Here is a 70,804-nt window from a genome sequence, read left to right as displayed (position 1 = left end):
ACCCAGCCCCAAGGGGCTCCTTGCTCTGCCGTGGCTTCATGGCACTCCTTGACCACCAGGCTTGTCTGGTTTGTCTGCACTGAGACCCTGTCTGGTCCTTCTCGTTAAATCTGCTTTGCCCAACACCAGCTGGTAAACGTGATGGCCAGTCTGATCTGGAGTGGTCTCACCCCATGCATGACATGGTACTACAGCTTTGCTTAAGCTAGGAGATAGTTTGGCTGAGGTTTTGCTACCTGAACCTCTACCAACCCTATCCAGAGCCCAGACGTGGATGCCGGGAGAGGCTCGAAGCTCATAATATCCAGATTATTGTGCACTGAGCTGTAATAGTAACAGTGGTAGTCCTTGGTCAAGCATATCACGGGACAGCCTCTTCTAGGGACAGACGGGTCAAGAGATGGCTGGAGCAGGATGCACACCCTCATACAAGACTGGCCTGGATAGTCCATGTCTCTGCTCACACCGAAGCTAGGTGGGACGCATCATCCCACCCTCCCTGGCCAGGCTGCCTCCCTCCGAGCCATCTCTGTGATGTGCATGACCCAGGACACCCTCCGTCTCTGTGGCCATCCCCAGCCCAGGGCCCAGAGACCCCTGGCTCCTGCTTTTGTTCCTCAGGGCCGGCCTCGCTGTGGATGCCTCCTGTTGCTGAGCGGCGCAGGAGGCTGCGAGGTGACCCCTGACATTAACCTAATTGTTCCCTCTCTTTGATTAGATGCACCACAAAGCTAGTAAATGGATCAAATTAAATTTGAGTGGCGGCAGCACAGCTTTGGAACGCTGATTAGATTTGAAAATACCACATTTAAATATCTTAGCATTTGTGGGGATTAGGAGAGAGAGGGGGAGCGCGAACACTGGGGGAAGTGGAGGAGGGGGTGGTGGGGGAGAGGCAGTGCCAAACCCCCCCCCACGCTCTGTGCTGGGATGCCCAGCCTGGACCTCCCACCTGCCCCAGGGCATTGGCACCGGCTCTCTGGCTTGGCATGTGGAGGGTCACTTCCGAGCTTCCGGATCGGGCACATTGCTCCAGGTTCATCCAAGGTTTAGCATCGCTGGATGTGATGGGTTCGCTCCCCCACCTCCCGCCACACCGCTGTCCCCCCCCATCCCCACCCGCCTGCTCTTAAATGTCATCTGGCGTTGCTGAGATTTATGCTGCACAATGAACTGCAAAAGGCAACACAAGTCCATAAATGGGAAAGAAAACTGGAGCCTGGACGAGGAGACTAGGTCCTGGGTCTGGATGCTGACTGTGGCAGGACTGGCTCCCGGGCACCGAGCCCTCCCTCCTGTGACACCGCGGGTCCAGCCAGGAAACAGCCCCCAGCACCTGTCAGTCACCAACCCCGATGTGCTGGGATCACGAAACCCCATCCTTGCCCCTCTCCAACCAACCCGACTTTGCAGCACTCTGAGGGGAAGCCCAGGGCTGGATGACCCGTCCCAGTGAGTACTGGAAGTGCTGGGACTGGGCTGTTTTGGGGGCTTGATCCTGGGCAGGCTGCAACCCCCCGGGACCCCCCTCCCAGGGCATGCAGGAGGCCATCTCTGAAAGCACAGGGGGGAAATATTGCAATGATATACACCTTGTGTGCATGTGTGTGTGTCTGGAGGGAGGGAGGGCTAGATGCTGCTCAGAGGCAGGTGAATGATGGAGGAAAGTGGCTAATTACTCCATGGAAAACGCCGGGCATTGCAGGGGTTGTCAATGACAGGGGATTTTGGCCCGCTCTGGTTCTGAGGGATCACACTGATGCTGGGAGCATGAGGAGAAAGAGAAGTGAGCTCGGCTCCTGCCGGGCCCCACCAGGGAGAGGGAGACATGGCTCTCCCACGTGGCTCTGGAGTGATGGTGCTTGCCGGCACTTGTCAGGCAAAGCGCTCTGCCAAGAGGAGGTGGTGGCCAGCCCGCTCCCCGCCTGCTCGTGTCACGCCACCATGCCGCAGTGTGACAGGTTGGAGGAAGGCAAGGCTCCATCAGAGCTCAAAAACCTCCGCTTGAAGTGGCAGCTACTGGGCAGCCCATGCAGGATCTGCCCATGCCCAGAACCGTGGCCTGCAGCAACTCAGAGGAGGTCCCTGGAGGTGCAAACCCAGGTGTGTGTGCATGCACACATGTGCGGTTGAATGCTCCCCATGCCGCGTGCATGTGAGAGCATGTGCAAAGATGTGCACAAGTAAAGCCAGGGTGTGCATGCGTGCCCCCGTGCCAGCGCGTGTCCCTGCCTGTTTGTGCTTGCTTGTGTGTGCAGCACCCCTGGCAGCTCTGTGCACGCTCGAGGTGAGCGGTGTGGGTGCGTGGGAGCGCCGAGGTGAGTGGGGCTGTGACGACGTCACCAAAACACACGCACATCCTTCAGGAGCGCGCAGGATGCAGTCCAGCACTCTGCTAAGCAGAAACATCTGGGACACATCTGGCTCCCATCAGAGGGACTCCGAAATATCTTTAGAAGAGCGAGAGAAAAGAGAGAGTAAAACTCCTGCTGGGGCATTCCTGTACATCCCAGCACCTCGCACTGAGTCCAGCCACTATCCAGGGCCAAGTCCCTGCTCGCCTCCTTCCAGCCATCCTCCAGCCAGAAGAGTTCCAGGAAAGGGAGAAGTGGGATTCAAAAGGAAAACCGGCACGGTGGGGTAAGGGGGAGGAAGGGAGGAGCAGCGAGGGTTTGCAAGGAGCTCTCGCGTTTCCAGCCTCCCTGCAGCAGGCAGAGCTGGAGCTGCTGGGAGCAGCTGGGAGTGCTGGGGGCAGGAGATCAGTGAGGGGCTGGGAGCCTGCTTTCCAAACCTGTCCTGGGGAGGAATGGCAGCACAAGCCAGCTCTGCCAGGCAGCGGAGCCTGGCCACCGAGATGGTCAAAAAGGAGTGTGGGGTGCTGCTCTGTCCTTACGCTGACCAGCCTCCAGATGCCCATCTGCCACCAGATCTCGCAGGTGGCCTTGGTAGATCTCCGAGCACCCTCTTTCTCTTGGAGAGCACTTGGATGCCAGAGCTGGGAGAACCCCAGGAGCGAGAAGGGCTTTATGGTAATAGCAACAAGATGTGTGTGATTCAGTTGTCAGCAATAAATCCCAGCCCGGAGAGGACAGTTAAATAGGGAATGTCCCACTGGAAATTTTGACATTTCAACACTACTTCCATTCTGAGAAAATAATAAATGTTAAAAAGTGCAGAGTCCCAACACCTCTGTGAGGTGTGAATGCACGGGTGGGATTGAAGGACATGACTTCATCTAAGCAAAATGCTTTTGTTTTCCTGAGCAGAAACACTGACATCAAAATGGGGTGTTTTGAGTTCATCGCAGTCTGCGGTGGAAGCCACCAGCTCTTCCTCCCATCCCAGATAGCAATGATGTGTCCAGACTGGCTGGGGGATGCTAGGCAGAGTAGTTGGGAACACACTTTTTGATCCTTCACAGATCCTTGCCCCGAGTTGAAGGCTCTGGCTCCCTCACCCTGAGGTGCTGAGTCCCAGGGACACTGTGTTTGCAAGCACTGAAGGCTGGGCAAGACAAATGTAAGATTTATGGGTCCTGTGTAAGGTTTGCAGCCTTGATGCTGGCAGATCTGAGACTATCCAGGCACTGAAAGGCTGAGCTGAGCTGTGAGGTTTCACTGCTGGGCGAGACATACAACCTACAGTGAGCTGTAGGTGCTTCAGCTGCTCCTCACCCATCTCCAACCCTCTGCAGACCTCCCCTGGCTGAGCCAGGACATCTTGCAGGGAGATGCATGGACAGACTCGGCTCCATAGTCTCTGCCAACCTCCTCCAGCACTGCTCCTCCCCTGCCCCAGGCACACAGAGACTCCCAGGCCATCGCTGTCGGGCACCCAGGGAGCCCACACTTGCCTTGGGGCTCTCTCATGTCCTGGAAGGGCTCAGGTAGCAGCGTGGGGACAGTTTGCAGGGGAGGGAGGGATTTGGGGCACATCTGTCGGTGTGTGAGCATGTGCTGGGGTTTGAGCCCGGGGCTGTGCGTGCATCAGGCAGGCAGCCTGCCCGTCGCTGCCTGTGCAGGCAGAGCCATCTTGCTGTGCCGCGATTTGCTCACGTGTGTGTGGGTGCAGAGGGCTGGGTGTGTGCACGGGTGTGCGGCACACACGGTGCCTGCATGCCCTTGTGTGTCTCCTGACCAGGAACATGCGGCCTGTGGGCTGGTGGGTGGGATGTGCCCTGCATGGGGGGTGGGTGCCGTGGGGTGCACACAGGCTGGGGGGCTCGGTCACCCACATCGGGGTGTCAGATACCCCCTGTGCCCCAGAGCACGAGCCCAAACCAGCTGCACAAACCCCTCGGTGTGGGGTGGGATCTGTTTGATAAAAGCCTGACACTGAAACAGGAGGGTCTGACATGTCCCCTGGCCCCCCGTGTCCCCCCCACAGCACTGTCCCCAGCCAGGGCCACCCGCAATGTGCGGGGAAGGGGCAAAGGCATTTCCAGGGTGAGCTGTGCGAGGCACAGATGAAAAGCTTGGAGAGAGGGAGTTGTGGAGGCTGGGAGGGGAGCGGCGGGCAGACAGCAGAGTGGATTTCTGCTTGAGTGGTTATTATACCGTCGATTTGAAGAGACAGATGACGGCAGTGGCAGAGGAGGCAATAATTGAAAGCGCCATGAAACATTAATGAATGCCCAGGGACTGGATCAGGAGTTGTTAACGCTCACTTCGCTCTCTCTGTCTCGCTCTCTTTTTAAAGTCAAAATTGTTCCACTGCCCTCTAGGCGAAGGATTTATTTTTTTTTTTTCTCCCTGATTTAAAGGTGTAGGCGCCCACCAAAGGAGCCCTGGCTCGGTGGCGAATCACATCTGCTCTCCAGTGGCTCTTCCACGAGGGGTAGCACCAAGCAGGTGATTACGGAGAGCGAACTGCAGCAGTCGCATCCGTAATCAACAGGCTCGCTCGGCACGGAGCTAATGGGAGAGGTGCAGGGGGTAGGGGAGCCGAGGTGGGGTCAGGGGTGGCAGGGACTGCCAGCAGTGACAGCACCATCCCCTCTGCATGCACATCCATGGAAAGCATCAACCCACGGGAGCGGAGCCAGCCCTCCTGATCTGAAGGCTTAGCCTGCTTGTGGACAAATCACCACCCCACCAAGCAGGCAAGGTGAGCCATGATGCTGCCCGTGGCCCGTCGCTGCTCAGAGGATCAGGGAAAACAGCCCAGAGAGCATGTCTCCACCAGGATGCCCTCCTCATGGGCTCTGCAGATGCTGTCTGTGCTGTTTGCCACTTAGCGGGGCCTTAGGGGTTGAGGAACAAAGAGCTTTTAGCAGAGCTGTCAGCAGCACCGGGGAGGTCTCTGACCTGCAGGTACTGGGCTGTCGCTCAGAGGCTTAGCCAGAGGCTGGGGGATCCCTTGGCTTTGCACTGAGGGATCTGACATCATTTAATGTTTGCTGCTCTGGCCCTAAAAGGAAATTAAAAGCCCTCGCCTAAAGGAAGGGTAAAGTGGAGGTGAAGTAGTACCTCTTCTCTGCTGCTTTTCTCCCTGGAGACGAGCAGAGGGACAACACAGTGGGGTCCTTGTGTCCCCTGCACAACCAGGGCACAAGGAGTGGTGGGTGTGAGAGGGAACAAGATCTATTCTAGGGCACAAAGACACAAGAACCAGTCCCTGGGGACAGCAGGGCTTGGGGGCTGGCTTCTGGTCCCTTTCCCAGCCCCTCCTGTCCCGGGCATGATCAGGGCTCCACAGCTCCTGGAAGATGGCAACACTCGATGGAGCAGGGAGCAGTAATGCCCACCTCCCAGCTGCAGGTCTGCAGCTGGACAGGACACAGAGGCAGGGACACAGGCAGCCCAGGCTGTGCTTTCAGGGACATGAGGTAGCCCCATGCCAGTGGAACACGGAGGCAGGCTGCACTATTCTCCACGAGACACATGTAACCCCCAGGGTTAATCCAGGCTGTGCACCAGAGGAACTGATGCACTGGGTGCCAGGGTGGAGAGCAGGGCAAGTGCTGGCCTTGATGGGGGCAGCTGGCCCCATTTCACTCTATTGTAGCCTAGAACAGCAAAGAGCTGTTGAGGCTGGTCCCGGCCACCTGAGCTCCCCAGGAAATCCTGAGATGGCTCGAGACCCCGCAGCATGCAGCCTGTCTCCTCCAGCATCTCGTCCCCGCAGGCGCAGCACTGGCTGCTGCAGGGCCAGCGTTTGCCTGCGCAGTGCAGGGCAGGAGTAAATGCAGCGATAATGATGGTAACCATTCCTAATGAGATGAGGAGACCAGGAGCTTAACCATCGCCCAGGTGAGGTCTTCGAGGCTATGTGGTGACAGCGATTGGCAGTGACAGCATTCAGGAGCCCTGCTGCAAATTGGCACTGTCATTTCTTCTCACTGTCACTGCAGACTACGCTGGTGCAGCCCTGATTCATGTGGGGAAGCTGCTCACATCCTGGCTGGGTCCCTGTCCCTAGTGTCACACCGGTGTCCCACGGCTTTCCCACGCTGTGTGTTCCCACGCGCCGGGCTGGAACAATTTTGGTTGGAAAGTACCACTTTCTCATCCCTCAGTCCCACCCAAGGCATCTCCACCATGGGAATCGATGGTGGAGGGATGGCCTCGGGTCTTGGGCTGAGCTCCCTGTGACCACAGGAGCCAGGGAGTAGCGTGCTAGCCCAGAGCAACCCCAGAGCCCTCTGACCACAGCCTACACTGCCTCTTCTCAGCCTCTGCCAGCACTAAAACCTTAAATATGAAATCCAAGAGGCACAACTGAATTTTGCCTGTGAAGCCAGCAGGTTGCACATCCTCTTTGCTACGACTGGGAGGCCAAGTTGCTCAAGGGTCTCAGAGGAGCCATTTGTTTCTGGGGCTCTTCCCAGGCCGTAGTGCTGGGCTGAGGGAGGAGCTGAGGTGGAAAGAGCTGTGCTCAAAGAGGCACAACAGGGGCACAGAGAGATGTGAACAAGTATGCTCCTACCTCAAGCAAAAAATAGGACCAAGAGTTGTAACATGATTGAGAATTTCCTTCCCATTGCAGCTTTGAGCACTGCAGAGGCAGGGCAGCTCCAAAGGTGTTAGTAGATGTATTTACTGCACCATGATGGAGAGCATCAAAACATATATCTGAGGAGCTTGGGGCAGATTGTGCCTGTATCAAGGCAGGTGAGGAGGTCCTAGTGGTGAATGTCACCTCTTCTCCAGGAGCTCTGTCCCCAGGAGGTGGTGGGATACTCTGCAGTTCTGTGGTTGCACAAGCGCTTGTGGCCCGACAGGACTGCAGTGCCCGGGGAGTGTGTGCTGTGCGGTGCGGTTGCTCCCAGACATGTGGCCATGGGGCATGTCTCCTGCCTGCCTGAATGTGACCAGGAGCATCAAGGGAAAATGCACTCTGCCTGAATGTCCTGCAGCCTGGCTACCTGTGAGGGGTCCCTGAGAGCGAGAGCAGCAGGATGTGGTGCGGTAATCGCACTGGCCCTTTGCTAAGGGAGCATGTCTCGCGTCTCCAGCTCCCCCGCCTGTATCATCCGCGGCATCTTGTTACCTCCTTGTTCTTCCTCTGTCCTGTTGGTCCCTGAGTCTCAGCTCTGGTGCAGTTTCTCCCCCACCTCCTCCACAGCCTGACTCCCAGCCTGGCTTTCCAGGCTGCAGCATCAGCCCTCTCCTGCCTTACCCCACCCATCCCATTCACCCTCAGAGCATCTCTAATGCCTCTGGTGGTGGTGTCACTCTGCCCTTCCCTCGTCACAAAGGGATGGGAGAAGAGGGAAGACCCCCCTTGCTGACCCATCCAGGAGTGCAGCAGCCCTGTTCACATCCCACACCCCTTTCCCCACCAGCCACGGCTGTCACTTCCCTCGGAGAGAATTGCCAGGGAGGTGCCGAGTGTATTTTTAGCTTTGGCGTTCATGTCTGATAAGTGTTTTGACCTTTTTGAGCAGAGCTAATCGTGCCGTCTGCTCCTCACTCCGTCTCAGCTCGTGCTCTGCCTGCCGGGGAGGCGAGAGAGGAGCTGCTGGCTCGTGGATTGTGGTGGGAGAGGGCTCCTTGCCTGGGAGTCCTACGTCTGCACCAGGTGTGTGCCCTGACGCCAGCAGCTCGCACCACTTGTCTTACAGCCTCATATATGTGCTCTGGGAGCGGATGCGATTTGAAGTCCTAAAGGGATGGGATCAGACCACCCCACCCATGGGGCAGGATGAAGGGTGCTGGGTGGTTAGTACGGTGGTTAGAAGGGCCCAGGTGTCCCTGGGCTGGAGCTACCTGACCATGTTACCTGACATCCCTGTGCTGGCTTTTCTGCCTTTCTCAAAAATAACATCACTTTCAAGGAATAAAGTATGCCTCCACCACCACGCTTGGGTGGTACCCCAGGGCTGTGCCCCAAGGACAGCCTGCCCAGGGAGAAGCGGGATGGCTGGGGGAAGGAGCTGGCACGTCCTGGTGTAGACACCACAGCTTTCACCCTGGCAGTAACCAGAGCTGAGATGTGGCTGCAAAGCACCCAGAGACAATGTCAATGGCCTGGAAACCACTGTCAAAACTGGCTGTGTCAGAAAATGGGGATTTGGGCCGAACTCCTTGCCTGTGAGAGGTGTCTCTTTGCCAATGGCACAGCTGAATGGAGGGGAGGTTGCAAAAAAAAAATGAGTAGTTTCACCTCAGTTTCACCTGACTGGGCAGGGAGTGCTGGGAGAAGCAGGGAGGTGGCGAGCTGAAATGCCTTGGCACTGCAAAGGGATGCCCAAATTCAGCCACCTGACCATGGGGACGCTGGGAGGAAAGTCAGACCTTGGCCATGTGCAGTTCACTGCGTAGGGACGGGGAAAGGTCGTCTTAGTCCTTCTGATCCTCAGCCACCCCTGCAGCCAGTGCCCCAGTGCAATTTTGTTATGGTAAGAACTTGGCACATCTTCCTGTGCCGTAAACATTGATGAATCCCCCCCAGACCCATCCAGCCCCCTCTGCTAGAAAAAAGACTGGACATGCTGACCACAGCATCCTTCTGCTTGGCGGTGGGTCACAGGGACTACGTGAGCTGCCTGCTCCGGTGCCCAAGATGGCCAGGGGAGGCCAGGCCTGCACCAACAGTGTGCCTGCACCGGGGAGATGCTCTGCGGTGCTGCAGGGAGCGCCGGAGGTAGAGAGGGCAGGGACTGGCCTGGCAGCTCCCTGCAGTGTGGGATGCCTGCCAGGAGTAGGAAAGAGCTGGTGGGATTTGGGGACCCGCAATGATGCCCGGGGTACCGGCTGATCCCTACTCGGGGCTCTGCTTGCCCAGTCCATCCTGTCTCCAGCCTGTTCCCTCCCAATAAAGCCTTGCAGGGAGGAAATGCAGGGAGGGCACTCTGTGGTGGGGGCAGGGTGGCACTTAACTCTCGCCTGGGACCTGCTGATCCAGCTGTGCCCCGTGAAAACCCTACAGTGACGACTGGGAGCTAACCCCTCATCTGCTGCTCCCCTCTCTCTGCTGCTTCTCCAGACAGCCTGAGCATTGCACAGAAAAGCTGCTGTTGCCTCCTGGACTTTCACCAGCCTCTGCCAGGGTGGGTTTGGTGAAGAAGGCTTTCTGAACCTGCAATGCTCAGATCTGCTCTGACACTTGGGCACCTCGTTTGGACAGGCAGACCTTACGGCTCTGTGCACATTGGCAGACCCCCTGCTCAGGCAACCACCCTGCTCAGGCATCCCCCTCCGGTATCTGGGGTCAGGAATTGCCTTCTGGAGATACCGCTTTTGCACGTCTTCTTGCAAGTCTGCACATTGGAGAAGGCAGGGCGAGGTGTGCTCTTGGCTTCCCCGGGGCCAGCCCTGGGAGCCGGCAGGCGGATTGCTCTGCGGATCACGCCAGACAAGCCTCGAGCCCACACTTAATCTTGCTGCCTGGGAAATTAGGCAGAAAATGCTCCGATTGAGTGTGAAGGCCTCCGCTGTAATTTGGAGCGAGCAGATGACATGCACTTATTGTCGGAGGGAGATGAAAGCTTTTAGAGCTGGTGAGCACTAGCAAAATCTGTGAAAATCTCTTTTTTGTCAGGAGTGGTAGATACACAGGCAGATGAAAGACAGAAGATAAAATTAGCCCGTATGCAAGAGAGAGAGAGGGAGAAACAGGGAGAGAGAGGGAGAATATTTCTCAGAAGACTCTTGGCAGAGAAGGTTTCTAACACTGGTGACTCAAAGGCAAAGGGGAGTCATATATATATGTGTGTGCGTGCATGAGAATATACATACGTGTGGCTATATTTGGCTGTACTCCCATGGCAGCCTCAGCACCTGGGGCTGATCCTTTTGAAAGCACGAGACGAGGCTGCACTCGTCTCTGCCGTGGCAAGCAGGGAGCCTTCGCCGTGCTGCCTGCGCCCGCGCTGCGGCCCCTCTGCCCCTGCGCGACGAGCCCCGTCGTCGGCAGGTCTGAGGTGCGGGGCTCCCGTGCAGGGCGGTTCCTGGTGAGGATACAGGACATCCAGCCTTCAACACGAGGAAACCATGGTGGTCTGCGCTGAGCCCAAACTGATGGGTAGTGTGTATATGCTGACCAGCAGCCACACGCTCTCTGAGGTGACTTTGATTCCTTTATTTTTTATGGTTAGGCTGCTCAGATGGAAGTGTTCAGCTCCAGGTCACAGCTATGCTCCGAGGGGCAATAGCAGCAGGAGATCCCCTGACCACTAAAGCTGGCTGCCAGCGTTTTGCTGCAGGCTGCCCCAGGTCTTCAGCCTGGGACAGTACCTCTCCAGCGGTGAGGCAGGAGAGACCAGGACAGCCTCTGTCTGCAAGCGACCTATGCTTCAGCTCTGACAGCAGGTCCTGTCCAGGGATCCAAGGCAGAAACATAACCCCCTTCACTGTTCCTACTTTTGCTGCTGGAAAGGAGAGGGATACTGGTGGCTCTGCTGTCTGTGGCATCATGAGGGAGAGTGGCTGGAGTTTTCTCTGCATCCATGAGGATGCTGGATCCAAAAGTGCCAGCGGGGTCAGGAGAGAAGGGTCCCTGCGGGGTGTCCCACTGAGCTGCGTTGTGCTCACGACCAGCCCTGCTCTCCTGGCAGGGCCACGGTGCTCTGGGCCCAGCACCCTCCAACAGGCTGTGGGGATATGGAAAAGCAGACAGGGAAAGCCCCTCAGAAAGTCCCCTCAGCACTGCTCAGGATCTTCCTCTCTGTGGCGATCAGCAGCTTGATGATGGACTTACGCTGAGAGATGGAAGAAAGGGAAACTGTTCTCAGATCTCCTTGCTCTCTGCGCTGGTGGGTACCAAAAATTAGAAGGGTCTTTTCTTCCCCCAGCCCACGGCTTTTGCTGCACAGGGACAGTGTGTTGCCATGAGCACTGATGCAGATGTTACACCTAAGGGAGGGTTATGGCCCTCTTGGGACGCTGCAGCTACACCATACCCACCTGCCGATTGAGAATGCAGCTGAAGGGCAACCACCATGTTGGAGTTGATTTAAGGACCTCTATGGTCCAAGACCACCCTCCAAAACAGCCAGACCCTGCAGGCACCGGGGATGCGGTGGATGCTCCCCGTTAGCTCAGGGCGCAGGGGCGGGAGGACTTCCTGTTGCCCTCACGATGCAGCCCCAGGAGCTGCAGCATCAGGAGACTCCCTCGAGTTGTACGACACCCACCAGTGTGAGTCAACATGAACATTAACAACAAACAGAAAAACCCTAGTGTTTCTTCCCCCGCCTTTCTCAATGTGCCGTCTAACAGGACGTGGGCTCACCGAGGAGTCGCAGGATGGGGCTCGGGGGCCAGGAGCTCGGGTCCTGCTTTCCTGCCCCATTGCCTCGTTACAAGGGGACGGTGCTGTTGGGAGCATGCTGGGGGATGCAGGTGTTCCCTCAGCAAGGTGGACAATGGGTGGGAGATGTCCTCGGCCCAGGGCTGAGGGATGCCCAAGGGTCTGCGGGAGCGCGCTGCCAGCGTGTGAGTGCCTGGAGAGAAGCACAGAGCGCTGCCTGCTCAGTCGTGCAGGCGGCTGAATAAAAGAAATAAATAACCCAGCCGTGAAAAGTAAGCACTGGCCAAAGCCTCCCAAGAAGCCGTCTGTACTTCCCAGCTGCAGTCCCCGTTCCCTGGCTCGGTTAACCCTCTGGGAATGACAGGAGGGATGGCAGCTCCTGCAGCCCAGCAAAGACGCAAACCTCTCCCTCCTCCAGTCCTCCAAGTGCTCCGAAATGCCTTTCACCAGCAGAATAATTAGAAATCTAATTCCTATTTCTCCTGCTCAGCTAATTGTCTGTGGACGATTTGATTGTAAGAGTGTCCAGTGATGCAGAATAACCATCTTATTTCTGCTAGACATTGCCTTTGCAATTAGCACTATTGATTGCATCGCTCTGTTCTCTCACCTGCCGGATCCTGGGGGACCAGGGGAGCGGCTCTCACCTGGCTCATCCCTCCCAGGATGACGAGGCCGTGCGCTCCCTTTCGCAGCACTGTCCCTCGGCCCATCGTGTCCCATCGGCAGTGAGAGCGCAGGAGGATGAGCTGTGCTCTCCAGCGCGGCTCCTACGCTGCGCTCTGCTCCACAGGGGTGAACCTCTCTCCCCAGGACTCACAGCCACGTATGGGGACACCCGGGAGGGTCCCCCCAAAAACACCAGGGAGCTCCCACTGAGGATAGAGCACATGTCTTTGCCTGCTAGGAACTCACCTCTCTAGCTGGCTAGAGCTGAGAAGGCTTTTTTTTTTTTTTTGTAAAAAAAATAAAAATAAAAATTCAGATTTGACAACACCAGAAGGTTCTGGAAGAGTATGTCAATTCTGCTGAATGGTTTGTTTGGAGGAAAAAAACCCCAAAAGATCAAAACATTTCATTTCAGCATTTTCAGAGTGAAATGTTTTGATTTTTTTTCTCTTCCAAATGACTTTGTTTCAAAGTTTCCCTTAATTTTATTTTTCTAAACATCAAAAAAATTCTGTGAAATGGCTGCGGTTGGAAGAAAATGCATTGACTTGGTCACAACAAAACCTTTTGTTTAACCCCCACCCCCCAAGAATTCCCCCCCCTGTTTTTTTGATTTATTAGCATTTCCAAGGATTTTCGTTTGCAGGCCAGCTCTAAATTATATATGGTTGTGCTTTCCCAGTCACGAACGAGTCACAGATCTGTTGCCCTGCTCTACACAAGGACAAAGGTGTCTTGGGGGGCTGCAGACCCACTCTGCCCGCAGACTCCAGCCCCCCCTGCCAGGGTTCAGTTTGGGACCGACTTTGTCCCCATGATCTGGCCCAAAGGTCTGTGGCAGACGCCTGTCTGCTGATTTCGGAGCCAGCCTGGCTCTGCCTGCCCCGGGCACCACTTGGGGAGAACGAGGGCTTGCTGGTGCTTAGAAAAAGCAGAGCTGGGAAAGGAGCTGGCCCTGGCTGACCTCCCTCCCGAAACGCTGGGAAAGGCAGGAGCCCTCCTGCCTGCACTGGTGACAGGCAGCAGCGATGCGGAGGCAGCTCTGGAAGCGTGGAGGAGAAGATGCTCGTCTTATGCAACCCGTTGAATCACTACCTGAACAGCCACCAGCTCTGGGCCAAGAGGGGTTTGGGCTCCAAGGTCCAGATGGCTGCAGTAGCGAAGAGCTTTCCAGAGCAAGAGGAAATCGGTGTAAATAGCAGACTGTGCAATTAATTTCACCCACACCAGATTTCCGTCCCAGCAGAATGGGAACAGCCAAAGCCCTCCCTCCAGTCCTGCTGCCTCCCAGTACTGGGGAGCTGCAGTATTGCTGGACCATACGTGCAGGTCCTGGACCCATCCCCCCTCCTGCAAGCCCTGCTTGCAGACCCACCTCCACCTTCACAGCCTGATGGGTCTGTTAGCGACAGCCCAAGCACAGAGGCCAGCCCTGAGTAGGGAGCATCTAGACACCCGAATCTCCTACAGCCATGATTTCCCATTGGATGGAGGCATGGGACATCCCTGCACAAGCTGTGATCCACCCCATGGCACGTGGGTCCCATGAGTGTCCCAGCAGCCGGTCGTAGGGACCAGCCCCCCGGGCTGGGAGGCTGCTGGCAGCCGAGCAGGGAGGAGCGGGATCCCAGAGAAGGAGAGGTGCTAGGAAGGAATTAGTGTCCAGATCTATAAAACACTTGGTCCCAATTATTATAATGCACTGATTAGGGGAACTCAATAGTTCTGCTGGTGGTTAATGGCAGTAATTACCCAGATATGACTACAGTGGCAATATTAATAAGTCTGGGCCATTAGTATTTGTGAGCAATGAGCAGAATACACATCCGTGAGCCTCTTGCTCGGTCTCTCTCTCTCCTTCAGCTACTTCAACTGGGCTGGGAGAGGGGCTGAAGCTCAGCTGCAGAGGAAACAGACCCAGGACCTGGCTGACGTTTGTCAGATCCAGAAGAGCATGGTTGAAGCCACCTGTGCACACATGGAGATTGCCTGTTGTCCAGCAGCAGTGTCTATGTTGAGGCTGGAAACCTGACTGCTCAGAGCAGAAATTACTTGCTTTGATGGTGCTACTGCAATGTGGGGCTTCTGGCCACCTGGGGTGCCACAGCCTGTCCCCTTGAACACCTGCAGATCTGCTGTCCTGCAACGTGGGTCACTTATTTGACACAGGCAACTCAGCTGCCCGACCTGTGTGCAATGGGGCTGGAAACACGGGTGAGGGGCTGCGGGCTGGGCTCTTGTCCTGGCGTGAGCCCATGTCTGCCTGATAGAGAGGAAGGAGCTGTGATGGATCCACTGCAGGGAGGTCTTCACAAGCATGATGAATGACCACCCTCAGGCAGGGAGGGTGGGGAAGGGCCCCTGCAAGCAGCTTGGAAGAATTTCAGTGTGAGAGAAGAGAAGGGGAGCGATGGGCACTGTCTCTCTCAAGAAGAGGCAGGTCAGGGCTGATTCAGCCAACACTGATGCTTACACATCCACTGTGAAGCCTCCGTGTCTCTGGTGAAGGTGTGCATGGAGGAGCCCACATGGCGCTGTACATGCATGATGCTCACCAGCAGCCACTGACTGCAAAGCCCACCCAGCACCGCCCTTCCCGAGCCCCGGGCTCAGCCAACATGGACCTTCACTGGGCCCACAGAGGGGAAAGGGCTCCATGGAAAAGACGTTTTTTTGTTGCATGTTTGCAAGGGGCTCAGGCGGTGGGAAGCAGCTTCTCCACAACAAGCCCCAGCCTCCGCCTCGCCGCCATGCTGCCCAAAGCACCATCCCCAGGGTCAGGTTACCAGCGCGCTTGTGGCTGTCTCCTTGGCTTCCCCGTTACCTTCTCCGTCTGCGTCTGACTCGCAGAGACACACGGCTCCTACTGCCTCGCATGTGTATTCCCCCAGGGAAACCCCTCCGACTGCATGGCCCGGCTCTGACTCCAGCCTTGGTCTGTGGTTTCTCAGCTATTTCTAAAGAAAAAGGGGTGATTAATTGCTCCCTCATTTGCCCTCAGCAGAAGATAACTATCTCTTCCACCAGCCTCCAGGAGTTTGGCGATGGTCGAGAGAGCAAGGGCATGCTCCTGGAGAGATGCCCAACTTCCATCCAGCAAGCGATGCTGCCAGCTCTCTGCTTCCAAAGGCCAGGAGGGCTTGGGGATGGGGACAGCGGGGCCCCGGCCACCGTGATCAGGCGCCGGTGCAAGGGGGATGCTCACTGCCCTGTGCACTCTGCAAATCCAGCCTCCATCCTTGCTCCGAATACCGCAGGGAACTTTCCCACTCCGTCTCTGCAGCTCAGTCATAATGATGGGAGTATTTAGCACACGGCGCAGTGTATTCAAACACTCCCGCAGTCAGAGACACCCTGTCACCCAGGTGACATGCCTCTTACATGCTGCCAATTTAGCAACCGCGGCAGCATGACGCCCCTGGAATCTGGGTTAGCGCTGGCAGCCGCCGCTGCCGACAGCCCCGGCTCTGCCGGGAGGAAGGAGTGGGAGTGCATGGCATCCCCGCCGATGCACTGCCCCACGGACAAGCCCCCAGCACGCCGGGTGCAAGGTGTGAGGCCATGGTAGCCCCCTCCAGCAGGGAGGTTCAAAGGAGGCAGATAAAAAAAAGAAAAAAAAAAATCTCTGGTTATTTTCCATTGCAAATTTTGTGAAGAAATCTTCTTTTTCTCCCTTTTCCCTGAATTGCCATCAGATTCCCCACTCCCTGCCAAACTCTTTCCTTTCATAAATGAAAAACCCCAAACAAAAGCTGTCAGGACAGAAGATGGTGAAAATGCCTGGCTTTCCAACAGCCAAAGCCTGATTTTCCTAACCAAGACCAGAAACATATTTTACCCTGAGAATTTCCAGTTTCTTGGTTTCTGTTACAAAAAAAGGAAAGATTTTCCCCAGATCAGCATTCTGCAAAAGTCACTCAGTGAGCGACCGATGTTTTGACATAATTACACAGTAATTAAACTGTTTGCAGTGGTTTCACTCCAGATGCCAAAGGACAACACCCTATCCCCGTTGCATCCCCCTGGTTCTTGTATCCTGCCCCGATGCAGGGGTCAGACCCTGGTGTCTGGGGTGACCCCGCTTGCAGCCAGACCACGTAGGGTTGCAGGCACACCATGTCTTGCATGGGGCCGGGTATAGTGAGGGCTGGCCAACACGACTCACCCTGATTCACCCTGAAGTGACCTGTCCCTGGTTCACATCTGTGTATAGAATGAGATGTGTGTGGGGTGAGAGGTTTGGAATTAGGAAACTTCCCATTTATCTTTTATTCACTGCAATGCCTGATGCACAACCTATGATCAAGAACAGCTTCTGAAACACAAAGCCTCACCTTTCCTTTGTGCTGTATGGCCCAGTAGTTAGAGCACTGAATTAGACTAGGGATTTTTTCATGCCTTTACTTTGTGGTTTTACTATGTTTCAATTTTAAGATTTGAAAAGGGTTCTTTTGGCCATTTCCTAATCCCTGCTGTCTTTTAGCATGTCTCAGCTCCCACATCTTCCTGGCTCAGATCATTGCAAGGTCTGGGGAGTTGCAGCACTTGAGTCCTGCTTGCACTTTGAAACCAGCCCCACCGTCCAGGCAGGCAGGGCTGGTGCAGGGTGCGAAGGTGGGATGTTGTGGAGATGACTCCCAGCTCTCCTCCACATGCACCAGGACAGCTCTGGGATGCTGCAAATGCTGCGTCTTCTTTTCTGCGTGCTCTGTTCCCACACCACGCCACCTCCACTCCAATCCTGTGGCTGGGGCTTGAAAAGGGCTGGATAATTTTATGATCAATAATAACATTGGTAGTTATTCTTGTCAAGAGAAGGTTAATTGTGCCTCCTGCCTAGGGGCACCAGCTGATCACCGCAGGGGCCAGGAAGGCATTTTCCGCCTGTGTTCAGCATTTCACAACCCGCTAGGCTGCAAGATTCAGGTTTAACCATGTGCTGAAGCATCAGGTGCTACCGTGGAAGGCAGCAGGGGAGCATCACCCTGATCCTGCTGTTGAGTGGGTCGTTTGCTGGCATGGGTCCCACGCAGTGATGCTGCCCCGGGTGTGCTCATTACCCATTGCCCGCTCATGGCTACAGGACTGCCCTGGGGTGTGGAGGGAGGGAAGCCCTTGCGTGCACTCCCACCGTGATGGCATGTCCTGGGGGTCACCCTCTCCAGCCTGACACGGGGGCACAAGGGCTGCCCAGCACCCCTGCAACAGAGGGACGTGTCTGAGCTGGTGGTGACTGAGCTGCTTCTCTGCCCCCAGCCCTGGTGCAACTCCGTGTCGCAGTAAAATTTTATGACTTGTGACTGTCATGAGGATAAAGGCTGTTATGCACCCAGCAGTGAGAACAGCTAGAGGCTGGATAGCTGTGAGCATCCTCCCCACATAGATCCCAGCAGGCAAGAGCTCCAATACTGGGCTGTGCTGGACGAGGGGGTCAGGACAAGACTTCTGCACTGGAAGGGTAACAATGGAGTGAAAAGTTAGGGTGCTGGTGCTGCTGATGGCAAGAAATACAGCAGAGAGACCTCTGTGCCTTTGCACAGTTGGTAAGGACATGGTCCTGCATGTCTGTCTGTCTGTCTGTGAGCCCCCTGTGCTCTCTTACTGTCCATTCCCAGGCATCCCCACCCCCCTTTTCACTCTCGTCTCCCTCTTGCATTTATAGTCTGCGCCCGTGGCCTCATCTCCAGCCTCGCGTGTGACCTACTTACGCGCACAGCCCCAGTTCTTGCCTTTTCTCTCCCGAACAATGACGCCGTCCAAGCTGCCGTGCCGCGTGCTCCAAGCACAATGAGAGCAGCTCTCGCAGAGCCTTTCACCGAGCCCACGCCGCATCCGCCGGTGCAGCATCCACCATCACCGGTGGGTGCCGAGCTGCTGGGAGGAGGCTCAGCACCCCAGCTGGTCTGAGTGCTGCCCAGGGCTCTCGTCCTGTGGGTAACCCCTAGCAAGGAGCTTCCTCCACTGCAGCTGGCAGGCAGGGGAGAGCAGTGCAGGCAGGAGCGGGCTGTGCTCCTGCCTCCCAGGCTGCCTGCAGACAGCAAGGGCAGCAAGGCAGCCTGTTCAGCGTGCTCAGAGGCAGGGTGCTCAGACAGAGGTTTCTCCCAGCTGTGCCTGGGGCCAGCCTGCTGCAGCACCAGCTGTGCTCACCCCCACGCCAACGCCAGCCTGACGTTCCCCATGGTGAAGGACTGCAGAGAGCAAGATGACGACATTCCCCCTCAGAGGCCCCTGCTGCAATAAGAAGCAGGTCGGAGCACAGGGAGCTGGGATCCTCCCTGCCATGCTGAGTTTGGGTTCAGGACAGAGCTGTAGGAGAGGCAGGTGCCACGCCTGCATTGGAAGCGATGCTGGCCGGACCCGGTCCCGGGAACAGGTTTGGATCATGGGGACGCGGTGGCCTGGCAGCAGGCAGGATGGGTGCCACAGCAGCTGTATCTCTGCCCTGGATCAGGGCTGCTGCTGCTCACTCTGCTCCACGCTGCGGGGATCCTGGGGGGAACAGCCGCTCTGCAGAGTGAGCATTGCTTCTCTGGGGAAAACCATCTCCCTGAAAAATCCCAAGGGAAACAGGGGGAGAGCTGCTGCACCATGCACACAGGCATGCACACACGCCCACGGGCACAGGTGCGCGCACAGCAGATCATGCTGTGCAGATGTGCACCCATGGGTGCCCGCTCTGGCTGCTAAGGATGGAGCTGGAGTTACAGGGCGGGAGGCTGTGCTGGCTCAGGTGCTGCCACACACGAGTGCTGCTATATGGGTCTATAAAATGATGGTGACAGGCAGCCGGAGCGCTGGGATGCCCACACTCAAGCCTGGACCGAAGCTGCCTGCGGGTCTGTCGAGAGGATGGGGCTCCCCGCCTCGGCTAATGGGAATAATAAGGTAATTAGGGGCTGTATAATCAGCATGAAGGCAGGGTCTTGTTGCTATGCAAGCACTGAGTCAAGAGATGCCCCTGTCTCCCCCTGCACACCTGATAAGTCTCCAGAGAGATGCTCTCCTGAGATTTGTGGCTACTCCAGGCCGTCCCTGCTGCTTGTTACAGAGCAAAGAAAACCATTCATTCCTCCTTCATCCACTGCTGTCTTCATCGGCTCTGTGATGGGGAGGTATTGAAAGGGGTTTCCACCCCAAGGAAGAAGGCAGAGGAAGACTTCCCCTGTCCTGAGGTCATGTTGGCTTATATTTGGCCTCTCAGCAATGCCAGGCAGCTCCTGTGTGCTTGGCTTGAGGTTTCCACTTGCACATAGAGATAACAAATTATTTCAGCCCCACCTTGCCCCCGAGGCACCTCCAGCCCCATCTGCCTGGGGCTGTCATCCACACAGGGATGTCTGAGTCAGGGATGGGGGCTGCGGGGAGCAGGGGATACAGCTCAAATCGTTGCCTACCCACCACGTAGTGCTGAAGGTGCCCGTCGCACCCAGGCTGCGCTTCCAGCCCCAAGCAGAAACCTGTCGCTGCCGCCGCACATCCCCGTGGAGCATAGATCGTGACACAGCATCGCCTCAGCGCCTTTTTTACGCGCCACGCTTAGTCCCAGGCTGCTGCCCCCCCTACCTCCGCATGCCCCAGCTGGCTCCTGACCCTGTGCCGAGGCAGGGGGGAGCCAGAATCTGTCCCCTGCCTGCGGCCGTGCTGCTGCACCGCGCTGCTCTGCCGCCGCAGAGGCAGGGCGCGGAGCGCTGACAGGGGCTGTAAATTGTCAGGCCCCGTAAAGCATTTAATGATTTTGAATTTATCTGCATCGATAAATACATGACAAGGTAACAGTCAAATAAATACCCATTAGTGCACTCGCTCTCTTTTTTTTAATTACGAGCTCGGGTGTAACCAATCATTTTCTGCTAAGCAAGCGCTCCAGGAAATCTTCATTAGCACCAGCCCCGGCCATGGTGAGCTCTGCAGCCTGGAGAGGAGGGAGCAAGCCAGGAGGGAGGTCTGGCCCCAGCTGCATCCTGCTCTCACCCAGCAGAGGCAGAGAACCTGGCTGCCGCTGGGTTTTCTGGGCATCCACCCCCTTGAGAGCGGGCTGCAAGGGCCGCTTTGCTGTTGTGCAAAGAGCCAGGCTTGTGGACCTGAGCTCTCTGCCGCGCGAAGTTGCTGCCCAAGCTGCGCCGGGTCTCCTGCCTTCCCGTGCCAGCCTGGGAAAGCCCCTGGAGAGCTGGGGAGCAGGGGGCTGGGACCAGCTCAGGAGGATGGTGATACCCGCTCTTCCAGGCTAGGCTAGAGGTAATGTCACGGGAGGGGGGCTTGGGACAGTGATCCTGGCTGAGGGCTCTGTGCACCCCAAGGGCAGCATTTTCTGGAGGCAGATGCCAGGTTATCAAAGCATGTGCAAAGAGGGGTGGATCTCACTTATCGCTGGGCCATCACTGCCTTCGGGCATCCCTCACCACTCCCCTCCACACTGGGCAAGCCAGAAAGTGCCGGAGGGGTGCAAACCACCCAGCTCAGCGTCTCAGAGCAAGTCTTGCTCCGACAGGTGTGCCAGACTCAAAAGGGGTCATGAAAAATAAAATAAAAATGCTGAGAGACAGGACTGGGCAAGTCGATGGGCTGTGAAATCCCAGAGCCCCAGCTTTGCTGCTGCAGAACAACCTCCCACGTGAGCCGCGGTGCTGCTGCCGACAGCACTTGCTGCCAGCGATAAGGAATAGTGAAAGACACAGGCAGGAGGAACAGGGTAAAATACAAGTCCCTGGCTGGCGTGGCCCCGGCAGGGGTGGTGCAGGGTCAGGCTGCCGGCCAGCCGCTCTCCCTGGGTGCGGAGCCAGGGCACAGGTTGGTAAAGGAGTGGAGTCGAGGGCAGAACCTGCTCTGTCCCTTTTGAGCATCCCTTGCATTAATCTTCCCTCCGTGTCAAACTACTGGCTCAGAGAGGGGGCAGAGGGAGAAACTGGCTCCTTTGCTTTATCTTATTTCTCTCTGGCAACACTTTTCCAGCAGAGCAGCTTTTAAAATCTGAACATCTCCTGGGAACATGTCGATCCTGATGATTTTTTTCTAAGAAGAAGTGTCAAATTAAATGATTTCAACTTTCACATTTTGTTTCAATAACGTCAAAAGGATTCTTTCCAATGAGAGATGAACATTTCAATTTGACATTATCATTTGGTTTCATTCCATTTGGGCTTTTATATTCTCATATTACTTCAAATCTACATTTCTATTCTATCTAGCATTTTACTGTTTAATGATTCAGCAGCGTCAAAACCCAGCTAAACATTTTGATATTTCTGGGTGGAATTCCCCTCCCCCCTCCCCAAATTTGTACATTGTGAAAAAGTCTGCATTGGGAAGACCCCAGGTTCCCAGGGGAGGGAGCTGCCATGTTGCAGCTGGCTCTGGCTCCAGGAAAGAGCATTGTGGCGGAGGCAGCAGCAATCCAGGGGCACTTTGTCCTATGCTGAAACCAGAGGAAGGACACCAGATGTGACCTGCTCCATGCTGTACAGCCATAAATAGTGAGTGGCAGCGCTGGCAGGGAGGAAGGTGAAGACATTGTACACAATGTGGAGAGAAACACATCAATAGGAGTTAGGAAGGAGGATGCCCTTGTTACCCAGAGGAGCTCCAGGAAGAGTCTGTTGCCCCTGGAGAGCAGGACAGGCTGGATGCAAGAGCCAGATCCATGAGTGGCAACACACAAACAGGGTTTCCTTGAGGTGCTCTACATGAGGTTTTGTTTGAGGAATGATTGAGAGGAGCCAGGTTTTTCCCTTCGTGAGCCACCAGCCTCCAAGGGCTAGGATGTAGCTCTGCTCCCCAGCACTGAGGGAAGGCAGGAACCTGCTTTCTCCTTTGCTGGAGCAACACTGGTGGAAGAGGGGCTGTGCTTCACCTTCTTATCTGGGCACAGACCGTATTTCCCCACTGATGAATCAGTGTCATGTCAGGTCCCATGCAGCTGGTGCCAGGACTATGTGCTGGGCTGGAGCTCTGTCCCTGGAGGAGGCAGCGTGGCTGCATGCCCTCCCTGCCCTGGGCACTGCCCCGGCTCCATGCTCTGCAGAGATGGCTCATCCCCTCCCTGGGCAGCGAGGGGCCGCGGCGGGATGCCGGGGTGCCCTGCTGCCTGCATGCCACCTGCTCCCTGCACGCAGCCTGCCAGGCTCACCGGCATCCCTGTTGTTAGCAGGATAGATTAAAAGCTGGTTTAATGGATATTTATGATCCCCATCACAGTCTTTTACTGCCTGTCCTTCCGCATTATGGGTGGCGCTGCCACCACGTGCCCAAGCAGCGGATGGGGATGAGGTCTTTTGGTCTGCATGAGGGGACTTGGCTGCTTGGAGCCATCAGCATCCCCCTGACACCCCCAACAAATGCTTCAGACAGGTACCCCTGTGCCAATGGGATCTCTGTATATCCCCCCCCTAGATCTCATAGGAGAACAGTCCATAAGTACCCCCCTAAGCCTTTTGAGTCCTACTCACCAGATGGGGAAACTGAGGCAGAGGGAGGAGTGAGCGGACATGCCATTGCCATTGCTGCCAGCTCTTCCCCCAGCACGCAGGGTTGGGCGCTGACACACATGTGTGCACGTGGGCCAGGAAGCGTGCATGGGCAGGCGTGCGAGTCAGGGATGGCATCTGAGAGCAGCCCTGGGCGATAGCACAGTGGCCGTGGGGGGGTTCACACTGGGCACAGCGGTGTGGGGCAGAGAGGCAGCAGGCACTGGCAGGAGCCGTAGATAAAATCCAAGTCTGTGGGAAATTGCTTCCATTGGCATTTGCTGAGCACAGCCTGCTGCCTTTTGAAGCTGGGGATGCTCTCGGACTACATGGGAAACCCTAATTGAATCCCCAGTCTCCCTCTCACTGGATCTAAATGAAACTCCTCCAGGATAGCATATTAAACTTGACCTGTGCACCACCTCCAAGATTAACATCAGAGGAGGAAGAATTAAAGGTCTGTGGAGGGCAGCGCAAGGGAGGAGGCGGGCATGTCTCTCTTCTCCTGCTCCGGGAAGGGGTGGAAGGGCAGCTCTCCGGGGAGGCGTGCAGTCCAGCATGCTCTGCTGAGCCACTGGAGCGGTGCAGCAGTCTGAACGCCGCGCTTGCTGGCAAGGAAAGTTATGTTCTTCCCCAGTTCGGCGATAACATGAAAGGCAAAAAAAATCCCCTCGGAGGCAGCAGGAGAGACCAGGCATCATTTGCTTTCCCGCAGCGCAGATGCTGCTGCTGGCCTTGCAGTGTCCTGCTGCCCATGGGGGCTCGGAGCGGCTGGGGCTTTGCAAACGCCAGGGACCCAGCTGGGATGAGGAAGAGTGCTGGCGGTGGGAGGAGGGCTTGCACCCAGTGTCCCAGCAGGCATCCCATGGGGCTCACGCTCCCTTGTTCGCTCTGCACCACAAGCTGGGCTACTCTGGGGAGCTGTGCACGCATGCTGCCTCCCCACGGACCACGCATCGGCCATGTCTGGGTCACATCCAGCCCGTTTTCTGGGGAGCTGAGACACAGCTCTGCTCAGACACGCTGCAGAAGGAAAGGTCTGCCCAAGGTGGGCCCAAGATGCACCTATACCTTCCTGTGGATGGGAATCTTGGGCTGATCCTCCTCTCCCTGAGCCCTGCCAGCAAGGGAGGGAGCGTTTTTGCACCAGCATCATGCTCTGCCTATCAGCGAGCAAAAGACACCGCAGGCACTTACAGCTTTCAAGAGCTGACAAGCTTGTGAGAATGAAAAGTTCAAAACCAGTGCTCGGGACGTGTAAGTGTCTGTGAAACTAACTGCCATTTGGGTCGGAGCACGCGTGCCAGGACCCGTCTCCTCCTGCACGGCGCGCGCCTGGAGAAAAGGTCACCCTTCAGCAGGCTGGAGTCACCCAGCCTCCCCGAGGTGGGGGACTCGGCTCTCGCTCCTCTTAATGAGGTGACCTTCGCATCAGTGGACGTGAGCAATTCCCCCTGAAAAGTCGACAGGTCAAATTAAGCAGCTGTTTTATTCTGCCCCGTCTCCAGCTGTCGGAGATCGGAGCGCAAGACGGACAGAAGCTGAAATAAAAGTGTCGCTTGCTTTCCTCCCTCCCTTATTTTTTTACAGCCTGTAAATGACTGGCAAGCTTCTCGGATGTTTTGTCTCAAGGCAGAATCCCTGCAGCTCCAGCCCAGGGGCGTGCAGTGTGCATGTGTGTGCACGTGCGTGTGTGCTGCGGTTAGGAGGAGCTGTACGAAGGGGGATACCAGTGCTCCCCAACTCCTCTCCAGGCTCCCAGGGCAAGTGCATATGTTGATCTCCGAATTGCTGCCACTGCTGGGGAAGACTTTGCCAGCCCATGCAATGTGCTAGGTGCAGTCTTAAACCTGTTCAAGCCAAGAGCAGACCCTCCTGGCGCCACACTGCTCAACTCCTCCCTGAAATTACTCTGCCTTCAGCACTGTCTCATCCTCTGGCGAGGTGTCTGGGGGCAGCAGCTATCTGAAATAGGCTATGGGGTCCTGCCCGCCTGACTCAACAAGGCCTGTCCTGGCTCTTCCCCAACTCAAATGCCTTGTGTTGGATGTTCCCAACCCAGCAGGGCTGCATGGACCCTTCTTCACCCAACAGGGTCTCCATTGACTTTGTCAACCTCACCAAATGTCGTGGACCTTTATAGGATGTTCACTCTGCCAGCAAATGGGGTGAATGCATGCCCAGGAAGAGAAGAGATGGCAATCATGTTGAGCAGTGATAAAGGAAGGATCATGGGACACAGTGAGGAGTCAGCTAGGTACATTGGGAACCTGTCCTGGGCAAATTTTAGACACTGGTCTAAGGCAAAGTGTGGATAATGAAAGGTAAGAGCAAGGCAGGACCATCAAGGCTGGTTTCTGGCCACAGTAAAGGAAGTTTCTAGGATGGGTTCCTGCCTCTTATGGTGAGCAGGGACCTCTCTTGGGCTTAGTGCAGGTCTGACTGGAGAGGACTTGGTCCGAGCTTGTGTTTGGCAGGGGAGACAGGGAGCTCTGCATCTCCAGCCATGTGCTGATTGAAAGCTAGACTGCAGTGACAACATGGGGACATTTAGGCCTTGTGCAGGCTTAAAAACTGGTAACAAGTTGCTCTGGAGTCACAATGTAGAAGCTATTTCAGTCCCTTCATGAACGTCCACAAAGCCTCAGGACACATCTCTGCAGCCAGGCAGCCTCAGGCCAAACCAGAGACATGGCTGTGGCACCAGAACCAAGCCAAGGGACAGCTGAGCATCAGGGCTTTGGGATGGGAGTGTGAAGCTTAGAGCAGCAAGGGAATATCTCACTTGGGGAGTTCCGTTACATGCTCTCCAATGGGGCACATTTCGCTGAAGGCTCCTTCCATGAGCATCAGCCCATCATGATGAGGGAGACCAGCCACGTGCTGGAGGCCACACTTGAGTGGGGAGAGACCTGGGGAGCTGCTAAGGCTAGTGATGTGCAAACTCAGAGTGCAGCCAAGCACAGGGTGCTATTATGCCAGTATCCCTGGAGCAGAGCAATTTCATCAGATAGATTTATCCTGCCACAGATTCCCCCCGAAGCAGGTCTCCACATCTTCTCAATAGAGTAATACCATTTCTCAGGGTAGAAACACTGAGTTTACAGAGTCCAGGACTGGAAAATGGAGCCCTCCCTTCCATGGATGCATTAGTGGAGCCCCTGAGCACTGCCAAGCTGAGGACCTAGAAGAGACAAGCGATGGAGGGGAACCGCTCCTCCCTATTGCCCTGCATTGCAGTGGGGCTCTCCTGCCAGGAGAAGCGATCCAAGACAATTCCTCAGAGGTGAATCTGAAACTGCCTGTGCCCAATCCATGGGGATCCCCACACAGCCAGGCATGGCAAACGTATTGTGCATGTGGCCAATATCCCAGGGCCACATTTCCTGAGAAGGGAACGTGGACCCTAGTCCGAAAACTTTATTTGCAACGGGTTGGTCATGCCAAGTTGCAGAAGAGTCAGAATTGCCAGGGGCCCATGTAGCATTTGTATTGGCACGACCTACCTAGCATCCAGCAGAAAACAGCCCCGTTACCTGCTGAACTTTAGTGCCCCAGCTGTGCGCAACTGCAGGCTGCAAAAGTGGAAGCAAAGATATTTGTAGGGTTGGCTCAGTACAGAAAGCCCATCTCTGTCCGATGCAATTCCCACAAAGATGGCAACAGTTCCTGACCTCCCTCTTGCATCACAAATGCACTGCCTAAACTCAGGCACTTGTCTATAAGCCAGGAGAAAATTCTGCCTCCTGGGCTGTATTTAAAATTTCACCTTCTTAGAAGACCTGGCTATTGGCCAGAGATGACCTCCACATAGAAGATTCTTGTAAGACCATTTCTGGAGAGAGAAGAGCCCTAGAAACCACACCATGGAGTCATCAAAGTGCCGTGGGATGCTGTTGAGCCTGTGATGAGCTGGGCCAGCTCTGGCCCCAGTGAACCTCACCCCCTCCCTCACTAAAACGTGGCTTTTCCCACGGACCATGGTGCTCTCTGGACAGGGCAAGCCACCCTTCCTACCTACGTTTTGTCATCCTCCCCATTTAGCCATCTGCTTATCACGTGTGCTTCATCTCCAAGCCCCAGAGCACCTGTTCTGGCCTCAGCTCTGTCTCCCTAAAATCCCCATCCTCCCTGACCCCAAGACTGCTTTTCCTCCCTCATCCCAGCACCCAATGCAGTGGTAAACAGCTTCTGGTGTGGGAGGGGAGTGCTGTCCTTAGAGGGGTAAGATGTGGTTGCTGTGGCTTTGCCACTGGGAAGCAGCTGTAGGAACCTACGCAATAACGTCACCTTGTCAGAGGAGAGACAGGGACATCCCTCCAGGCCCTGGTGAGCACTTGCAAGAGCTGGTCTGTTCTTCTCCTGCGATGGCAGTCAGGGTCGAGATGAAAAGGACTGGGGCATAAAGCAGGCTGGGTTTGTTGCGGTGTTACTTCCCAAGGGAGTGGGTAGTGGCGTGGGTGAGGAAAGGCAAGAGACTGCAGCAGCAGCCAGAGCAAATCATTCTTTATTTTATCTCCAGGATAAAAAGGAATATGGAAACCAGGTTCCTAAGATGAGGTGCCTTCATCTCGCTGCACAGCGTTTGATCATTTTAGATGTTTTACAAGGAGGTGTATGGTTGAATTATCATTAGAGGAGGTGATGGAGTGAAGAGTAACAGAAAACTTCCCCCATGGTGACCCGGACTCATGTTACGTGCTTGCAGGGAGAAGAGCAGGAGAGCACAGGAGCTGGTGAGGCTCTCGGCTGGGGGACTGGGAAGCAGCAGCAGCTCCTGAGCCCTGCGGCAGAGTCTGGCTGTACCCAGATGCCCAAGAGCTTTTCTGTACTCTTCATGCTGGGAGATGGGTCTGGGAGTTTGCAAGAGCAGCAGCGTCGCAGCTTTCCAGCTCCCCATCTCCTATCTGGGGAAAGGGAGCACAGCCTGGAGAAGAGATATATAACCCAGGTACATTAGAGCCTTCAAACCCAAGAGAAGCTGAAGCTGTGGTGGTGGTAAGCCAGTACAGCATGACATGGATCCATGTCGGCTGGGTTGGTGGGGCCAATGGGCTCCTGAGTGGGGGATTCCGTCGGTGGCTGGGGTCCAGAGCAGTGGCGTGTAGCAATGAGGACAAAAGGATCTCAGAGCCAAGGATCCTGGGGCTGGGAGCGCTGGCATCCCCATCAGAGTGGGAATTCTCGCCTCTTTTTCCGCATCAGTGCCCCTAATCATCCATCCATCACCCATCCCTTCTGTCCTGAGTCCTCCAGCAGGTGTGAGGATGGATGGCATGCCTGAAATTGCCAAAGTCTGCTCTGTGTGCATGCTTGCTTAGCAATAGAGCAAGTCCCATTTCCAGAGCCTCATTAGTATTTGCATTGTTGCATGGCTGTCTAAGAGAAGTAGCAGCTAAGTGAGCCAGTCAGATCTTGCTAATTTGCATGTTAATGAAGCCCACAGAACACAGCTTAGAGAGACTGGCAAGTAGACCTCCAATTGATAGATCTATACATGCAGCCTGTATATGCTTTAGAGACACAGCAAACACTGTAGGCAGACACCCAGATGGCTAGAGAGACAGACAAACAGATGGCTACATACAGACGTACTGGATGTGGGGAAAAATCTTTGTGGAGAGAGGTAGGGTGAAGCGCTGGAGAGAGGGGGGAAGGATAGAAAGATGGATAGATGGATAGATAAAAAATATGAGTGGAGAAACAGATTAGTCAAGGATTGTGAACATGCTTGGAAATAAGAATATTACCAGGTTTTTTTTTTTTAAAAAAAAAAAAGGTTGTGCATAATGACTTGCAGAGCACAGGTCCCGATGGGGCTGTATTTACATCTCCGCATTGGATGATGCTGCAGAGGATGGGCATCCAGACAGACATGGCATGGCTGGTGGACGAGACGTACGTGGGGTCTGGCTGCTTAGTAGGTAACTGCCCTGCCCCGACTTTGGAAGGAGCTTGCCCAGGGTGCAAGGACTATCCAGGCATTGCTCTCCTTAACCGTCCCTTGGAGGACTAGAAAGGCTGCAAAGAAGATTGTAACCGAAAGAGCTATATATGTAAATATATACATATTCATATAAATTCCTAGTGTGAGTAAATGGAGTCACGTGCAGCCATGAAAGGCAGCAGTCGCAGCTTGTGGGGGAGCTGGTGAAGAAGGAAGCCTCTCATCCTTCCCTGGGAAAGGGGCTCCAGCAACCTGGAAGGTACTCCTGCTGAAGGGTCGGGAGAGCGCGATGCTCCCAGCCTGGGGAGCCAGGGTGAAGAGCCAAGAGACCCCTACTCCAAGCATTGGTGGCCCAGCTGCGACACCTGCAACCGCACCTACGCCTCTGCGGTGGGTTGACCCTGGCTGGACACCGGGTGCCCACCAAAGCCGCTCTGTCACTCCCCCTCCTCAACTGGACAGGGGAGAGAAAATATAACAAAAGGCTCATGGATCGAGATAAGGACGGGGAGATCACTCATCAATTACCGTCACGGGCAAAACAGAGTCGATTTGGGGAAATTAGTTTAATTTGTTACCAATCAAATCAGAGTAGGGTAATGGAAAATAAAAACCAAATCTTAAAACACCTGCCCTTCTTCCTGGGCTCAACTTCACTCCTGATTTTCTCTATCTCCTCCCTTCCCAGCAGCGCAGGGGGACAGGGAATGGGGGTTGTGATCAGTTCATCACACGTTGTCTCTGCTGCTCCTTCCTCCTCAGGGGGAGGACTCCTCACACTCTTCCCCTGCTCCAGCGTGGGGTCCCTCCCATGGGAGACACTCCTTTACAAACTTCTCCAGCATGAGTCCTTCCCATGGGCTGCGGTTCTCCATGGACCGCTCCAGCGTGGGTCCCTTCCATGGGGTGCAGTCCTTCAGGAACAGACTGCACCAGCATGGGTCCCCCACGGGGTCACAAGTCCTGCCAGCAAACCTGCTCCAGTGTGGGCTCCTCTCTCCGCGGGGCCACAGGTCCTGCCACGAGCCGGCTCCAGCGCGGCTGGTCACAGCCTCCTTCGGGCATCCTCCTGCTCCGGCATGGGGTGCTCCATGGGCTGCAGGTGGATATCTGCTCCACCATGGACCTCCATGGGCTGCAAGGGGACAGCCTGCCTCACCATGTTCTTCATCATGGGCTGCAGGGGAATCTCTGCTCCAGTGCCCGGTGCCTCCTTCTCCACTGACCTTGGTGTCTGCAGGGCTGTTTCTCTCACATCTTCTCACTCCTCTCTTCAGCTGCAGTTGCGCAGTTTTTTCGCCCCCCTTCTTAAATATGTTATCACAGAGGAGCTACCACCATCGCTGATGGGCTCGGCCTTGGCTAGCGGCAGGTCCGTCTTGGAGCCGGATGGCATTGGCTCTATCAGACATGGGGGAAGCTTCTAGCAGCTTCTCACAGAAGTCACCCCTGTAGCCCCCCCACTACCAAAACCTTGCCACGCAAACCCAATACAACCTCCATGGGGGCCAGTGCCACCAACACTACTCCCTAACTGGGAGAGCAGAGGGGGGGAGTTGAGCGTGGAGGAAGTTCACAACATCTTCCAACAAACCCCATCTCCTGGTGGGTTGGGGCTAGGACACCACATGAACATGTGACAATTGACGAAGAAGGCAGCGCTGTCTCCCTTGGCCAGCATTCCTCGATTTGGCTCTGGGTGGGGTTAGGTGCCCCATATCAGCAAGCTGGAGCCACCAGCTAGTCCATCACGGATACCCATGAGACTGCTACTTACAGCCCCATCTCCTCTCCTGCCTTTATTTGCCCCCCTCTTGCTCTGTCTGCATGTTTTCTGCCATGAGGGGTGCAAGATGCAGGCAGGGCGGGCAGGCATACACCCTGCACCATGCAGGGAGGGTTCCTGCAGGTTTGCAGCTGCAGCCATAGAGGAACAAACATGGACCTTTAGGGCTGGTGTGTTTTGTCTCCTTGTCCGAAGGTGTCAGAGGACTGAAGGCATCTCTGGACACAGTTCAGGCTCACTGGGAGAGGAGGGTCAGCCCCGAAACTGCAGCAGTGGCTCTGGATTTTAATGCAGGCTGCCCTGGAGCCCAAGATCTCCCTGCTTGCATGGCCTGGGTGGTTGAAAGCCAGGCAGGGCTGGAGCCAAAGGCAACATGCACAGAGGCCAGTGCCTTGTCCCTGGTCTCAGGTAGATTCAGCCCTCCTTGGGCTCTCTGGAGGCCACCGTGCTGCACAGGGGTGCTGCAGGTAGCTGGCAGGAGCATGCAGAGGGGGATGTGAGGGACCACTGGGGGTTCGGTCAGCCTGGACCAGTTCCCATCGCTGATACTGGTCTCACGTGCCCAGGAATTACAGGGGGAGGAGGAGGCAATTCTGCCCAGGATGGGGCTGTGGGGAGGGCTGGCACGCAGCTCCATGACGGCGCTGCCAGGTCTCACACAGCTCTGATGTCTGACGCGTCAGTCAGCACAGCTGGGCCCCTGCCATGCCCATTAACTGCAGCGCTGATGTGGATCGGCCCCGAGCCCTGACAGCCCCTGCAGAGGAGCATGACAGGGCTGAAATGGGGAGCACAGGCACAAATTACAGATGCCCCCACCGAGACATATACAGTCCCTCCAGAGCACCCCAGAACTGGGAGGGACCAGGGACAGGACCGTGACATCCTGGAGCATCACTGCTTTTGCAGCACTCTGAGCTTGGATACCTTCTTCCACAGCTGTGTCCACCCGGCTCCTCCTCATTAGTGCCTGCAAAGTGCTTTGAAATCTCCAGCTGGAAGAGCCCATAGACACACAGAACATTATTAATTCATGGCAATAATTGTTTCCGTGCCCTCGGCTTCGCATTGCAGTTCTCACACCCCATGCTCTCTGGGGCCCGGGGAGCCTCGGACACAAAGTCCCCTGAGCTATCAGGGCCACATCGCATAATCGAGGTGATGCCTTGACAATCCGTCCCTATTCTGCAGGCGGGATTTGTATGCAGCAGGGAGCGCGGAGCTGGGCGCTCCTGTGGGAATCGATGGCAGTGGATTAGAGGCCATTGACAGCGGGTAATCACCCTGCACCACAATGCAAGAATTTGGCTGGCGGGATTGCTCTGCAGCGTCTGCTCAGAAGAGTTCCTCCCTGCCTTTTTCTTTTGGAGCATTTCAAAGGGTCCCTGTGAGCATTATGGGAGACATCCTGCACTGTCTTTGGGCTATCCCCAGGGCAAGAACAAAAGCAGGCAAAATAGTGCTGAAAGGACCTGGCTTGATCCAGCCCTGGCTGCAAACATCTCCACACCTGTGTGTATGGGAGAGAGGGAGATGTGGCAGGTCCACACGTGTGACCCTTGGCCATTAGGCTGGGCAGAGGTTGCGATGGCTGGTGGGTGGTGCAGAGCTGGGGAGGTGTCCCAGTCATTCAGAGACCCTGTGTTGGCTTCCTGGGGCTTACCACAGCTTTGCCTTGATTTCCCAGGCAGGAGAGAATGGGCAGACCCAGTCAAGCAGACCCTGGGACGCAGAGGCTCTTCCCCAAATCTCCAAATCTTCCCTTCAGGAGCATCCTGCCGTCGCTGGCACTCCTGGGTGTGTGAGATGACAGCTCTTTTATCCAAAGACAGCTCTGCTCTCTCCTCCTTCAAGTGCGCCGAACCCCAGGCTATTTACAGCATTTTTTCCAGTGTTTCTGAGTGGCTCTCGGAAAGTTTCCATCTCTGTTTCAGATGGGAGGCACAGCACTTGGCAGCGTTGTTCGAGAGCATGTGTGCGCCTGTGCGTGTGCGCAGAGGTGGGTGACGAGCCACTTGGCAGCGCGGGGTCTGGGTATACGTGTCGGCGTATGCACCGCGAGTGCATCGGTGCCTTTGCGGGGAGAGGGGGTGACAACAGGTCTGTGCTCAGACACACCCGCCGAAGAACCAGCCGTTGCTGACATCTGCAGTTTTCTCTTACCGATGCTGCAAGTTTTCTTTTATTTCCACCCCCCGCAAGACTTCTATGAAGAAAATTTCAAGCTCATGAACCCAGCTAGTGAATGGAGATGCCAAGCACAACTGTTCCTGTCTGGCTGCCTGTTTGCAGGCCAGAGCTCTGTAGGGCCATTACGTGGGGAACCTCCATTTCAGCCCAATTTGAGAATTCAGAGCCTTGCTTCCATCCCATAGGAAGGAGGGAATAGCTTGAACTTCTGGCTGTTCTTCCCACCTGGTGTGAGGACTTCAGCCAGCCATATGGCCATGCCCTGTTTCCTCTGGGTGAAATGAGACCCTGCCCACATCCTGACCATGGACACCCAGGCCAGGGGTTTGCACCTAAACAAATGCTGGGAAAAGCAAGTGAGACATCTCTTGCCCTCTGTGGCTGAGTCTAGGACACAGGAGCCCTCACTGTCCTGTAGACCAGGACCACTAGCACCCTGGGCATACGTCAGCCCTGAGGTCCAGCATAGTTTGGAGATCTTGATGCTTGTGCCTGGCAGGAGAGCTGAGGTGCATCATCCCACCAATGGAGCCAGGCTTTCAGGCACAAGTGTCTCTAATTATTAATTAGCTGATGAGAATTTATTACGTCTTAGTACAGCTCTCCTGTTGCCTATGACACTTACTGGCAAAGAAGAGGAGAGAGGCCTTGATGCTCCTGTTGCAAGCATTGTTGTGCAGGAACAACTGATCCACAGAGCCTGTAAGCCCTTGTCCCACGCTGGCAAGGGAGGGTCAGAGCTGTAACACATCCCACAGTGGAGAAGCAGGAAAGTCCAGCCCCGTCCTGGTTATCTGGCCTGACTTAGCCCTGCTCAGCACCGTTCTTCATCCGCACAGGCTTCAGCACACGCAGGATGCCTTGGCCACATCATGCCCTCATCGGGGTTTCTCCGGACAAGGATGAGCCTGGGGGGAAATAAAGGAGCTAGCACCCAGACATCTCCCTCTCCTGGCCTTGATCTGGAGGAAACCTGCTCCCAGCTCCCTCTCTGCAGCCGTGAATGGGTCCATGGGAGCTGCAAGCCAGATGCGCTGCACTGCGGTCCACATGGCAGTGAGGCACTCTCCCCAGCCCCAGTGCCCGGCAGCTCCCCTCCTCCGTGTCATCCCCCAGTGAGGTTGTCCCTGCTGTGACCTCAGGTCTGCTCTCTGCTGCCTGAGCAGATCAGGAGAGGTCCCACTGGCTGCAGCCACTGTGGCCAGGAGCTGGCCAGGATGACCCGCGCTGCTGACTCAGCCCGTGCTGGGCTGCTGGCATGGGCTGGCAGAGGGAAGGGTTAAGTGCGATTGGGAGGCTCTGACATTTTGCTAATGTGCTGTGTTAATTGATTCGCTCATTTCCATTTGTTCCTGTTAAAGAGAGACAGATGAGAGTGGTCCTGCAGTGCAGCAACTTGGCAGGGAGCGTCTCCGCTGCGTGCAGATGTGCTCCTGACTCATTTATTACCATCAGGCCTCCAAGCTACCAGCGAGCCCGAGCATCGCGTGAGCCTGCTTTCTCCAGGACCAGAGAAGAGCAAAGCAGCGGACCCCCAACATCCCTCCCAGGGCACGAAGGCCACGTGCCCCATCTGCGCAGCCTGCACAGACTGAGCCTGGCTGGGAAAGGGGAAGAAACTGCTGTGTTTGGGAGGAGAGAGAAAGCCAAACGAAGGGACAGCAGCCTGTTTGGAAAACACGTGGCCCAGGAAAGAGCTGGACTGCCTTCAGTCAGCATGGCCCTAAGAGAAACACCAGCCATTTCCATGCCAACAGCTTTTGATGTAGAGCAATTACAGGTACCAGGAGACTTTGGTCCAGCCTGTGGCCAGCCCAGGTGACCCAGCCCCAGCACCGCCCCAGCTCAGCAAGCTCCACTGAACTACAGGACTGATATCAGCTCTAGAGATGAGAGGTGGAGGCCAGGCACAGGCAGGTGTGCAGCTTGCCAGAGGTTGTAGTGAGAGAAGGACTCTGCTCTTTGCAAGGGACATGGCCTGCGCACAGCCTCCCACCACACAGCACGTCAGGACAAGCAGGGATGCAGGCAGCAGCAGCACCTGAGGGGAGCTGGGGTCATGGCCTGCCCTTGTTCTTACCTGCAGCCCTGGAAATCGGGGGACAGCCGGCACTAAACCCATGCCCTGCACTCCCTCTTGCCAGACCATGCTGGTGCAGGCAGCAGTGTTATGCCCAGAGCCTTTCCTCACACCTGCAGGACCTGGCTACCCAAGATGAGATGCCCAGTGATATCTGAGTCACTTGACCACTTAGTTATTTTTCCTGTTGAAAAATGCAATTATGACAAAAATCAAATTGCTGCAGGGAAAGAGCTCAATTTCAGTCAAAATGCTTATTAAAAACATATGTGCTCTGAACATTTTTGCTGCCCAAAGAAAAATATCTCAATCCAAGTGTCATTATTTGCTTGAACTTTTCTGTGGAAGAAACTTCTCTTCTAGGCAGCCTCGGAAGGGACGAGTCTGTGCCCAGCCCTGAAAAGAGCAGCACCAAGTCTGGTTGCAGGTGGGAGAGCAGGCGGCAGCGAGGACTGCGGGACGTCGGTCTGTCTGTGCCCGCAGGAGAAAGGCCAGTGACCCCTTGGACGGCGATATCTGCTTACCAGGGGCTGTCAGTCGTGGTCGGTCACTCCTGCCTCTGCCTGTGGTGAGCTGCATTTGCATAGCTGCTGGTGTCTGAGCAGAGCTGGGAACTCAGCCCTTTGCACATCTCTTAAACCCTCATCCATTCACCCGTCTGATGCAGAAGGCAGTCCCGCTGGGGAAGGGGGATGCATGGAGAGGTCAGACTCTGGGCTTACTGCCATGAAACACTTCCCATCACAGACTGACCACCTCTGCTTTTCTGCTCTTGTATATATGTGGGCGTGTGTCTTCGCGGGAAGGTGTGCATATGTGTGTACAAGCGTGTGCGTGATCATGCGTATGTGTGTGTTTGCATGGACACATCGATCTGTGTCTCCTGTGCACGTGAGTCTATGCATGTCCATGTGCTGGGGTTGTATAAAGCCAGAGGATCTTCACCCAGGTGGGGAGATCTTGATCAGAGTCATTTGGAGAGGCTCCAGCAAGCAAATGCCTCGCCAGGTTTGCCTGTATTTCAGGAAATGTTAATAATGTGCATCCTCGAGTCCCTGGTGCTCCTGCACAGTCCCTGTGGCCATGCCCCTCTCCCAGGGAGCTGATTACAGACGGTATCACTGTTGCAGAAACGATGGATCAGAAACACAGGCAGCTAATGCAAAGAAAAGGAGAGAAAAAGATGCTTGGGGTTGAGTGGGTCCTTGAGGAGGAAAGAGCAAAGCACAAAGACAAACCATGCTGAAGCATTGCTCTGGGGAAAGACAGCAGAGCCCTGGCACGTTCCTGTTGCCAGTTTTAGGGTTCTGGTCGGAACTGGTCTACATGGAAATTAACTCACCTTTGCTTTATTTTGGACCAAAGAGGCAGAAATTTTCCCTAAGCAGTGACCACATGAGGTTTCCCGTGTTGCAGGACCCCAGCACCTTTACCTACCTGTGTGAAGGAGATGAGGCTCACAAGAAGAGCGGGCAGGACTACACCTTAGTGAATCTCAGCCTGGCTCTGCCGGGGGTTACAGGCTGCCTGTTCTCTTTTAGATGCTGCTTTCCCACAGTGAGTAATGGGCACCTCTTGATTGCATCGGATAAGCTCTTGCTGCCTGTGGCACCAGAACTGAGGACACATCCTTGGTGGTGCAGGGTGCAGAAACACCCAGGCTAGCTCCATGCAAGCTGGTGTCTCAGGGAAGCATGATACCACGCTTCACGGAGGTATCAGCCTGGTACCTGCAGCAGAAGAAAGGGAGCACCATCCTGATCCAGTGCCCTGCATGGCCTCCCACATCACTGCACTCAGACAGCTGAGTGTGTAGCATGGGGGCAAGTGTGAGGGGTTAGAGAGTGGACAAAGCTGCCCAAATTCGCACTGCTGTCAAAGCACAGGGCTGGTACTCCCAACCTCTTTCTGCATCTCTGCTGATGGGTGGGAATATGTGTGGAGAGGATGTGAGAGCTCACGTCCATATGAAATCTGCTCCAGATTTGCCCTGCTCCAGGGCTCATGAGGCCTGAGCTGTGCCCATGTCCTGTACGGATGAGCTCAGAGCCCCCTTTCCTCTTCCCAGCCACTTGCTGTGGTGAATGTATCTTCCTCTGGGGTGAAAGCCGGGGAGCAGCTGGCAGCCAAGCTCCCGCAAGCAGAGGAGAGGAGAGGGCTCCAGCTCACCAGGGCAGGGAAGCTGAAACGCATCAGGTTTTTTTCTGTACAGTTATCACTTTAGTCTGAGTGATGTGCAAGCCCTGAGGCCATAGTAGCCTGCTCTTGGTGATGAAGGAACAGGGGTTTCTCTGGCAGAGCCCTTTATTGGCGTGTGGGTTGGAGACGGGGGCCTTCTCCACCAAGTGTGGGTGGCACAAACAGCAGCAGGCAATTCCCCTGCTGGCAATGCCTGTGGCTGCTCGGTCACCAAGTCCCGCTGCCTCGCTCCTCCTGTGAAAGCCAGCATCACTCCCGTGTCTCCGCCTGCCCTTTGCTTTACAGTTGCCTTCTGCCAGCCCTTCCATCTCTAGTGTTCTCCTAGGAGACCCCAGTTTTCCTCCTGGGTCAGCTTTTGCTGGGCTCTTCCCTCTTTTCACATTTCTGTTCCTAAAGTCACTTTAATCCAAAAGGAAGAATAATTGCCTCTTCCATTTAGCTAAAATGCAAGATCATAAACTTGCCCATCAGCTGCAGCAAGGTCAGGAACTGCCCGTAAAAGGCAGAAGGCATTTATTGCTTCCAGAAGAGCAGAGTTCACTCCCTCTTGTTTCTGCATCCCCACCCTGATGCCTCCAGTGAGATCTCACTAGAGCTGGGTGGATGCAGCAGGATAAATTGGCTGAAGTATCCCCAAACAAGATTTGTACTGTACAAAGCTCTGCATGGCAGCAGCACTTTTGGCTGTCCTCTCTGCATGATGTTCAGTGGGTCAGGGTCATCCCTTGGTAGCATGTCTGCTCCTCACTGGAGAAACGACTCTGTTTGTAAACCAGGCTTCAGAGGCTTCACAGGTTGCAAAACGCTGCTGTGACATGGGGAAGACTCCACCATAAGGATATTTTGCTAGAAAATAAATTTCTATCGAGATTCACTGCTGACAACAAGAACCAGTGCTACCAGAGAGGTTGACTGGGGAAAGTCTGTGTTGCCTTTCTCTCGCATGAGGCTGGTTGGTGAAAAGTTACTTATTCTGAAAGGAAAGAGACATCCAGGTGCACATTTTTTTTGGTCAGAATTTTTCATGAAATTAAATGCAGCTTTTCGGGGTTAGGCTTTTTTCTCTCCCACCTCAAGCCTTCTCCCTTTCCATCCCTTTTTCCATCCCAAGAAACATGAAGGGGGATGAAGTGATAGCAAACTACCAAGCTAATTTTCATCCTCATTTTTTGGAGGAAAACTTTAATCACTCCATCTGGGAGGGGGAGAGGGGGTAATACTCCACTGCTGCATTGAAAACATTTCAGCTCTCTAACAAGTTGAGATGGAAAAATTTGGTCTCCTTGACTTTGATGCCTACTAAGTGTCACTTAAATAACATGACAGACGGAAGCAGACTCCTCCTCCCTGAATCCACCCACAGAGAGCGGTCCCCTGTGCCAAGCATCCCAGGAGGAACAAATCGCGCTTGGGCAGCACAGCCCTGCGCCTGTTGTTGGGAACACATGGACATTCAGGATGTGGAAAGGGACCCTTGGTTGTATTCCCTGGGCGAACAACCTCGTAAAGCCACACGTCTGCCACAACGGGTGTGCCCAGTCGCTTCCTAGCCAGGCAGCAAAACCAGATGGGTCTAAACTTATTTGGGAGGTTCTAGGGAGAATCCTCCAGTCTGATTTTCTGAGGATGAGTGAAGCTGCAAAGGCAGCAAAACCAGATGGGTCTAAACTTATTTGGGAGGTTCTAGGGAGAATCCTCCAGTCTGATTTTCTGAGGATGAGTGAAGCTGCAAAGGCAGCCAGTGCAGGGAGGGAGAGATGCCCAGCACCAGTCAGGATTGTCCCCGCACTGCAGAAGGGGGATGCCACTGGCTCCTGCGCCCAGCCCAGCGCACGGGGCTTGCGCTGTGCAGCCGCTCTGTGCTCATTACCCCACGCAGCCCCAGAGCCAGGATGCTCCAGACCCAGCTTCCCTGCAGGTTCCTGCCCCCACCGTCCCTCAAGTTGGGCTGCACCAGGCTCTGGGTTCGTGCCGAAGGTGGGCTCAGTGCTGCTGCCCACACCAGTGCCGCTCCTCCTCCTCTGCACCCGTCTCTGCAGTAGTGACCGAGTCCAAGCCTGGGACCCGTCCCTGACGAGCGCATCTCTGCTCTTTGTCTGTCCCCATCACGCCGAGGTCAGATGATTCGTGTGATTCATGTGGCATGACTCCGCATACGCCTGCTTCAGCATCGTAAGATGTCAGTTGCCATGGAAACGTGATACAACACATCCTGGCATCGCTTGGGTGAGGTTTTCCAAGCTGGCAGGGTGGGGAGGTCGTCCTCTCCCCTCCTTTCCGAGGAAGCTCGTCATCTGGGCAGGGACACAGTGGGAGATGCATTAACGAAAGCCTCCTGCTGCCGACATCCGCCTCCCTCGCCCTCCTGGAAAGGCCCTCTTCGCCAAGGATCACCCGCCGGCCACATCCTGCCCGTCCTCAGCAGCTGCACGAATCCAGCCAGGGTCCCTTCCCCCTCCACCGCTGCCAGCAAGGGCAGAGCTTGGCCCTGCCGATAGCATCTGCACGGCTTCTGCTGGGGGAATCTTTGTCCTGTCTGATCCAGAGAAACCCTGGCTGCATCCCGAGGAAACTGTGCCCAGATCGGGCCCTCAGAGCTGAACCGCTGCTGGGGAAGAGCACCTTCGTGATGTTTTGTCCCTTGCTGACCCCAGACGTCGGGGCCGGTAGGGATGGAGAGCCTGGCTTTCACCAAGACCTGAACCTGCATCCTACATGCCAGTGAGTCCCCAAATGCTGGCTGATTCTGGGTTCCTCCTTGGTGCTGTCATTTCCCATGGAAAAAAGCCTGGCTTTCATCCCAGTGCTGCCTGGGACTGATTTGGAAATCTCTGACCATTTCATGGGAAGGGATGGCCATCTTCACCCCAGCTGTGGTTACAGTGGATAAATGATCCCACATGGGGAAGGTGTCACCTCCTGCGACTCAGGATAGGCTGTTTGAAGTCTGCAGGGTACCACACATGCTGGAGCAGGAGCAGCTCTCCAGGAGCAGATAGATGTGGAAAGATTCAGGACTACTGGGAGCATGGCCAAAGGGAGACTCGTCGAAGGCCCAAGCATGCTGCAGATGCATCTCCAGCCAGGCTTGCTGATATATGGTTGTTGTAAATAGCTCCAGTAGGAGACAGTGGGCTTAACTCCTTTCAAAGTCTAAGCCCAAGTGATTTAGGTGCTCAGATCTCATTGCCATTCCCTCTAACTCCTTTCCCGTTTCCCTGGTCTGTAAGTTTTAATTTTGGGATTGCAAAACTGTGGAAAGCTCCTGGATCAACCCTTCATGGGGACAGTGTTAGCCCAAGGATATCAGTGCCCATGCATCAGGCTGAGGACTTGGCCTTTGCTCAGTAACTCCAGAAGGGAAAGCTCTTTCATTCTCCCCAGCCATGAAGGTCACTCCAGCAGAAACCTGTCCATCTGCCTGGCTCTGGCATGGTGCGTGTGTCCACAACTGTAAAGTGAGACAGGACAGGTGAGACATGGTCAGAGGCTCCAGCATGGGAGGTCCTGCACCCATGAAATGTGGGACGGGGAGACACACTGCACAGAGGGTCAAGGGCCACAAGACTTTGGAGAAAGCAAGACACATAACCCCCTCTCTGAGAGGTGCATAAAACAGGTAGGAGGTGTCCCCCACACTGAACATGGCTTCCCCAACCCTTGAGACACAGGACAAGAGCAGAGAGGAGGTGGGACAAGAGGGCAGTGACTGGATTTTGGGTGAACTGCAGAGTTCTGCAGGCTGAAGCCCATCACTGCCTGAGTGTGCAGAGACGCTGCTGGCATTGCTGCCCCCGTGGCTGGCAGATGCGTGCATGGCCACATCTGTCTGTGGGGTGGGAATGCCCAACCAACTGGCATGAAGATCTCTCCAAGCACTCACCTCCTGCCCACGTGCCCTCCAACATGGAAAAGACACAATCCCAAGAAGAGGATGCCCCACAGCATCTTCCAGGACAAGCCAGGTGCTGGGGCTGCCTGGTGCTGTCAGAGCAGGAGGAAAACAGCAATTAGTTCCTTTGCTTCTCCTGTTCCTTCCACCGCTTATCCCAAAGGGGAGAATGGCAAAGTAGGGAGATGTCCATGCCTGACCCTGCCAAGTGCTGTGGTCCCGGGGAAGTGGCTCCACAGCAGGCAGCTGCCTGAAGAGCACTCAGCACAGTGGGGACAGCTCTGCCAGGACCTGATGAGGACAAAAGTGGGGGGCCCTTAGTGTCTGCCCATTCTCTGCCTGCTGGTACAGGGATGCACAGGCAGCCCCCAGCCCAGGCAGGGCAAAGCACTCCTGTGGGGAGGGGGCTTCAGCCAGGAGTGATGTGACACCAAGGGCAATGCCACCCTGGAGTGCCTGTGCACCACAAAGAGATGCTGCGTCTCATCCTCCCTTCTCTAAAACCACCCTAGACACTGACTGCCTCAGAAAAATAATTTCCTTCATCTTCTTCCCTTCTCCAAGGCAGAGGCAGGCTGGGCAGGTCTGGGGAGCCTGGCAGATAGTGATGACCCAGGCGGAGGCTGGGGCGTCAGCTCTGGCAGCAATCACTGTGTTCCTGCCACGTTGCTGGCCTCCTGGGAGCGGAGGTTAGTGGGCAATGTCTATTTATAGATCCCTCAGAGCAGAGCAATCATTTCCCTGGAGTCAAGAGCAACAGAAAATGCCAAATGTATCGAGGATGAGCATCTGCTCCTGCAGCCCCTTCACTGAGCACTGTTAGCACCCAGGCTGGCTGGGTTCACGGGTCCCGTTTTAGCGCCTTTCTCTCGGGGTGCTGGGAAACACGCCAGCCTGGGAGAGTCAGACGGGATGATGTGGGGAGCCAGGCAGATGGGTGTGCTGGGCACCTGGCCTGAGATGAGCGCTTGTGGCCCCTACCCACCTCCCTGGGCTCCGTGACTGCACCGCCCTGCTCCAAAACCCTTGCTCCCGTGGGAATGACTCCCCTGCCTCTTTTCATGGTGTACGGCTGGCCCCACAGCACCCCACGCTGAGCAGAGACCTGGCAGAGACCTGAGCATGAATTCAGCGCTCAGCCCACCAGGAGGCAACCCTGACTATCAGAGGTGTCAACAGCAGGACTCAACGGTGACGCCTGGCTCCCAGGGCTCCCGCTACGCTGCTGCTCCGGGACTCGGCAAAGGTGCCGCAGAGAGCACAGCCCAGACGATGGCTCTGGACTGCTGCGGGTGCAGGTGCTGCTCCATACTAACCTCCAGAGCTTCATCCCCGTGCACAGGGAAGTGGGATGGGGGCTGCTCAGTCTGGTTTGGTGGAGGCAGGAGGACAAGCTTGGATGTGACTGTGAGCACCTAAGGGGTGTGTGAGGCTCCCCCCGCGAACTCTGCTGCAAGGGGCCATGCTGGCAGGCACGGGCGAGCACGTGCCACCTCCCTTCTGGCTGTTTACATGCCACAGCCAGCGTGCGGGTGCCATGGCCGCCCGTGCCATCTCCCACAGCCGGCAAGGGAGCACGGCTCCCCTCTCATGTGTGCCTGGTGCTCCCCAGGCAGCGCCGCGTGGTGACAGCCTGAGCTGGCAGCTGGGGCAGAGATGCCTCTGACTGGTCCTGCTGGGGCACCCGGGCCAAGCAAGTGTAGGATGTGCTGGGGCCAGGCACGCGCAGTTCAGACCAGAGCCTGAGAGCCGGTGAGAAGAATGAATGCTCTGGAAGGCCGGTACTCGGGGAACCCTGCACCACACATATGCTGTGGAGCCACGGGCATCAGCCCATCCACACCTCTCCATCCAGGGGATGCCTCGCCTCTCCTTGCTCACCTCCAGAGGCATCCAGCATTTCCAGCAACCTCCTTTCAGGAGGGCTGCTGCCAAATGAAACTCTCCTTGTCCTCAGATTTTGTCTTGCCTTTTGGGAGCCTGACCTGTAGAAGACAGCCTGCAAAGTCTCACCCACCTGCTTCACCATGCCCAGAAGATGCTGTTGGTTTCCTGAACAGGAAGGATGCTCTCGCCTGCAGTGGGGATGGTAGGAGGATAGAGAGGGTGCATGTCCCCCTGGAAAAATGCCCACACAAGGACAAACTACAGGATCCCTGCCGCAATTGTTCTGCAGGCTGGGAAAGGGGTGAGCTGCAGAGAGATGGTCCCTGCCACGTTGTCCAAAACAGGGTTCATCTCTGCCTGTGGCAGGTTCCCAGCATGGGCACCACAGGGCTTCTTGTGGGCCTGGTGACTCCATGGGATGCAAACAGCCCCCATTGAACCCCAAGGACTGGCTCTGCTGGGAGAAGGCTCATGGAGGGCTCGCTACAGCAGAAAAGTGGGTGCCTTTGGTGCAGGTTGGTGACTGGCGTGGGGTTACAGCGCTGTGGGGAAGACGGGTCTGGGCAGAGCTGATGCCTGAGGCGTGCAGGCAGTGGGGCAAGGACCACGAGGGGCTGGTCCCACATCACCGCCTGCACCCCATTGTGAGCAGCAAGGCCAGGGCCAGGCAGGCTGGGTGGGATCACCCGACTCCTCTCCTGCCCACCCGGCGATTTCCCGCGGGGCGGCTCTCGCCCCCGCCGAGCAGCATCGCTGGCAGCGGCACCGCGGCCTCGCGAGGGAAGCGGCAGAGATTGAGAGCAGAGCCCTTGGCTGCTGCCACTTCACGGCACCGTCTTCGTGATACAGCGTTGCCTTGACAACTGCAAAGGGTCTTTTACTGCCTGTCGGCTGCTGAGACAGAAAGGGGGGGAGAATAAAAAAATAAAGAGAGGGGGAAAAAAAAAGAGCATTACCTCCCAATTCCTCAAAGTGGTTTGCATCATGTGAGAGGGGTCCAGCATGCGGGCAAGGCTCGGCTGGGGCATCCCCCAGCCCCAGCTGGCTGTGGGCATGGACTGGCCCGGACAGGAAGCCCGGTGGCTGCTCGTGGTCCAGCACTGGTGAATAATCCCCAGCAGTGAGTGGGCTCCCATTCCTCCCCCTTCCTGTGCCTTCCCATGTCCTTGGCATCAATCAGGAGCTTCGGCCACCTCGTGGCATGGTGCAGCCTTGGACCAGTGCCTGAGATCAGCTGGACTTGTCAGCTTGATCAATCAGTCTGCCCTGCAATTAGGGTTTTGTGTCATCCGCCTCTATCAACACCCGGCATGCTTGCCTTGCTCACGGCTTTTCCCAGGCCCAGGAATGGTCCTGCCTCACCTCTCTGCAAACAGCCCAGCTGCTTCCCCATTCGCAGGTGCCGGGATGGGATTGCCCCACAACGCTGGCTCCACACCCAGGACCTCATGGCAGAGCAGAAGGAGCAAATTTGGTTCAGCTGGGTCAAAAAAGTGACACTAGGAATGGACACATCTGGGGGTTGTCCCTTATGCATATTTTATAGGCAATGTGACCCATTCCTGATGCGTGTGGTCCTCAGTTCTGCAGGCATGGATGGCACTGCTCGTGCCATCCTTCTTGGTCTGAAACGCTGGGCTAGAGCCTCAGATCTGTCCTAAAGGTAACACAAACTTGTTGCCTGGAATTGCTCCTAAACTCACAGTCACTGTGTGAGGAGCTTGGCAAACCCTGTGGTCACTTCTGAGCACTCAGACATGGAGGGGATGGACAGGGAGTCAAATAATTGCATGCAGAAGGACCAAAGGCTCCTGGTGATGTAGGGTGTGATCACCTTGCCTGATTTCAGGCAGCTCAGCTGGAATTAGATGTCCCATGCTGGAGGGTCAATAACAATAAATAGTTGTTTGTAGAACAGACTCATTTGACCTACTTTGGACAGCCACAGGCTGAAGGGCACCCCACCAGCCATCCCTCCATGGATTGATGGCTGTCTAGACAAGGAGTGCCGCTGCAGACATCCGAATGCAGTCATCTGAACCTGACCCTGCTGACCTGCCCTAGGCTGTGGAGCATGGCCGAGGGAGGATTTAGACCCAAAACAGGAGTCTCTCGGACAGCCAGCCCTTGTTCCGCCATCACCCCCAGCTTCCAGGGTGGAGCATGCAGCGCCATGGTGTTGTGCGGTGCACGAGCACCTGCACTGTGACTGCAGCCAGGGCTGGGCTGTGGACAGTCACTGGTTAAGTCACTCCCTGAGGTTTGCTGTAGGGTGTTCGAGGCAGCACCCTCCTGAACGTGAGCAGGAGCGATGCTCATGGTGTTCACGTTACAGCCAGTGGCCTGAGTGCCCCGGGGCTCTCAGCAACATGCTCTGGTCTGGATGAGCTGTCTGTCCTCAGAGTATCCTGCTCTCGAGCCCATCTGCGTCTCCATAGCTGCCCTGCTCCATCCCTTCCCTGATGCATGTGGACACAAGCACTGCACACTGCAGCCACAAGCCTGGTGGCTTCAGGTCAGATGTGGGGATCAGGCATGTTGTGAGTCCAGTCACACAGCACGGGATGTGCCAACACGGACAGGCATCCTTTGGCATTCCGACCCGGCTGCATAGCCTGGAGAGGCCAGGGACTGCAGGTCTGTAGTACAGCAAGATGCAATATTACTGACCCTTCAACAGCATTAGGGAGGGCTGTTTCAGCCCAGGGCAATGGGGCACTCATGTCTCCGTACCTTTCCCTGGAGAAAGCTCTTGTGAGCAGCTTTTCCAGAAAGATTCCTGTGCCTAAACAGCCTGGAAGCAAGCACAAGTCTTTCTAAAATTGTCATCCTGAGCAAAGAAGAGTCTCTGCATTCCAGGGTCATTGGACAGAAAAGATGCACTAAGCCGGATCTTAAACACAGCATTGTTCTGAAGGATCCATGAGCCCTGAGATGGTCCGTGGTTGGGGGCAGATTCATATGGCTGAACCCTGTGATTTCCCAGCCGGGTTGCATCCTCCAAGTCCTGGCCACATCTGAAATGTGCTAAAATCCAGCTGTGAGCTACAAGGTGTGCTGGGTAATGTATGCAGCAGAGCCCTATCCTGCCTTGCCCCACACAGCCCCCGACAACCCCCAGAGCTCCCCCAGAGCCCCCGGGTGCAGCAAGGCTCTTTCCAGCCCTGGATATTGCGTAGCAGGGGGCTCTGGTATGGAAGGGTTAAAAACGTGCTGTAGCGTGACAAAGTACCAAGGTTTCTGGTGGCTCCCGTGGGTGCTGGCAGCTCTCCAGCTGTTTGGCCACCTGTGGCAGCTGCTGCTTTCTTCAGATGCTGCTGCTATTGCTTTTAAATTGATGATGCAATTGGGCCTTATTTAAAGCAACAGCTCTTTCCCTTCCAATACTGCTCCATGATGGATATTGGCTCTACTTCCCTGCTTCTCTTTCTCTACCTCTTCATCCGGACTCTGAAATGCCCAGGGATGCGTGTGGAATGACTTTCTACCCATTGTCAAGCACTTACAGTCTCCCATAAATAATCTAATACTTGTTTGGTCTAAATGTAATTAAGATCCTTACTCCATGCTTGGCGACACTGACCGGCCATAGCGCCAGTGATTTATTGTGTTGTATTGTTTAGGGCTTTAATTGCATGCTGTAGTTTGGCACTCCACTGACAGCTTCTCCCAGGAATGATATGTTTACACTGCAGAGGAGTTTGGGGTGATAACTGTATAAAGCAGTTTAATAACAAAGAACACACTTCTAATACGGAAACCTGTTGAAGGCGTTGCTTTAGAAGGCTTATTCTGAGAGCAGAGCAGGAAGTTCCCCAGAGAAAATCAGCTCCTTTTCATACACAGAATATTTGCAAGCTGCTTGCGATTGTAGTGATTGTTACAGAAAATTATGTGAGAGTTATATTTTCCTTCAAATAATTTAACTCTGTGGATCCTGTGGGTATTTAGTGTGGGCTCTTTGAGCTGTGTTGGCCACATGGTAATCAGTCACGTTAAATCACATGGCTCTGCTGCCAGGGTTGGATTGGAGAACGCACTGCTACTTACTGTGAATATTCATGAAAGCAAATTAGAAATTCAGTCCTCCTGGGCATGTGTGTATGCAACTTTGGTATTGCTTTTGTGCCAGGAAAGCAGCGTGGCACAAATGTTCAGGTGGCGCGCACACAAACCCACCCAAGGTGAAGCCCTGACGCCTGCAGTTTCCTACTTGCTGCAACACCGTTGCGGTCTCCGGCCAGCTCTCTGCCTGCTGAGGCTTCTTGCTCCTTGCTCAGAGCTGTAGCATCAATGCACATTCCTCCCCACATTGTCATCCACATGCAGGCAATTCAATTCGCCCGTTTTCAGCAGCACAAGGTATTACAGAGCTCAGCTGGGGAAAGTCTGGGGTGTCCTCCGCCTTGCAGCTTTCCTCCGCTCTCTCTTGCATCCTCAGCACCTCCTCCCATTACCATCGCTCTCCCTTATCGACACACACTGCTTCCAAATTAGGACAGATGCTGTCCTGCTTCTCTGCTGGGCTGTTCTCATCTCTGCGTGGCACTGCTTCCACGGGGCTGGTGAAAAGCAAGCCAGCTTCTCCCAGTCTTCCCAGATAAGCAGGATTAAAAACCTTGCTTATTCCTTCTCCACCTGAGCAAGGGCAGGAGGGACAGAAGGGGGGTCCTTATCTTTTCCTTATCGCCAGTGCAGCTGCTTGTCCCTGGTTGAGGAGGAGAGATGCCCCCAGACCCTGCTCACGTAGACACGTGTCTCTTCCAGTGCCTGACAATGACCTTCCTTGTATTAACAGGCGCCTCTCTCCTAACACCGGTTTCTTTTTAACCGTTGCCGAGGCCTCTAGGGAAAACCTTCAGATACCTGATTGCAGCAGATACCAAGGGAAAACCACAGCAACCCTGATCCTTTTCCTTCACGTATATGCAAACAGATACGCTTTAAACCATCTGAAAACCACAATACACACTGCTTTTGCAGCTCTGTCCCCTTCTCTCTCTTACAGATGAATATCCATGATTCCTTATGTTTTCAAGCCAGCCCCAGAGGGACTGGTTGGTCCAGAGGTTTCTCCAGGGTATGGCCTTTTATCTCCTTCTCTCAGCTGGATCATCTCACAGCCTTCTCAGGCTGGGAAAGTGTCTCCGGACACAAAAAGATTCCCAAAGGTTCAGGGCATGGGTGTTGGGCATCTTCTCATCAGAAAACAAAACTGTGTCCATTAACGCATGGAGCAGAGCTGCCAGAGCTCGATACGGCAGCATGGCTTGGCCCATCTCGGTTGGAGATGCTGCCGCACACACCCCCACCACTCCTCCTGGGTCGCTCCTAGGGCCGCCCCTTCACACACCCTTCTGCTGGATACATCCAGCTAATTGCTTTCCCACTGAAATCAAAGCAGGGCTCAGAGAAAGCCTGTCCTTGCCAACCTCCTGGCCTTGGCCTGGCCCTTTACCCTAACTGAATTGAGCTAAAGTAAGGTTATTTGGCACCCGCAGGGCTGTTGACCAATTATAGAGCACCTTGAATTATCACGACACTTGTACCTATACCAAAAATATTGAGCACACTGTGCAGAGCCTTGCACAGTCTTTTTGGGTAAATGTTATGACCGCCTTTGTAAAGTATGCTCAGATTTACTGATGGAAAGCGCTGTGCAAGAACTAGAATAGTGAATATATTGGATAGTGAGATATAGAGAAGTGCATACGCAGAGCCCAGCAAGGGGAATGGTGTTCCGATCCCCCTGGACGGCTCAGCCACTGACACATGGGTATCTCAGCCAGATCCCAGCAATGCCATGTCTGGGAGGCGAGGAGGTGTCGGGGCTGGGCAGTGTCCTGGTGCTGGGCTGCTGGGAGGCAGCAGCTTGTTAAAGGCGCTGGCCTGTCGTCTCCCCAGCCTTGAGAATGACAAATTCACAGCTGCAGTTTGCAACGAGTTCATTAGCTCACAGGCCAGATCAAAGTGCCGGACCCTGGCATCAGCGCTCTCTGAGGAGGGTTGAATATCCACCCAAGCTCTGTGGTATGGGACCATGCCCAGACCTCAGTAGTGTGTAACTGCCCCGTCTTGTTCGATCATCCACTACACGGTGCAAAGGGATGGAGAAGGTCAATCACAGTGAAGGAGGTGGAAAATGCACCCTGGAGCCTGGATAGACTGTGGGGTCCACAAAGACACCAGCTCTCACTCCCTCCCACATGCACATGGGGGTATCTGAGCCTTGCATCAAGCTGCAGCAAGGAAAGATCCAGAGATCTGGGATGTCTCATCACCCATTTGCTTCTTCTCTTTGCTGCCTTTTATTTTTTACACCTCCAGCCCCAGCTAAGAGCAAAGCACGGTGTGCCTGGCACCGTGCAAGGGCAGGCAGGAGATGCCAGAGCTGGTGCTGTGCACCCTAAGGCAGTGGAGCAGAGATGAGCCCCCAGAGATGCTGAGGCAGGGAGCTTCGGGGACAGCTTTGGACTCGGTGCAATAGCATCCCAGGGATCACTGTGGGGCCCAGCCTGTGCCCTGGAGGGGTAACTCTGACTGGGAAACACAGGGAGGGAAGGGGCTGAGAGGAGAGGAAAGTCAGGCTGAAGTGCTGACCCCATCGAGGTTGGGACACCACATCCATCACATCCCCTACCCCAGGGCCGGGAGGGCTTTGATTTTGCTTTCAGATGGCTTTTAGAAACCAAATTTGGCCCTTTGATGAACATAGGTGCATTTGCACACATACACCTTCACACACATAGACATTTTATTATGCACATACACGTTCACGTGGGCAGACACCCTTGTGCATCCCCACGTTAACAGCTGTGACAGATGTCCCTGATGCCAAGGTCCTGGGTGAGGAGGGACTTTGCAGCCCTGAGCACCACCAGCAGCCCAAATCCTCCTGCCCTCACACCTGGGCTCCATCTCTCCTCCCTCCCTCCCTGTCGCACACATTAAGGGATTACACTGTGATCTTTTAAATCTCTCTGTCAATAGATTTCTTTTTTTGCCAGCCGATTTTTTTCCAGCTCAAGCTCTTTCACTTCATTAATGCGCCCAGAAGGGAAGAGCAGCTGCCTGCATTGTCTGTCTATGAAAATTTCTTGCGCTGCTGGATTTGTAAAACAACTGATTAAAGACAATGCAATTAATTATTCCTTGATGAAATAGTGGAAATTATCCTGAAAAATGAAGAAATTTAGCAGTGGAACATTAAATCCCCATAATTATGTCATTTCTACAAAGGGGGCAGGGAGGTGAAGTATAAAAATAAAATCCAGCCGCAGTCTTTGTGCCGGCGTCTTGCCGGGTGCTGTGGGATATGGTGCCCTCCGGCTGGCTCCTGCCTTGGATGTCTGCCGTGCAGGATACCCCCAACACCCCGTGGACACCCCCAGCACAGGCAAAAAGCACGAGCCGAGAGTGGCCGGTCTCTGTAGAGCCCTTGCAGGCTGGGCCAAGACATCTCCCGTGCTCTGGGCTGGGTGTGAGCAGCCATCTGTGCTTACAGCATCCTCCGTCACGGAGACCCCAGGGTGGGGTTGGGGGAAGTGCCCACACCCTGGCACCACCACCACCCCTGCTGGGACAGCCCTGGAAAGTCTGAGATCCCTTGGAGAGGAAGCTGTGGCCCAACCTTCCTCATCCTCACCCCTGCTCCTCACAGAGGGGACAAGGCTTCAGCCTCAGCTCCTCCCAGGGCCCCAACACCCATGTCCTGCCCTGCCGTTGTGGGCAGCCCCATGTGCAACCATGGGGACCCCAGATGGGCTCCCGGGATGTGCCCCACGTGGCTTGGTCCATGGTGTCCTGTGCACCAGCCCCTGGGGTGTCCCCCAAGCCAGGCTCCTGGAGGTGTCCCCTCCATCCCTCCCCAGCACTACCACCATCCACCCACCTCCTCCAGCATCCTCTGCCCCACGTGCTCCTTTGGCTGCCTCTTGCCTGTCATCACTCCACGGGCCGTCCCCTTTCTCACCACCAATTCCTGGTTCGTCTTTCTCTCCTTAAACTCTGGATCCTCCCACCACCGGCTCTCTCTACCTTCCCTGGTTGCCCCCCGACGCTTTCGCCCGCTGCCTCTTGCTGTCGGCATCCCTGCCAGACCCATGACCCTGGGAGGAGAGCTGGCCCCGGGCACCGCTCTGTGTGCCCCGTTCCACCCACGCTGTCTCTTCCTATCCTGTCTCTTGTGCTGGTGCGTGTGCGGGGGCGGGGGCGTGGGCGTGTGCTGCTGCATGTGCCGGTGTGTGTGCCTGTGCGTGTGTGTGTGCTGGTGCGTGTGCCTGTGCGTGTGTGTGTGCCAGTGCGTGTGCCTGTGCCTGGCTGGTGCATGTGCCTGTGCGTGTGCCTGTGCCTGTGCGTGTGCGTGTGCTGCTGCGTGTGCCTGTGCATGTGCGTGTGCTGGTGCGTGTGCGTGTGCTGGTGGGTGTGCGTGTGCCTGTGCGTGCGCGTGTGCCTGTACACCGTCAGAGCAGGGAGAATCCCCGCCATGGGGGAGGGGTGTAGTGCTGAATCACAGCCCCAGTGCGGGGGAGCGCGGGAGGCAGGGGGAGCGCGTTGCATGGGGAGAGGATATGCCTCCTCCGCACTCGCAGCTGGGGACTGTTGATTTTATTTATTTATTCTATTCTGAGATTTATCAAACGTGGGACTGGAGCCTTCCCGAGCCTGGTGTGCGTGGAACGAATCCAGGCCCCACATACTACCTGCCGAAATGTAATTACCAGATGCGTTAAATGAATAAATCTTCCGGGCACCGTTTTCTGTTAGCGCTGTTAAACCCACGGGGAAAGCCTCCGACTCTGCTCCGAGCTGCCTGTGCCACCTCTGTCACTCTGAGCCCCCTGCGTACCCCAGGCACAGGGTCTGGGATCTGGACGGGTCTGCACTGAGCTCCCCCGGGGTCTCACCTCTGGGTCATCACCATCAGGTCATTTGGGACCAGCTTTATGTCCCTCAGACCTTCTCAGCACGAGGGGTAGACCTGCAGTGGAGACCCTGCCCATGGTGTGGATGCTGTAGCTCTAGGAGGGATGAAGCGAATAGGTTTCATGGTCTGTGATAGTGAGCAGAGTGCTGCAGAGATTTGAGAAGGGACAGGGTCCCTATGGGATGTCGAGCAGAAGGCAGGCGAGGGGTGACCAGAGGGTTGCTCCATTTAAAGCTTTGGTGAGCGAAGAATAGTACAGGGGCCTGGGAGTGGGAGAGGGTCTCCACCTCAGCCTTGGAGACCAGACATCCTCATCATAGACCTGGCATCAGGAATGGGTCCTGGGTGGGGGATCCCTGCAGGGTGGCTTATGCCCCTTTCTTTAGGAAAAGCACCTAAGCAGGATGTTTGTGCTCTTTTGGGAGAGGACACTCATTTTCCCCTTCATTTTTATTTCGTTCCTTATACCTCTCCACTGAGTTCCTCTTGGAGGGGCTGGCTGAAGTCTGCAGATGCAGTGCTCACAATACAGTTTAGTCTCCAAAATGGTCTTCAAGTCAGCCACAGCCAGGCCCGTATTCCTGCTTGCTCATCCTTCGAGGGAGTTCTTGGGCAGGCTTTGCTTTTTGTTTATTGATGCATTTCAGAAAGGTCTGCTCTTTCGGTGAGCATCAGCTGCCCTCCTTTTAGCTAGAAACAAAGCACGAAAAGTTTGACTAATCATGTGCTGGTTAATATTTTTCTAATTCCAGTTAAAAAAAAAAAAAGGAAGTGATGGAAATGTGGGTTTAAGGAGCCTGGGTGTTGAGGACAGCTCGTAAAAATTGTTTCGCACCCATTTTCTGACCATTTCTACTAATCACATACCATGAAATGAACAGTTTGCAAACACCCCATGGGCTGAAATTTGTTTGCATAAACTGTTCAGTGAACACTTGCAGATAACAAATTCATTTGCAGAAATCAGGATCAGCTTCTCAGCAGCTCGCAAATGGGAAATAAAAAAACAACCTTCAATGAATCGTGCACAAGGAGCTTCTTCCTGCAGGACCACAGTTGTCTTCCCAGTGATGCAGATGTTTTTGGTGGTGGTGCAGAAGGGCTGCGTCACTTTCTGGTGCAGTCAGAAAGAGCCAGGATCGTTTGTGGTGAATGGTTTGTGGTGATTTTTTTTTAAAAAATGTCGTGGGTTGTGTTAGAGTGTTCCTAAGGAAATGGATAAGGATTTCAGAGTCGCAGATCCCAGCTGAGTCTACAGGAGAGGCACTGAGCCCCCAGGGAGTCTGTATGCAGTACCAAGGGGGATTCGGTTGGAAATGAGACCTTTGCAACACAATTCTCTTTTGGTTTTTAAATAGAGCAGAATTAGTGGAAATTTGACTTTTTTTGGGTGCTGACAGCTGGTAAACCCAGCCATGGGTCCTGTTGAATGGGACCCTCTTTTTTGATGCCTCCCTGGGGCACCCGCTAGGAACAGAAAAGCCAGCAGAGATTCCTGGTGCAGATGGGGTGAGCAGGGCTTCAAAGGTCCCTCTCCAGCCAGGGAAAGCTGTGTTGGGTGGTGCTGGCATCTCTGTTCCTGCGGTTTCTTCGTGCTTCCCCCAGGTATCCCTGCTCCTGGAGCTGTTCTGTGGTTTCTATTATTTAAGAGTGAAAAATGCAATTGGACTAGCAGAGTGTGCAGCTATCCCAAAGCAGACAAATAGAGTACAAAGAAAAGTCAAGTTTCCAATCATAATTTTTTCTTAAAAAAAAAAAGATATTTTTCTCCTCCAAAGAAGAAAATTTAATTTCAGACACTTTTTCATATTGTAAATGCCATTTGATCCTTCTTGCTAACGCTCCAATACCGTGAAGGATGTGTGATACCCAGATTATCACAACTCTAAAGTGGTGCAGAAAATGACCCACCCCAGCTATTGGGTCCTATCTCCCTCGTGGCACCCACGCTGCTGGTGACGTGCCCTGCTGCCCGCTGCCTGGCCTGGTGGCATCAGGAAGGGTTGTGTCCTCTGCCGTGATGGCTGCTCCTCTGCAGGGATTGGAGCAGAGCTGTCTCTGCTCGGCTCAGTCCATTGCTGGGCAGGTCCTGGGTCTTGGCATGGCAAGCGGTGCTGGGGCGAAGAGCGGAGCTGCCTCCCAGCCACCTGTAGCAGACTCCCAGGCTCTGGGGTGGGCGACAGGGCAATGAGGGACCAACAGATGATGATGGGGATGAAACCAGCCGACACACACCGAGCACCAGAACCTCCTTCCTCTTCCTCTGTCTGTCCCTGTCCCGGCCAGCAGGACCCCAGCAGGACCCCAGCTGGGAGCCCACCCCCCTCCATCAGCTGCTCAGACTTTCCAGGAAGGTACTGAGCTCCAGGAATTAAAAGCTTTGCAGCGAGATGTGACAAAAAGGAAGAAAATGCCTTCAAACATGCCTCCTTCATCTCTCCCAGCACTTCACCTTTCCATCGGCTTCAGTTATTTCACAGCCTCTGGAAAAGAAGAAGAAGAAGGAGGAAAAAAAAAACGGTTAGGAACTTGCTGAATAAATCATATCCATTCCCTCCCCCACCTCCCTCTTTTCTTTTGTGCAAATCAAAGGCTGGGAGCTGCCAGGAGCTGACAACGGTGCCCCCAGCCCCCACCTCACCGTTCCTCACGGCCCCCGTCCTCGGGAACTTTGGGGGAATACGCGGCGGTTTCAGAGGCAATCAAACTCTGACAGCCCAGCCGGAGGGACGGAGCGGGGAAGCGGGGAGAGGGGAGCGGGAGCGCTTTGCTGCTGTCGCTCCTGCAGGCGCTTGGTAGCTGCTCCCCGTGGGTCTTGTAGTTTGGAAACAAGGTACCGAACATGTGGGGAAGCCTGATAATCTCCAAAGTGTCTGTGATTAAGTGAAACCAGCAAATTGAGATGCTTAGACAATTAGTAATCTTGGCGTGAAAAAAATGCAAGAATCAAAGAAGAACGGAGGGTTTGGGGTTTATTTTTATTTGGTTTTATTTATCTTATTTTATCCCTCCCTCCCCCCCATCCTTCTAATTTCCTAAGCTTGCTCCAGTTAGATTTGAAGCGAGAGCGAAGGCAGGAGTACTCCCTGCCCCAAACCCTCCTGCCCACCGCCCGTCTCCCGTGCAAGAGCCAGGGGACAGGCGCTGCCGCCTTGCTGCTGCTGGCACGGAGGGAGGTAACCCAGGGCTGCTGGTAATGTCTGATCAGGCTGCCAGCCGCACTCCCATCGCTGCCACGCTGCTTAATTCCCCGCCGCAGGGCAGGGGAGGTGGCAGCGTGCCCGTCGCAGCCCACGCACTGGCAGGGCTGGCAAACGGAGCTCTGCCCGCACCCAGCTCCCGGGCCGGCAGGATGGGCAAAGCCGACTGCGCCGCAGACCCAGGACTGCACGTTCCCCAGCTGCCCTCCTGCAGCTGCCTTCCAGCAGCAATCTTGCATGGGTGCAGGTGGTGCCCAGGCCATTAAGGAAGCTAATCCCAGACGTGAGCCCAGCCCCAGCGTGGCAGCTGTCGAATGCCCATGCCAGGTCCTGTCCCTGCACCGCTGTGTGCCCAGTGCCCTCATCTGCTCCATAAAACCCTGCTGTCAGGTTAGGGTACAACTGGGCAGTACCTCTGTATAACATACGGCGAGCTCAGGGCATCTGGCGGCACAGCCTGACATCAGCAAAAGCATAGCCAGGAGCAGGGCAAGGGCGTCTTGCAGGAGTCACCTGTGACTCTGGGCAGTTCTCATTTCGTCCCTATGCCCCTGCAGTTTTTGAAAGCCAAAGTTGATGTCTCTGTCATCGGCTCTGCCTCACCCAGCTGCCATTGGCGTCCCAGGGGTAACTCCAAGCAGCTGAGCACGCTGCCTCCCTGTGATGAGTTCCCCAGACTTGGCCAGCCTGTACGTCTGACGGGCTCAGAAGCAGCATCATTCCAGACTTGGAGGATGCAATCAATGCACGCTACATAGTGTGCAACCAACTTAGTCTGCAACCAATGCACATTAGGGCTGTGAGTTGTCATGGGACCCACCGTCTCCTCTCAATAGAGACAAGGACCCTCTGGGCAAATACAAACCCTCAGGGCACTCCTGTGCTAACATGGGCAAGGTCTCATCCCCCAGTGCAGTGGCCCTGTGCTGCCCTGTGTGGCTGGACTTCCCTGCTCCCAGCCCAGAGTTGTGTTAAAAACTCTGGGGTTGGCTCAGGCACCTACACTTGACTTCCAGGTTTCATGCTGTGTTTGATCTCCCCAGATAAAGCTTGGAAGAAGCTGTGTGTTTGCAGGACTCTCCTAAAGCTGGAGCTGCCCTGGCTTCTCAGGCTACCCATGGGACCTGCCACCACTCATATCGGCCAACCCTGCCAAAAGCTCATGTGAAAGGACAGTATCCCATCACTCCAAGGATGGGGAGCTGCTCTGCTGGGAGCTTCTTCCCCCAAACCAAAGCATCTGATGGTGACTGCTGGATTCACCTTGATCTCCTGACGCCAGAGCCATCGAAATGCAGAGGTCTTGAGTACACAGAGGTGCCTGACTGGCACCTACAGCCACATTCCTGCTTGCTCAGGGAAGCTCTCTGTCTGCAGCAAACATACTGGAGAGCTGGACACTCTCTTCATCCTCACACTCCCCTATTTACCTGACATTGGTTTTGCCCCTTTGCAAAAGCACCCTTCATGACACTAGATTTCCACTTTTCAAAGGCGGCTCAAGCAGCCCTTTGTATATCACTTTTTGACCAAGTTTCATTTCTTTTTCTTTCATATCCTGTCTCTTTATGTGTTTAGAGTTTTATCTCTGGGATTCCAATTCCTCCTTGGGAGGTTGTTGCATAAGTAGCCTCCATACTGATTGCAAGGATTTTAATTTGGTAGCTTTCATCTTAAGCTGTTTCTAAGGCACTTCCTCATTTGTTTAAAATCACCCTGCCTAAAGCTTTCAAACTGTTTTTCTGGTTTGATACTTCCCAAAGGGCTGTGGGACTTAATTAGAGTCCCTGCTCCTTTGTGGTTCAGTGACAGTTGTCTGGATTAAGTCAAGAGTTGCCACTCCACTTGTGTGCCCCAGACCTCGCTTTGCAGCTCTGACATTGAGACATCTCCGATGCGACTTGGATCTCTTAACGTGCAGGTAGCCACAGCCACGGCTCTCCTAAGGGCTTTTGTGACCCCCTGGCCCCTGGGCTGCCTGGCTGTGAGAGCCAGGGGGACACAAAACCCCAGGGGACAGGACAAGGCTCTTCCAGCCAAGGTGAGGATGAATGCCCGGCCAGCATCCAACAGAGAAAGCCTCTTTTTAGAGAACAGGAAAGTAATTGGAAGGGAGAGCAAAGCGAGGAGCATGAGCAGAGAAGGGAGGGAATGAAAGGGGAATTCATACTCACACTTTTCAAAACTCTTGGTTGGCAACTGCAAGCCCAGTTGCTCAGGACTGGCCTGGGATGAATGCACAAGGGCAAAGTCAGCTACGCAGCCTACCAGGGTAAGTCCACCCCACACAGCCCCCCAGAGCTGCTGGAGCCCATCCAGGGCAAGGAGGATCTCTGTAGGGCTGAGCCCAGGGAAGGAGGGCTGGCTTGAGGGAGGCATGATGCACTGGCACAAGGAACATCGCAGTCCAGCATCCAAGGTGACCCTGTGGAAGACGTGTACACAGCTGGTACCTGTGCCGTGGCATCCCTTGCTCCACGGGGGAGATCACCTCTGCCCATCACACTGCTTCCCCTCTCCCTTCTGCCATCCCCCTTTCTGATATGGGTCTCTACCCATCCCTTTCTCCTCCCTGATGGTGCCTCCATGGTCTGGCTTTCTCCAAACTGGAAGGGAGTTGGGCTGTGAGGGTCAACCTCAGGCCAGCTCTGACATCCTTCGCAGCGGGGGTGTTTGCCTGAGCCCCACCTCTCGTTTACGGGATGTGATTTATGATGGTTTAATTGGTGTTGGTTTAATTTGCTCATCCAGCTCCCATATGTGTTGGGAAGGGGCCAGAGAGAGCATTAAAGGATCATTACACATTACAGGAGTCTTTCTCCATCTCCTCTCGGCCGCTCCTTCCCCTCCCTTACATTTTAGGGAGCCAGGACACTCTGGCATGAGGTGGGAACCTTTCTGGGAATCCTGACTATGGGAACCTTGTCAAAACCAGACAGAATGGTAGCTTGTGCCTGAAGCCGCATCTGCAGTGCCTAGTGCTCCCCTCCCCACTGGTCCCCCAGCAGCTGCCAGGCAGGGGCATCTCTGCAGGGAAGACACTACCCAGCACCAGTCCCCGCGTCCTGCAGGAACTGTCACGACTCGTACGCTGGCTGCAGTCGTTTACAAAGTCTGACTCGATCCCTTCCAGCACTGCAGCCCTTTTTGCAAGACAGCTCTGCTTTGTGGAGGCTGTCAAGGAAGGACACTGGGCAGGTGATGGGTAGTTGTGTGCCTCAAGGATTTGAGGTGAGTATCCTTGTGCAAGGTGTGTGTTGGATGGGATGGTCTCAGGACAGGCTCAGAGGAGAGGGGATGCTCTACACCGCATAGGGATAGTGAGGGTCACAGGGACTGGGCCTTCACGTGGGGAGGGATACTATACACTTGGGGAGCATGAAGTGAGAGTCAAGGATCCCACACGCTCTCTGCCCTCCAGATGTACCGGCTCCAGGCTCCTCCGCACCGCTCTGCTGTCGCACCTCAGCCCTGCCCGGCATCACCCTGCTGCCAGCCGCTGTTCCTGGATGCAACCTGTCCCTGCCCCGAGGCAGGGCTGGCACACTCCTTCCTGGGACCCTCTGAGACTGGGGTCTAGGCTAAACCACCACTTCTTTTTCCCTCCTAGGGATCCTCTGTTTCCCAGTGGAGGCAATCTCCTGCAGCATCCCCAGATCATGATACCTCCTCCCATTCAGTCACCTTTCCCAGACTCCTGCTGTGCCTTACACCTACAGCAAACAACAGGGCTGTCTCCAAAACTCTCTTCCCTGCCAGATGTGCCCAGTGTATCCCAAGAACTGCCAGCATCTCAGGGCAGAGCCACCCACTCAGCCAACTCCCAGCTCTGTAAAAAGCAAGTACAAGAAGTGCCCCAGCCCTGTGTGCCCTGGTGCTGCACTGAACGCCCTGCAGCAGCGCAGATGTCTTCTGAGCTAAATAAGGGAATCAGCCGGAGCTGTTAAGTTCTGTACCCTGTGGATGCTGGAGGGAAGAAAGTGACAATTATGTGCATTATAGCAGGAGCCCTACTATGCCAGGCGCTGCACGGGCACCAAGGGGAGCAGCTCTGCGCCGGCAGCCTCAGGGCATTCCCACCACTTGCTCTCAGATGCCAACATTTTGCTGCTGGGCTCCCTGGGCCAGGGATTCACAGGTCCCTGTGGGGTGCTGTAGGCAGGGAGCAGAAACTTTGGGCTTTTCCTTGACAGCTGGTTTCCTTCAGGGTTTTGCTGGGGACACCCCATGCCTCCTTCTGCAATTTAAGGAGAGGCACCTGGGGGGCAGGAGGACATAGAGTGGGGGGTGATGTTCTCAAGGCTGTACAGAAGAGACCCCTCTCTGCCCACCCTGGGAGGAGAGTGATCTCCAGGATAAGACACGGGGTTCTCATTTTTCCCCTCTAACCAGATCTTCTGCTTTCCTAAACTGCCCATGGAAATCCACCGTGGAAGGAAACCCCAGCGAGGCAAGCTGGAGTCCTGGAGCCGGGCGAGTGCTCAGCGCGGTGCAGGCTCTGAGCGGAGCTGGCTGGGGAGCCTGGCGATGCTGCCAACTTGGCATGGCTCAGGCGGCAGCCCCAGTCCCAAGCCACTCAAGCTGTTGGGAGTGGGTATAAAACAGACCCTGCTGGCCGGTCCCCAAGGGGAAAAGCTGGCTTGGGCAGGAAACATCATCGCTGACATTTAAGAGCGGGGGAAAAGTGCCCAGTTGGCAGGCGGGGAGAGCAGCACTGGGTACTCCAGTAGCCCTCCTCCCCCTCAGGGCTGCAGTCCCCTTTCTCATGCTTTACCACTGGCTCCATCTCCCACTGCTGTTTCCCTTCAGCATCTACAAAACAGCCCACAACTGCCACGCTCCTGCCATGGCTGCTCACCATGACCGGCGGAGAACCGCTCGGTCCCGGCTCTCCCCAGCTCCCTTGGAGCAGAGCCATCTCTGTGGATCACAGCGTGCCAGCCAGAGGATCAGGGGTATTTCCCATCCCACACCAGCCTGGGACATGCAGGGCAAGGCTGGCCTGGGATGGGAGCTGCCCTTCTAGCTCACACGGGGTCCTGGGGCAGGACCAGCCCTGCTCTGCAAGGGAACACGTGGGAGAAGGATGCTGTGCACCAGTCTGGCTGTGTTTACGGAAGACCACAAGCTGAGGATCTCCCCCAGCCCCAGTTGCCCCATCCTTGAGTGACATCCTCTCTGCAAGTGAGCACGTAGAAAACCCCATCCCACCAGGCTGGGAGCCAGGGCAGCCTCCAAACTCAGCTCCCGGTGGGCGGCTGAACCTGACTCAGTGGGAGCTGGAGCCCTGCTCTGCAGATGGTTCCAGCTCCCCGGTGGGGTGACTCACCCTCCTGCTGTTGGAGGAGGAGCTGGGTTGAGCAACCGTGGGCTTTGCCGGACCCCACGGTCAGGGCAGGAATGTCTGCGGGGCCAGCTGGGAGCGTCTGGTGGATCAGATCTGCAGCCACGGGGCAGTGGAGGTGAAGCCCCCAGGCACTGTTGAAGCTCAGCTCCAAAACCCAGCCTGCGCCCTGCAATGCCACATGCCCCTGAGGACCAGGCTGATGCAGGAAAACCTGGAGCTTCTCCTCCTGGAGAAGGAGGGAGGGTCAATGGGCAGAAGGCTTGGAGCAGGAATGCTGGGCTGGGGGTGCCTGATGGGGTGCAGCCCTGGAAGAGGGTATGGGGATGGCATGGGCAGGTGGAAGGAGCCCACAGGCAGGGCATGGGGATACCGGGTGCTGCACGGAGCTGGAGGTATCAAAGCAAACCCCATCACTGCAGAGCCCAGAGTTTGTCCTGGGCAGCCAAAACCTCTTCCTGGGCTAACTCACATACCCAGGCTGGAGGTCAGCAAAGAGCAGGAGGGACAGCAGGGCCCTGCTCACCCCGAAAGGACCGGTTAGCATGAGACCTCCTCATCCCACCATTATCCCAGGGGACCATGAAGAGACAAACTCCACGCAGGATCCTGGGGGATGCGCACGTGAAGTCCTCAGGGCTGGTCGTGGTCCTGCCCACATCTCCACTGGTGGCTGTGGCACATGGCTCCCAGGGTAGGCAGCAGCCAGGGATGCTACCTGAACCCACAATTCCAGAACATTTGTCCCAGCCCCATGGGCTGCCAGCAAAGCCCAGCGTGAGCATCTCTCGTGGTGCCCACTGTGTCGAGATGGAGCGTGTACCTGCGAGCACAGATGGTAAACTCCAACAGCAACAGAAACACGGAGATCATAATTATCTGAACATAATGAAGGGTTTCATTAAATACACTTGGAAAACAACTCAGCAGCCGCACAAAGTTAAACTGCTGGTCTCAACTCTCCAAACTATTTAAAATTTATTAGCTTCCCCTGCGGGTCTCAAGCTTTTAAGTACCAGAGAATTCTTGAAAATAAGATATTTTTTCCTTTCTTTCCCCCCATCTACTTTCCAATGGTTTTTTTTGCCTTTCAGAAGTGTCTGTGGGGGGCAACCAACAGCTCCCACTTTGTTGTGCTCTCCACCCCTGGCAGACACATTTTCTCTCCCACCTGCCCCCTGTCACTGCTCCCCCTCCCCAGGCTGCTTTTCACTTGGGCTGCAGAGCGCAGCCGTTTCCAAAGGGATGATCAAATCAGAGACACCTGCACACTGATCCCTGCTAAATCCTGGACTCCAGACTGCAGGTGGTTCTTGTTGCAAAGGGATTAGTGGGAGGCTGAATAAACCTGGGTTTGATCTAGTGCTAACTGGCATGGGGTAATGCCCTCGGCTAAGATGAGATTTACCGAGCTGTATCTCTTCATGTGTGAGGGGAGGCAGTGCTGGGAAGATGTTCTTTCCTGCTCAGAAAGAGAAATTCCTGTTTTTGAATAATAGCAATAGCTCGGTGCTTGGGGAGGTGCTGGAGTCCAATGCTGGATCTGTGCTCAGCAAAGCTGAAGCGGGGCTGGCTGCACACAGAAAGATCCATGAGATGTTCAGGGGCTTTCTCCTCTCACCCCATATCTGTGGGGAAGTGTTTCATGTCTGGAGAGGCAGGGAGCTCCTTCACAGGGCATAGTGGGCTGGGAGGAAGGAGACCTTGGTTGCTGTTGCAGCAGTGGAGCTGATGGCAGGGATGGGGCTGGTTCTGGTGCCAACGAAGAACGAGGGGTTGCGCTGGAGCCTCGTCTTCCATCTGTGAAAGACGCAGTTGGTGACATGGGAACGTCACCTTTGTGGTGACACGTTCATTCCCATGAATGTCCCTTTTTCACGGGAAAACTTTGTGGCCTTACCTCTGCTTTGGTGAAGTATTTGTGCTGAGGAAAAGCAAGGTGGGATTTTTTCATGGGAGAGCATAACGCTTGGTGCCAGACTGTTTCATTAAAATATTCTGATTTACAGCCCTTGGATTCAGGCTGGAAAGGAGCTTCAAACATAAGGATGACGCAGTGGGATCAGGTGAAACTTAGTATTTCTCCTCCTTGTGTGTTGGAAGCCCCAGGAGCTGTCACTGACAACCACAGTACTCTGTTCTTCCACATTTTTGGAAATAACAGTTGAACTGAGAAATTCAGGTTTTGGCCAAGCTTCTAATGAACTCTAATAGCATTGTCCTGGGACTGCACTCGATTGTGAAGTGAGATCAGCAAAAGCTGCTGGGAGTGGAAAGATATCAGGGGAGAGGGAAGGTTCCCAGCACCATTGCATTGGGGTAGGAGAAGAAAATGCATCTCCCCTTTGCCATTGCATGTACAGCCTTGCTGTGCATCTGAACTCTTTCTGCCCATGCTCCAAGCCCTGGAGGCTGCATTACCTGTTGCTCACAGCTGTGTTAATGTGGCCTCTCCCATGCTCAGTCAGCTGGGAGCACGCATCTGCCAGCAAGCGATCATGGAGGCGTGCTGTAAAGGACACGTCTGCAGGGCAGTGCAGGGAACAAGCTGTGTGCCAGGCGCTGGGGGACTTGAGCAGCATTTGCACAAAGCCAATAACAGGGTTGTTAAGTTATGAGAGAGCAGGGGACAGGCCTTGGAGCACTGCCTTGCTGAGCAATCCATTAGGGGAGAGGCTGTATGATATAGGCATATTTGCAATATGCTCTGCAGAGAGTTGGGTAGAGATAATGCAGTTACAGGTGAATTAAAATAAACTCAACTGCCCAGTGACAACCAGCAGCTGCTTTAGACCTCAGAAACCCAGGGACAGGAGGAGGGGTTGCTCGCCTTTCTCTTGCAACAGGGCAGGCTGCAGAGCTTCACAGGAGAGCAATACGTAAAGTCCCAAACATCCTGCAGGAGGGAGACAGATGGGGCCAGGAGGAGATGAGGAGTCCCTGGAGCAAGTGGGTCTTGTCATTCAAAGTCATTTTGAGCCCTGGAAGGCAGTGTGTGGGGGTGATGTGACCACAGGGAGAGTGGGACAGCGAGTCTGCTCCCAGCCGTGGGGCTGCCAGTCTGGTTTGGGGGGCAACAAGTGGAGGTAGAGGAGAGATGTTGTGAGTGAGGAGGGGGCTGGAGGGCATACTGCTGCCTTGGCAGGGCTTTGGCTTTTTTTTCTAGCACCTGCATTGCTGCCTTGCCTGGGGAGGTGGACCAGGATTGGAGAGCAGGGAGGAGAGGAGCACACATTGAGCAGGCAGCTGCTCCCCCAGCCAGGGTCCCCTGGGCACTGTGGCAACAATGGCAAGACATGGGCATCAGGTGCAGTTATCTGGCAGAGAGGGCTTTTCCTCCAGGAATTAACGCAGGAGCAAGGCCAAGACTCTCAGAGCACTGATCTGAGGAGGCTTGGCTGGGATGTGACGTGCAATCCCCTGCTGCTGGGTCATTGCTCTGCCACGTGTGCAATGAGCTGGTGGGTCTCAGCCTACTCCAGCAAAGAAAAGTGGGGCAGCCGACCCTCATAGGGATGGCCAAGGAGAAGAATTCCTTAGAAACCGCGCTCGGTCTCACTCACAAAGATGCTTTGCCCCCAGTATGAAGGTCTGCTCAGCATAGGAGATGGGATGCATGTTTTCCCACTTTTATCTTGAATTAAAGTGGGGGGGTGGGGGGTGGGCATCTGCTCCCTCTTTTGTGGATGCCCCAAAGACAGCAATTTCTTTTCCCTCTTTTAAAATGGCCAGATGAGAGAAACTATTTCTTTCATTAAATAAGCAGCTCCATACAGTGGCATTGACTGTCTTCCCACCCAGAAAGGGCAAACTGGAGGGAGACAGATGTGAGTCAGAGGCAGCAGGCGGGCAGGGAAAGTGCTTGCATTCCCTCTCGGGGAGTCAACCACGCAGAGACAGGAGCCCTGCCTGCAGCTTGGCTCATCAAAGCCGCTCTCCTAAGCAGAAGGGGCAGCTCAGTGTGTAAGTTAGTTACACACTGCCCTGAGCAAGGCACACATCTGCAAACTGGCAGTGCTCCGCAGGCATGGCCCTGCCGCCGCACCAACCTTGGCCGTGTGTTCCTGGCTGCCCGGGCATGGGCGAGAGCAGGGCGCTGCAGGCAGCAGGGCGCTGCAGGCAGCGGGAGACTGCAGGCAGCGGGGCAGCAGCTGGAGCTTGTGCTGCACTCCAAGAAAAATTTGCAGAGTTTGACTAGGAAGCGGGAGGGCCTTGTCCCAAGGCAAGGGGTCTGCAAACCTTGTCAAAGTCTTGGAGCAGCAAATCAGTCTTGGTGATGAACCCATGGGAGATGCAGCAGGGAGCATGAATGCAGAGTGCTAGCACAGCTTGGCAGCTGGACCTCAGCTGAGCATAGATGCTTCAGCAGAGAGTGATGGTCTTTCCTGGCCCAAAGGCATGCTGCCTCATCTGTTCCCATCACAGCACCTTCTCTGGGGCCCGTGGGGAGTGCTGTGGGCACTGATGGGTGGGAAGGGCAGGGACTGGCAGTCCAAACCCTGCCAGGCTTCACTTTGGTCTGTCCAGAGCCAAGTCTGTGGCTGGTCGGGGACAAGCCCTTGGCCTCCAGGGCAGAAGTTACCAGCCCCGCTGTGAGGACAGGGCAGCTGATGGCTGCTTGGTGCCTTCTGTGAAGGTGGTCCACACCATGAAATTCCTCCTCCAAAGGCAGGCCAGGGAAGGAGCTCATCCATGCAGCTAAGCCTGGTGCTTCCCAAGCAGAGAGAGGCTCTGTCCTGCCTCGTCTGTGCTCGCTGTGTCTGCCCACGGGACGGCCTGGAAAGGTGGATCTGGAGGGATACCCAGCTGTACGCTGTGGGGTGACTGCAGGTGAACCTCCAAGGCTGCTCTAGCTTCAGCTCCCAGCTGGAGTTGGGGGAGTCACGGTCGTAAGCTGTGTCGGTGCATGCGAGGGATCCGAGCTTGCGCGGTCAGGGCTGTGCCTGTGCCTGTGCGGAGGAAGAGGAGAGGATTTTGTTTTCCATCTCAATCAGCCTGGTCTCTTTAGCGAGCTCTAACAAAGGGACGGTGGCTTTTCATGCTGCTCTTGATCTCGGGGCCAGTAGCAAAATCCTCCTGGCGGGTCCCTGGGCACCGTTCCCTCCTCTCTCATCCTGTAGCGATGCCGGAAACACTGCAGGCGGTACAAATAGAGGGCAGCATTAGCGATGCAGAGTGATGCAGAGCCAAGAGGGGAATTGCGCTCCAGGAGCACGCAGCCCTCCCTGCCAGCTGCCTCCGTGCCATGTCCTGGTCCCGGCAGCCAGCACAGGCTGGGTGCTGGGGGGCAAGGGCAAGTCCAATGCAGGCAGCTGGCTCAGGGGGCTTTTGGATCAGTGTTTTCCTCTCATTTGAGTAATTCCCATGGTTAGAAGGGGTGTCCCATGCCAGTAGCACCGCAGCAGTGGGTTTCTGGGGGTGGCAAGGCAAATTAGTGCACAGGGGACACTGGCTCTGTCCTGACTGTCTCCGAAGTCCTCGGTGACCTTGGGGAGACTCCTCCTGACTCTACAGCTCTGCTGTCCCTCATTTTCATCAGTCCTGCCTAGGCGAGGCTGGGGGCTGTGTCCAGCTATCCTAAAGAGCAGTTCTGTCTCCCCAACCAGTTCCCACCTCCTCGTCCCCTGGGAGGCTCCAGTTGATTTCAGTGAAGAGCCATTTCCCCTTCAAGCTGCAGAATAGAGAAGGATTTCACTAATTTTTTATTGTTTTTTCCCCCTCTATTAAGTCTGTGACTAGAACATTGTGGCTTTTAAGTTTATTCCAACTGTTTGATATTTTACATAATCTTATTATTTATGTGACAAGATTAGAAGTACTCTGCATGCTGACAGGGAACTAGCACACACGCAATTTCTTGCCAATCCTTCACGAATTTGCATTGTATTCCTGACTTCTTAGAGTCTGTGCAGATTGTAGCGTTAGGCGGAGAGAGAGGTATGTAGGGAAACAGAGGGGGAAGGTGGAGAAGATGGGAGGCAAGCTGCTCATCTGAGAGCTGTTGGCTCCCTCCTGTCCTTCCAGATCTTTCGGCCTTTGCAGAGCGGGTACCCAGTGCTCGGTGCCTGTCATGCTGGGGCTAATGGAAACACCTGGCCAGGCTTCAAACCTTTGGCCTCTAACAGCAAGTGCTAAGCACACAAAGGTGTTTGGTTTAATATCCCGCTGCTTGCCCGTGGGATACTTGATTTATTCTATGCCTGTAAACATTCATTTCACACCTAAACAGGGGCAGGTTCATCACTTCTGCAATCATCATTTATTCATGTCGTGAGGGTTACAGGAAGCAGAGATAAATGGATTTCCATGAAATTGGTGCTCCAGGCTGCTCAGGAGCCTCCATCCTTCTCACTGGGCTCCAGAGCAGGATGGGAAACCTTCTCTCTTCAGGTCCTCCACCCTGGTGCTTTGGCACAGCGTCCTCCGCAGAGCTGTGCCGTACCTTGGGCCAGGATGCGGTGCAGCCGGTGGGGTCCGACCCCCAAACCAGCCAGGGGACACTGGGCTCCTTCATTCCCATGTGTCACGAGGTCTCACCCATGCTCAAGGGACAGCACGTGCAGAGATATCTTGCTGTGGGTCCTTGCTTTGCTGGCTTTCTGCTGCCTTGGGGGAGCTTTCTTTCCTCTATATCAAGGCAAGCATTTGCTAAATATACTTTTGGGGGGGGCAGGTAATACCCACCCTTTTCTGGAGGAAAAATCCCTGCCTTTTGTGCCCCAGGTAGAGGACAACTGGCTGAGAGGGGCTAGTGCTGCACTGCACCTCACAGCCACCCTGGAGGCCACAGACTTGGGACAGAGGCTGGGACCTAGTTGTACCTCCCTGTGTCCATCAGGGCTGGAATAAAACCTCCTCAGTGCCTACAGGACATCACACCCTTGATGGGGAAATCCTACATCTAGCTGGCCCTCAGCCGACTGGTGCTCCCTCAGCGCACCCCAGGATGGCAGAGCAAACCTCAAACCACCAGAGATGGATGTGCCCTCCCTAAATAATTCATGGCTCAAGCTTGCGCTTGGCTTCCTTTGTTATCTTGTTACGAATGAAAAAATGAACCAAGATTAAAGAGCTCTGGCTCTGTTTCCAAATTTATAGGCATTTAAAATGTGATGTTTGAGTCTGTTGCTGCTCTGACTGTTGTCAGGCTGATTCAGTGCAGAGCAGCGTGGGCACTGTGCTCCCAGCCGGCCCTGGGCATCGCTGTGCTCAGATGTGTCAGACGATGGTCAGCATCCTGAACACCCCCAGGGATGAGTGGATCCAGAGGGCTCACAGCCACGTGGCCACAGGACTTCTTGTAGTCCCCATGGTACTCGGCTTCACCACCGCATCCTCCTCCTCCTTATCATCACCCCCTCTGTCCCACTGCACCTCCACCCTGCCACTCTTTGCCACTCTGCACCCCTCCTGGATGACACTCTCCACCTCTGAGCATCCCACCTCCCGCCCCTGGCACTAAGCTCATAAACCTGGCAGTGCTAATTGGCTCTGACTTTGCTCTGCTCTGCAGAGGCTCACCTTCTGGAAGTGACCATTTCTCTCTGTTCAGCCCAGAGGGAGCCGAGAGGGCTAACTTAGATTTAGACCTTGAATTTTTAAATGTCTGAAATTAGGTGAGATGAATCCACAGCTTCTCTGGCACCCTGTCCCCGTGATTAATCATTGTCTGAGAGCAAAGCTGGGTTCTCCCTGCCTCCTAATTCAGCACCATTTTTTATGGAAATAAAAGCTTCTGCTGTGTCCAGTTCTGCTGATGCCTGGGGCACCAGCGGGAGCTCTGCTGCATCGCACCTGCACCAAGACGACCTTCTTCTGCAGAGCCCGCCAGGTAGCCAGGACAGTCAGGGAGAGCAAGGAGCTTCACCTTCCTTGTACACCCTCTGTCCCGGGCCACAAGAGAACCCGTGTGCCTCAGCTTGGGTTGTGTAAGGAGCGTCCATCCTTCATCAGGCTGTGTGCCAAGGGATGCTCTCCCAGGGCTGGGTCACATGGAGGAGCTCTGGGGGAGGGCTGAGCTCCCTGTGTCCCACTGCCTCCCCAGCGCTGGAAGTGTGTCTCCTCTCAGAGCCACAGCTTCGGAGGGGGATGTGGAGAAAATCCTATGGGACATTGAAAATGCAGGACGAAGAAATGACCTGGAGATTTTACGCCAAGACAGTTTAGTTTCTTGAAGCATCCGCATCTAATTGCCCTGCACAGCCCTCAAATATCTTAATTTTTCAGTGAAGTTAAGCTATCCACTTAAGGCCCATTTCCACGCAAGAACGGTGCAGCTTTTAAAATACAAGAAGAGTTAAAGATATGGCATCACCTGGAGCTGACAGCACCATGCACAGCTAGGGCTGCTCCTCCGGGAAAGGGGTAACTCTGTGATGCCCTTTGTAATGACATGGCTGTGGCCATTTTCAGTCATATTTTCTGTGTCTTGTCATCCAAAAGGGACCCAGTGTCTTCTGGAGAAACAAAGTGCACCGTGCAGGTGGTGACAACATGGAGTGACTGCTGGCACTGGGCTCTCTCTGCTGACCTCATGGACATTTCAGGACAACAGCAGGTGGGACCATTTTTGTTAAATCCAGTAATCTATACCCAGGATGGGGGCAACTATCTTGCAATGTCCCTGGTTGTTAATGAATGCACTGAGACATGCACCCCGTGTGCCTGGCTGGGGGCAGCTCTCCCCCAGCCACTGGAGCAGAAGGAGGGAGAGATGGTGTAGATATTGCTCATTGCAGTGCACGCTCTGCTGGGGGTCTGCCAGGCTGGTTCCTGTTTGGGGACTGAAGCACTGTGGAGTCCCTTTGCAGGGACAAGCAGGGCTGAGCTGAAGCTGTGGAGGCAACTCTGCAGAAAGGCTGCTTGGGATGATGCTTCTGAGCATACCCTCTTCCTTGGAGACTTTTGTGAGAGTCGTGCAGAAAGCCAGCCCACGGCAGGAGGGGGACAGGGCTTGTGAGTGTTGCTGCAGCAGCCTGATAGCAGGATTTACCCTTCTGCTGTCTTTTCCTTTCCCTTCCATTAATGCAGCTTCTGGTAGTTCACACAGTTGGTCCCATTGCTTGTAGGTGGGACGCAGCACTCCCAATGACCACCAGACTGATGTAGTTTGCTTTCCTGTATCTCTGACTGACCACAGAGGCAGTATTAATGGTGTTTTTCCAAGGGTCCAGGAAAGAAAGCCAACACAAGGCAAAAAGGGTTATGTTCTTAAGTATGGTCAGTGATGTGAGGATCAGGAGGACTCATGTTATCAGTTCAATGTTCGGAGCACTCATGAGGAGGTTGTTTACAGACATCCCTGTTCCTATCAAACCTGTGACTGATGCTACATGTTCTGACGCACAGCTTTGGCTTGTTACATCCTACCCGCCCATCTGCAGATGCACAGGTACGCTGTGCTCTGATAACCTTCTCCCTGCCCAGGAAACCAGACCCAGATGTTTCTCCCAAACTCACAGGCAGTTCCAGACACTTTTTTTTTTTTTTTTTTTTTGGGGTGGGGGGGGAGCAGAGTATTTGTGAAAATTTGTTTTATGGCTAGGAGCCAGTGAGTTTCTGTCCCACATTGCATGCTTACCTCTCTGCTTGCCACAGTGTTGGTGAGGACCAGGCAAAGGCAGGTAGCGCCATTCATCAAGGACAGCTACGCATCGATGCTAACGGATGCTCAGCCAAGGCCCTTCCCCCCACCACCCCATCAGTTTTTATCCTAAAATTAGCCTGGGAAAGCTTATGCTCTCATCCTGCATCGATGTCCATCTGACAGGGGATGAACTGACTCAGAAATACAGAGCACAGAACAGACAGGGTGAGAGGAAAATAGCTCTAATGTAAAAATAAACGGTGTCCAGCCACCCACTGCGTCCAGCTGAGCTCCTGGTAGGGTCTCACATGCCTGACACAGAGCAGCAGCTGCCCTTTCATTAGCAGCCTGCTCATTTTCTCGCCCTACAGCTGAATTCCTCTTGAAATAAAACGACACAAAGTGACAGGAAGGAGAAAGAGCCCCTGACTCCAGCGCTGTGAGCTCAAAGCAGCCGGTGTGCCCTTGGCTGTGGGGATGCACTGCCTGGGTCCTGCTGAAAGTGTGGGGAGGTGAGAAGAGCCCTTTGATCCTGCCCTGTCCCACAGCCCCTGTGGGAAAGGACTGGAGGGACCACTCTGATCTCCTCTTCACCTCGTCCACTGCTTCTTCAGGACCACCCCTTTCTGTTCATGTGTGGCTTCCAGGGCTCTGCTGCACATTGCTTCACCTTCCCACAGCCAGGACCTTCCCATGCTTCTCCTGGATTTGGACGGCTGTGTTTGTTCCCTGCTCAATGGATGTCTCCTGAGTCCAGAGGACACCACTGACTCCAACCCTCTAGATCTAGGGTAAACGGGGTCACCCCAATCGTCCTTCAGAGGCACTGTGAATGGACTCATATCTCCTGTGCCCGTGCTCAGGAGGAGAAGCAGCTGGGATGAGCAAGGAGAGGCTGGAGGAGCAAGGCTCCGAGTCTTGAAGAAGTCTCTTTGTCCTGAGTT

The sequence above is a fragment of the Calonectris borealis genome, chromosome 25 (genome assembly GCF_964195595.1).
Source record: "Calonectris borealis chromosome 25, bCalBor7.hap1.2, whole genome shotgun sequence".
Classification (NCBI taxonomy): Eukaryota; Metazoa; Chordata; class Aves; order Procellariiformes; family Procellariidae; genus Calonectris; species Calonectris borealis.
Note: the sequence above shows the minus strand (reverse complement) of the source record.